General features: G+C 46.8%; 1 protein-coding gene and 1 pseudogene across 2 annotated transcripts; both read left to right on the top strand.

Annotated features, from left to right (window-relative positions):
• Positions 1-7,622: 7,622 nt before the first annotated feature.
• GYPC (glycophorin C (Gerbich blood group)) lies at positions 7,623-54,230 on the top strand. 2 transcript variants are annotated; one of them, XM_052662353.1, is made up of 4 exons: positions 7,632-7,828; positions 37,811-37,855; positions 51,252-51,302; positions 53,558-54,230. In XM_052662353.1, exons 1-4 carry the CDS (start codon positions 7,792-7,794, stop codon positions 53,752-53,754), a joined length of 330 nt encoding a protein of 109 aa, XP_052518313.1. In that variant the 5' UTR covers positions 7,632-7,791; the 3' UTR covers positions 53,755-54,230. The 2 variants fall into 2 exon arrangements, with proteins under 2 accessions (XP_052518318.1, XP_052518313.1); XM_052662358.1 differs by lacking the exon at positions 37,811-37,855 and having other exon boundaries at positions 7,623-7,828.
• A 5,707-nt stretch (positions 54,231-59,937) lies between these two features.
• LOC128043455 (60S ribosomal protein L7-like) lies at positions 59,938-60,684 on the top strand (annotated as a pseudogene).
• The last annotated feature ends 11,405 nt before the right edge of the window (positions 60,685-72,089 follow it).

Below are 72,089 nucleotides of genomic sequence, written 5' to 3' on the forward strand. Positions count from 1 at the left end.
TAGATGCAGAGAAATCCTTTGACAAAATTCAACATCCATTTATGATTAAAACTCTCCAGAAAGCAGGAATAGAAGGAACATACCTCAACATAATAAAAGCTATATACAACAAACCCACAGCAAACATTATCCTCAATGGTGAAAAATTGAAAGCATTTCCCCTGAAGTCAGGAACAAGACAAGGGTGCCCACTCTCACCACTACTATTCAACATAGTTTTGGAAGTTTTGGCCACAGCAATCAGAGCAGAAAAAAAAAATAAAAGGAATCCAAATTGGAAAAGAAGTAAAACTCTCACTGTTTGCAGATGACATGATCCTCTACATAGAAAACCCTAAGGAGCCAAGATGTTTTAGAATGCTACTTTGCTCTTGTATCTCATCTGAATAGTTTGTTCAGCTTTCTACTCTTGTTGTTCAGTTGTTTAGTTACTTAGTTTTGGGCTTCCTGTCCATAAGGAATTTGTGGCATTTTTTTGGTGCTTTTAATCTGTCCTACCTGGCAACCACTCCAGTACTCTTGCCTGGAATATCCCACGGACGGAGGAGCTAGGTAGGCTACAGTCCATGGAGTCTCAGAGTCAGACACAACAGAGCAACTTCACTTTCACTAAGAAATTAATTAAGCAAATTTTAGGCTTATGTCCAAAGACTAGTTAACTGTAAGTGAGGTTCTGGGAAGTCCTTCCATTCAGTTCAGTTCAGTTCAGACGCTCAGTCATGTCTGACTCTTTGCACCCTATGAATCGCAGCACGCCAGGCCTCCCTGTCCATCACAGAGAGTTCACTCAGACTCACATCCATAGAGTAAGTGATGCCATCCAGCCATCTCATCCTCAGTCGTCCCCTTCTCCTCCTGCCCTCAATCTCTCCCAGCATCAGAGTCTTTTCCAATGAGTCAACTCTTTGCATGAGGTGGCCAAAGTACTGGAGTTCCAGCTTTACCATCATTCCTTCCAAAGAAATCACAGGGTTGATGTCCTTCAGAATGGACTGGTTGGATCTCCTTGCAGTCCAAGGGACTCTCAAGAGTCTTCTCCAACACCACAGTTCAAAGGCATCAATTCTTCGGTGCTCAGCTTTCTTCACCGTCCAACTCTCACATCCATACATGACCACTGGAAAAAACATAGTTTTGACTAGACAGACCTTTATTGGCAAAGTAATGTCTCTGCTTTTGAATATGCTGTCTAGGTTGGTCATAACTTTCCTTCCAAGGAGTAAGCGTCTTTTAATTTCATCGCTGCAGTAACCATCTGAAATGATTTTGGAGCCCCAAGCAAATAAAGTCTGACACTGTTTCCACTGCTTCCCCATCTATTTCCCATGAAGCGATAGGACCAGATGCCATGATCTTCCATTTCTGAATGTTGAGCTTTAAGCCGCTTCAGTATTCTTGCCTTGAGAACCCCATGACAGTATGAAAAGGCAAAATGATAGGATACCAAAACAGGAACTCCCCAGGTCATTAGGTGCCCAATATGCTACTGGAGATTAGTGGAGAAATAACTCCAGAAAGGAAGAAGGGATGAAGCCAAAGCAAAACCAGTACCCAGTTGTGGATGTAACTGGTGATAGAAGCAAGATCCGATGCTGTAAAGAGCAATATTGCATAGGAACCTGGAATGTCAGGTCCATGAATCAAGGCAAATTGGAAGTGGTCAAACAAGAGATGGCAAGGGTGAACATTGACATTCTAGGAATCAGAGAAATAAAATGGATTGGAATGGGTGAATTAAACTCAGATGACCATTACATCTACTACTTCGAGTTGGAATCCGTCAGAAGAAATGGAGTAGCCATCAGGCTCAACAAAAGAGTCCGAAAAGCAGTACTTGGATCCAATCTCAAAAACGACAGAATGATCTCTGTTCGTCTCCAAGGCAAACCATTCAATATCATCGTTATCCAAGTCTATGCCCCAACCAGCAATGCTGAAGAAACTGAAGTTGAGCGGTTTTATGAAGACCTACAAGATCTTTTAGAACTAACACCCAAAAAAGATGTCCTCTTTGTTATAGGGGACTGGAATGCAAAAGTAGGAAGTCAAGAAACACCTGGAGTAACAGGCAAATTTGGCCTTGGAATGCAGAATGAAGCAGGGCAAAGAATAATAGAGTTTTGCCAAGAAAATGCACTGGTCATAGCAAACACCCTCTTCCAACAACACAAGAGAAGACTCTACACATGGACATCACCAGATGGTCAACACCAAAATCAGATTGATTATATTCTTGGCAGCCAAAGATGGAGAAGCTCTATACAGTCAACAAAAACAAGACCAGGAGCTGACTGTGGCTCAGATCATGAACTCCTTATTACCAAATTCAGACTTAAATTGAAGAAAGTAGGGAAAACCGCTAGACCATTCAGGTATGACCTAAATCAAATCCCTTATGATTATACAGTGGAAGTGAGAAATAGATTTAAGGGTCTAGATCTGATAGATAGAGTGCCTGATGAACTATGGAATGAGGTTCATGACATTGTACAGGAGACAAGGATGAAGACCATTCCCACGGAAAAAAAAATGCAAAAAAGCAAAATGGCTGTCTGGGGAGGCCTTACAAATAGCTGTGAAAAGAAGAGAAGCAAAAAGCAAAGGAGAAAAGGAAAGATATAAGCATCTGAATGCAGAGTTCCAAAGAATAGCAAGAAGAGATAAGAAAGCCTTCTTCAGAGATCAATGCAAAGAAATAGAGGAAAAAAACAACAGAATGGGAAAGACTAGAGATCTCTTCAAGAAAATTAGAGATACTAAGGGAACATTTCATGCAAAGATGGGCTCAATAAAGGACAGAAATGGTATGGACCTAACAGAAGCAGAAGATATTAAGAAGAGGTGGCAAGAATACACAGAAGAACTATACAAAAAATATCTTCATGACCTGGATAATCACGATGGTGTGATCACTCACCTAGAGCCAGACATCCTGGAAAGTGAAGTCAAGTGGGCCTTAGAAAGCATCACTACGAACAAAGCTAGTGGAGGTGATGGAATTCCAGTGGAGCTATTTCAAATTGTGAAAGATGATGCTGTGAAAGTGCTGCACTCAATATGCCAGCAATTTTGGAAAACTCAGCAGTGGCCACAGGACTGGAAAAGGTCCGTTTTCGTTCCAATTCCAGAGAAAGGCAATGCCAAAGAATGCCCAAACTACCGCACAATTGCACTCATCTCACATGCTAGTAAAGTAATGCTCAAAATTCTCCAAGCCAGACTTCAGCAATACGTGAACTGTGAACTCCCTGATGTTCAAGCTGGTTAGGGAAAAGGCAGAGGAACCAGAGATCCAATTGCCAACATCCGCTGGATCATCAAAAAAGCAAGAGAGTTCCAGAAAAACATCTATTTCTGCTTTATTGACTATGCCAAAGCCTTTGACTGTGTGGATCACAATAAACTGTGGAAAATTCTGAAAGAGATGGGAATACCAGACCACCTGACCTGCCTCTTGAGAAATCTGTATGCAGGTCAGGAAGCAAGAGTTAGAACTGGACATGGAACAACAGACTGGTTCCAAATAGAAAAGAAGTACGTCAAGGCTGTATATTGTCACCCTGCTCATTTAACTTCTATGCAGAGTACATCATGAGAAACGCTGGACTGGAAGAAACACAAGCTGGAATCAAAATGGCTGGGAGAAACATCAATAACCTCAGATATGCAGATGACACCACCATTATGGCAGAAAGTGAAGAGGAGCTAAAAAGCCTCTTGATGAAAGTGAAAGAGGAGAGTGAAAAAGTTGGCTTAAAGCTCAACATTCAGAAAAGGAAGATCATGGCATCTGGTCCCATCATTTCATGGGAAATAGATGGGGAAACAGTAGAAACAGTGTCAGACTTCATTTCTGGGGGCTCCAAAATCACTGCAGATGGTGACTGCATCCATGAAATTAAAAGACGCTTATTCCTTGGAAGAAAAGTTATGACCAACCTAGATAGTATATTCGAAAGCAGAGACATTACTTTGCCGACTAAGGTCTGTCTAGTCAAGGCTATGGTTTTTCCAGTAGTCATGTATGGATGTGAGAGTTGGACTGTGAAGAAGGCTGGGCACCGAAGAATTGATGCGTTTGAAGTGTGGTGTTGGAGAAGACTCTTGAAGGTCCCTTGGACTGCAAAGAGATCCAACCAGTCCATTCTGAAGGAGATCAGCCCTGGGATTTCTTTGGAAGGAATGATGCTAAAGCTGGAACTCCAGTACTTTGCCCACCTCATGCGAAGAGTTGACTCATTGGAAAAGACTCTGATGCTGGGAGGGATTGGGGGCAGGAGGAGAAGGGGACGACAGAGGATGAGATGGCTGGATGACATCACAGACTCAATGGACGTCAGTCTGAGTGAATTCCGGGAGATGGTGATGAACAGGGAGGCCTTGTGTGCTGCAATTCATGGGGTCGTAGAGAGTCGGACACAACTGAGCGACTGAACTGAACTGAGCTTTAAGCCAACTTTTTCACTCTCCTCTTTCACTTTCATCAAGAGGCTTTTTAGTTCCTTTTCACTTTCTGCCATAAGGGTGGTGTCATCTGCATGTCTGAAGTTATTGATATTTCTTCTGGCAATCTTGATTCTAGCTTGTGCTTTTTCCAGCCAAGCACTTCTCATGATGTACTCTGCATATAAGTTAAATAATCAGGGTGACAATATACAGCCTTGATGTACTCCTTTTCTATTTGGAACCAGTCTGTTGTTCCATGCCCAGTTCTAACTCTTGCTTCCTGACCTGCATATAGGTTTCTCAAGAGGCAGGTCAGGTGGTCTGGTATTCCCATCTCTTTCAGAATTTACCACAATTTATTGTGATCCACACCGTCAAAGGCTTTGGCATAGTCAGTAAAGCAGAAATAGATGTTTTTCTGGAACTCTCTTGTTTTTTCCATGATCCAGCGGATGTTGGCAATATGACCTCTGGTTCCTCTGCCTTTTCGAAAACCAGCTTGAACATCTGGAAGTTCATGGTTCACGTATTGCTGAAGCCTGGCTTGGAGAATTTTGAGCATTACTTTACTAGCATGTGAGATGAGTGCAATGGTGTGGTAGTTTGGGCATTCTTTGGCATTGCCTTTCTTTGGGATTGGAATGAAAACGGACCTTTTCCAGTCCTGTGGCCACTGCTGAGTTTTCCAAAATTGCTGGCATATTGAGTGCAGCACTTTCACAGCATCATCTTTCACAATTTGAAATAGCTCCACTGGAATTCCATCACCTCCACTAGCTTTGTTCGTAGTGATGCTTTCTAAGGCCCACTTGACTTCACATTCCAGGATGTCTGGCTCTAGGTGAGTGATCAGACCATCGTGATTATCTGGGTCTTGAAGCTCTTTTTTGTACAGTTCTTCTGTGTATTCCTGCCACCTCTTCTTAATATCTTCTGCTTCTGTTAGGTCCATACCATTTCTGTCCTTTATGGAGCCCATCTTTGCATGAAATGTTTCCTTGGTATCTCTGATTTTCTTGAAGAGATCTCTAGTCTTTCCCATTCTGTTGTTTTTTTCCTCTATTTCTTTGCATGGATCCCTGAGGAAGACTTTCTTATCTCTTCTTGCTATTCTTTGGAACTCTGCATTCAGATGCTTATATCTTTCCTTTTCTCCTTGGCTTTTCGCATCTCTTTTCACAGCTATTTGTAAGGCCTCCCCAGACAACCATTTTGCATTTTTGCATTTCTTTTCCAAGGGGATCGTCTTGATCCCTGTCTCCTGTACAATGTCATGAACTTCAGTCCATAGTTCATCAGGCACTCTATCAGATCTAGACCCTTAAATCTATTTCTCACTTCCACTGTATAATCATAAGGGATTTGATTTAGGTCATACCTGAATGGTCTAGTGGTTTTCCCTACTTTCTTCAATTTAAGTCTGAATTTGGTAATAAGGAGTTCATGATCTGAGCCATAGTCAGCTCCTGGTCTTGTTTTTGCTGACTGTATAGAGCTTCTCCATCTTTGGCTGCCAAGAATATAATCAATCTGATTTCGGTGTTGACCATCTGGTGATGTCCTCCCATTAGCGAGGTACAAAGACCTTGGGACTCAGTCTTTGCTTACCTGGCTGGTCTTTGGCTTCAGTTCCCCTGCTGCCATTCAGATAGTTGCAGTTGCTTTATTTATGAATTCTGAACACAGGCGACACTATTATCCAACATGAACCTACATGTATTACAAAATAATATGTTAAACTGTTACAGTAATCACTGCCAGCTTCTATTAAGTGCCTTTTTTGTCCCACTGTCATTATGTAGACATTGCCTCTTTAAAACTCTGGTGTGTAATTGTTTTTGTATCTATTTTACAGATAGGAAAACTGAGACTAAAAATTTCCACACCTGGCCAAAGACATTCTGTAAAGAGTTTACTTCTCATCAACATAAGACATGTTGAGTGTGGAATTTTGATTAAAGCACTATAACCAATGAGCAACCCACTCCAGTACTCTTGCCTGAAAAATCCCATGGACAGAGGAACCTGGTGGGCTGCAGTCCATGGGGTCCTGAAGAGTCTGATGTGACTGAACGACTTCACTTTCACTTTTCACTTTCATGCATTGGAAAAGGAAATGGCAACCCACTCCAGTGTTCCTGCCTGGAGAATCCCAGGGACGGGGGAGCCTGGTGGGCTGCCGTCTTTAGGGTCACACAGAGTCGTTCACGACTAAAGTGACTTAGTAGCAGCTATAAACATTATCTAACAAAAGAGAATTAGAAATACTTTCCACTGTGTCAAACAGGCAGCTCTAGTAAAGACACCTGGAGTGGTTTAGGCTGGGAGAAAGGGGCAGATAATCTGCATTGCACACCTCCAGGGGGCAGTCTTGAGTTGTGTTCAATCTGGGTGGTAATCCCAACTGCACACACATTGCACAGACTGAGGTGCGCTGAGATTGCAGCAGAGATGAGGACTGTCAGGTAAACAGCAGTGAAAACCCCACAGAAAAGACAGGAGAAGGCCAGGGTATTTCCTTGGACAGGGATTTAAAATAAAGGTGACGTGTTCTGGAGCTCCTGCCTTTCTTTCTGCGGGGTGAAGAGAATATAATACTATATATCACACAACATTCTTTTTGGTTGAGATGGGTAGAGTTCATTTAACCAGAGTGTCAAAATCCCTGTCGTTTTTAGTTGCCTAATAAAGTGAATTCTCCAAACACTCCACTGTCTGAAAGCCTCAGACAAAGGTGATTCAAACAAGTCACATGGTCTTTACCCAGCATCCTTTTTTTCTAAGAATCTTTCCCAAACATAAGCCCATGGATTGGGGCAGTTGCCCTAAGGCACGAGGAGGCCAGGAACTCTCCGCAGGCCACCAAGGCTCTGCGGCTCATAGGATCCGCCAAGACTCCAAGGCAAGTCTGGCTCCATTTATTTGGTCACCGTCCGGGACCGAGGCGACGGGGAAGGCCATCCGGGAAGCCCATCTTGTCATGTCTGGGAGCTTTACAACCCACACACAGGGTCATTCTCAAACACAACCTCTATCTGTTAGCTGCAGATAGAAACAGAAACTAGTTAGAAAATGTGATTCTCGCGCAGGAAAGTCCGAACACAGAAGAGTTCAGAAGTGGGCGGGTGTATGTGTTTAAAAAAAAAAAAAATGGGTGGGAACCCCATCAGCCAAGTCTGCAGAAAAAACTAAATGAAGTCTGCCTATCTCGGGCCGGAGCCCCTCCCCTCGGTCCGCGCCGAGGAGTGTGACACAGGTGCCGCTTCCTCCGGCTGCTGAGGGTCAGGAGCGGCCGATCGCGACCCTTGCCACGGTCCCCCGGGCCGTGCCCCGCACCGGTCAGCGATGAGCACTCTGCTGCCGCTGACCACGACCCAGCAAGGTGAGTACCCGCCGGGGGAGGGGGGAGGACGGGTACCGAGGGGGCAGGAGGGGGGCGAGCCCGAACTCTGGCCACGGAACCCAGGGACTCTGGCTGGCGCCCGGTGGGCGAGGGACCCACACGACCGCGTCACCGAACATCGCGGGAGCCCGGGAGTCGCAGCGCCCTGGGCATCGCGGGGTCGGTGTCCCCCGAGCCTGGTGCGCGGGCTCTGCGCGCCCCGGGCCTAGAGAGGCCACCTCCGTCCCCGCGGCCACCCGCTGGCTTTCTGTTTCTTTGTGTGGTGGTGGGGAAGTGCCTGTGGCCAGAACTTTTCCGCTAAGAGAATGAAGAGGGAGAGACAGATCGGTAAGCAGCGCAGAGAGAAAGCACAACAAGTTGTTTTCAGGACTGGGCTGGCAGGAAGGTGGAGGCGCGTTCTGAGAAACTCGGAGTTAACTCTGCTAACTCCCGACCCCTCTCTTCTCCCAGGAGGGCGGGAACCAGCCACACGCAGATGTTGCAGGGATCGGCTCGGCTCGCCTTGACCGTTTCGGCGGTTGTAATTCTTCAGAGCCTGTTTTCTTTCTTTTTAAAACCGGCACATGCTTTCTTAAGGACAGGAAATCCCTCAGGGATTCTTTGTGATTTTCAAAAGCAATGTTCAGAAATGTTACTGGGCCTCCCCCAACCCCACCCCCTCCCCCGGCATTGAGCTCTTGCAATAAACATTAAATTTTCATTTAAAAAACAAGCAAACAGACAAAAAAAAAAGTGCTGATCACTTCTCCCTACCCTGGCTGGGTCTGATTCTTAGAAACTGTCAGAGAGAAGACTGAGTCTAATGGGATACATTTATTTAGTGGTTAACAGGGTCATGATTATGGGTACTGGAGACACACTCCATTTGTTTGTCTTTTTGAAAAAAGGTTGTGTGGCCTTAGGCAGCAAACTTGAGCCCGGGTGAGCGCCGCTGGGTCTGTCTTTGTGCACCATGTGCCTCTCTGTGGACATGGCCATGTGTGTGCCCATGAGGCGCTCCGAGTTCCTCCCTGCCTGCTTTTGGACCATGTGTGCAACTTATTACAGGAACCTGAGGCAAGCCAACCTCCCTTAGCTGCAGTTTCATCATCCTTTGTGGGAAAAATAGGATAGTGTGCCTGTTTGGATTGTGAGAGTTGACACACATCAGTGGCTCAGGATAGAGATGAACACATGTTAAGCGCTTAATAAATGTCTAGCATCTTTATCATACTGAGGATCCATGAGCTCCTGTGAGTTAGTGTTTACCTTTGTGTATGTGTCTGTGAGTGTGAGTCAGACACTAGTGAGTGTGTGTCTGTGTGAATCAGATACTAATTAGTGTGTATGTGTGTCTCAGGGCCAGTGTTGAGGGGACAGGACACTGTGATTTTTCCAGTTCAGGTACCAAGGAAGTGTAGGCCTACAATCCATCCAGTCTGGAGAAGATGCATGCTCATGGAGCCTTGCCCTCCCCCAACCCATCCACTCACCCTGTCCCTCTACAGCGGTTCTCCAGGATTCAGGTTTCAGACCTTGACCCTTGACCAGTGACTGCAAACACTTCTCTTCCAGAACTGATGGAGATGCAGCCCTTACTTGCATACCATTCCAGATTACCCTTAGGATTTACTTTCTGGCAGTATCTCTGCCGTGGGAGAACCATGGGGCTCTATTTCTCACCACCGCTGCTAACTCAGGCAGGATGTGTCTATATCCTTCCTGTCTCAGTTTACATCACTACCCCACCCCCAGAACCAAATATTACAACCGAGAGGACCTGCTGCTCCCTCCCAGCCAGGCCTCCCCTACCCAACTAGGTGCATAAACCCAAAGGCCACAATTATTGCAGAGGAGTTAGGTGCAGAAATCAATCGCCTTGCCCTTGATGGAGAGGGATCAGGCTCAGTGAGGAGATGGCCAGGTCTGGCAGCTTTATATAGAATGCGCTACCTCTGGCAAAAGCAGGGAGGATTGTGTTCAGTGCCAAATGACATTCCATCAAAGCTGTTGCTCAACCCCTCCAGATATCCGTGGCTTTTGGGAGTCACATGGCCTTGGCACAGCCAGCAACTGGACCTTCCAAGGGTGCCCAGAGTTGGCCAGTTATTTCTGGGGACTTGCAGTGCCTCCAGGGAAATAGGAATGTGGGGTAAGAGGTGTCCTATGTTTGCAGTGGGAGCTCACCAGCCCATCTACCATGGGGAGAGAGAGGCCCTTCACCAGCAAGGAGAAGCTGGCAAGTCAAGTCAGTTTGCCTCTTTGAGTGGCAGGTATATAGTCCATCAAATGTCCTTCTGAGACCCCAACCTAAACACCTTCCAAAGGGTGAGCATACACAACAGGCACTCTTAAGCACAAGCTACAAACAAAACAAGAAAATTTAAACAGGTGTTTGAAGAGTTCATAATAGGAAAGGATACTTTCTTCCCATCTCCAGGGCAGGAACTTTATAGATTTATGAGAAACTTTCTAGAAGTATTGTATATCTATACAATTACTTTTTCATTTACAACATGAAACATGTATTCTACTTTAATCTTTTTTTTTTTTCATAAGACCATATTTTACAGAGTATACTTTATCACCATATATATAGATCCATCGTTCTTGGAACTGCATAGTATGAATATGAATGGGTTATTTAACCAATTCCTGCAAAAATGGACATTTGGGTTATGTACAGTCTTGGATTTCTTTTTTTAACCAGACACAGTGCTGCCATGACAACCTTGTAAGTAGGGTTTCATATGCATATGTTTATGTACATTTAGGATACTTTCCCTCAGAATTTAATTTGGACAAAAAGTATATACATGTGAAATGTTTTTAGATACTGAAAAATGCCCTTCAAAAGGACACATGAATTTCTAACACTTTCTGACAGCCAATGAAAATGGTGTTTTCCCGCATCCTCACTCACACTGTGTGGTTTTTATCTTGGCCAATCTGTTGTGTAACCCATGTTGTCACTTTTGAATGTGCCTCTGTAATTACACGTGCTTTTGCACTTCTGTAAGATACTGTGTTTCTTTTGCGGAGAAGTACCTTGTATGGCCTTTGCCCACTTCCTAGCAGGTTCCCTACCCCCAATGAGGAAATATGCCCCAGAAGTTAAATGAAGTGTCCTGTCTCTCATAGTGAGTGAGAGGGTGGACCTGAGCCCCACAAGTGCTGTGCTGGGGAGTCAGACTTGATCTCCAACACTTACTGACTTTGAGGAGATATAGGAGACCTCAGAGCTTCAGTTTTCTCATCTGTCACTGGGAGTCACAACAGCTACTTCTTGGGAATCGTGTGATGAACGAGAGAATAAGGGTCTGGCGCTGTGCCCAGTGATGTGGTATTGGCAGATGTTGTTGTTAACAGAATTTAGCAAACCTGACCTGCAGGTGCTGATCATCTCCAGAGTCTCCCTAGCAGAAAGCAGCTGAGTTTGCTTTTGATAATGTAACAGAAGCAATGTCATTACCTACACGCCTAGGCCCATGGTCCAGCCTTGCCTGGGTCATTCCTCCACAGCCTGGACTCAAAAGCATATTCTTCGCTGTTTTGCAGATGAAACACTGGAGGCTGGGGGATGATGATCCTCAGGGCTTCCTGGTCCCCAGGGTACAGCCAGGCTGTGGACTCAGGCTATGAGACCCCAGCGCCAACAGAGGCTAACCTGAGTGGGGCATTAGGGTGCATGTGGGCCTGCTGCCCATGTGTGCCAGGCAGGGCCTTCTGCCTCCCACAGGCCATGAGAACCATGCCCAGGAAACCAGGGCTGTGCCTTTGCACAGATGCTTAGAACCTGCCAACCACACCATAGCTTTTCACCCAGGCCTGTGGTCCAACCTCAGTCCACCACTGCTTGCCATCACCCCTTCTGTGTGGTCAGGCCTGACCCACACTGGGCCAGCTGCTGCCCTCCACAGCCAGCGTGGACCGTTCCCTAGGGTCCTTCCTCCTGCCTGGACCGCCCTGTCCCTCCAGCTACACCCTCACACCTGCCTGCTTCAGGCCTCCGGGCTCCCTGGGTACTGCCCCCCACCATACACACACCTGTACCTGCTGGTCAGTTAAGGCCTCCCTGGGTCCTCCTGACACCAGAAAACCACTCACTGGGGCCCTGAGGACACTTTGCAGCCTGAGGAATTTTTAGGTCTGTCACATTTTCAGGAATTCTGACTTCTAAGAAGCTCTGTGACCCCAACTGCCCCCTACCACTTGGGGCCTAGCTCAGGAAAGTGCTCAGCCAGCAACTCAGACATGAACAGGTGACTACACAGACCACCCAAGGACCAACACTCCTGGGCCCATGTCCATTCGAAGGGCCAAAAACACCTTTTAAAATCATCTGCTCAATAAGTCCTAATCTAGAACATTGCAGTGGACAGAAAGTCAAACCCAAACCAATTCTAAGAACATACTAATGGGCCCCGGGCATCACCACCAAACTCTTCTACTCTACATTCACTGATTGGTATTTCATTTTGACCTCCTCTGCTCCCCCACCTGCCCTCCCCATCTTTGCTCAGGGTTTCCTTCAGAGCATTACGTAATCTGAACTTCTGTGGGAACACCACTTCCTGCCCTTAGTCATTATAAACTTTAATTTGGGTACATCCTTCCAGAACAAATGTTAGTGTGCAAAATCTTAGCCAAGGGCAGATACTGTCAAGGGTCAGTTCTTTCTCTCAGGTCAGCGGGAGCATGCGCTCAAGACGCTGGCCTCCTTCACAGGCTGAACCTCGCACAACTCCCCTCACCCTCCCTCCGGCCACCGGAGAGCCTGTGTGCTGGCTCCCTGTGGTCAAAGACAGCCACTGACCTGCCTCTCCCTGTGATCTGTATCAAAGCATCACTGGCTGCCCACCTTCCTGCTCTGAAGTCCTGCCCTTCCTCTTGGCCCAACATCTTCTCCAGCTCTCATTTATGACTCTTTAGGATTGATAAACTGCTCAAGACTCAGTGTGGAGAAGGAAGTGGCAACCTACACCAATATTCTTGCCTGGAGAATCCCACGGACAGAGGAGCCTGACAGGCTACCGTCCATGGGGTCACAAGAGTCAGACATGACTTAGCAGCTAAACCAGTGTGGATAACTCTGTGAGTTAAAAACCCCAAGGGTAGGGGCCCAGTCATCGAGAGCCCCACCCCACCTCTGCACACACAATATGGTGAGATCCACTATCTGGAGTTTGACCAGGTGACCGCAGTAAATATCAGAGAAAAGTCATCTTGAGTTTCCAGCAGGAAGGAGGGGATAAGTGCACCTGTTCTTAACAAGATCTGGCCTCAGGGAAACTTAACCAGCGCTGATCTGATGTGATACTGTTAGAGACTAACTGACCTAGAGGAAGGGAAATTCCCACCTCCAGCCCATGCTAGCCTTCTGTGCCCACCTGCAAGGAGAGAAAAACACTGAGGGACACTTGTGAAGTTCCCAGTCCAGAGAGATGGGCTCACTTAACAGATAGACCTCATTAGACCACAGGGTGCTCCCCTTCCCCTACCCTTCACCACCCCATCACAATAGGTCATTTTACCCAATATATCACATCTGGCTGCCAAGAAAAATTACAAGACATACAAGAAGACAAAACACACAATTTGAAGATATAAAGCCAGCACCAGAACCAGACACGATAGATATGGGAATTATCACACTGGGAATTTAAAACGACTGTGATGAATAACTCTTTATGACACTTTTGTTATAGTCTGTCTTGTATCTGCCACACCTCCCTTCTCTTACTGCCAAAGCATTGTGACTGGTATACTCTCTGCTGTTCAGTGGATGCACCTGTGACCCTTGCTGGGTCTCTGAGGAAAGGAGCCTTGAATTTGGGGCCTTTGGGAGGAACATGCTCTGGACAAGGATGCCCCATCATCTCACTGCACACCTAACGTGGGTATTTTATCTCCACTGTAATGGATTGACTGGAAGGTCACTTGCAGGGAGCACAGCTGGGACCCCCACCCACCTTCTCCTTCATACAATGCACACTTATATGGGAGTTCAAGTATGCAGCTACCAGCTGACCCTGGACCCCGGCACACACACCCCTGAACCCTGGAATGGAGAGTCTTCTTGTTTTATTTGTAGCTGTGGACACATATTTCAGCCATGTCTTACAGTGAAGGGGATTGTGGTTTGCCAGATCAAAACTAGATAAATCGTCCTGCTTATCTGCCTTTTGTGCTGGGTTCCTATCTGTGACCTCTGTGTTCACTGGACAGCAAAGTCCCCAGCTGTGAAAGGTCCTTTCTCTTAGGATGTTCACCATACACACAGACTTTAGCAAGTAGGGAGTTCAAGCTCAGGTCCCTCTGCTGTACCTTATGAAGCTATTTAATGCAAATACACTTGGCCTCAACTGTCTAGTGACAGGGAGGTTAGAAGACCAGCTTTAGAGTTCAGGCATAGGGTTTGAATGTGGATCTGCTCTGACTTGACTGTGGCCTTGAACATAGTACTGGCCCCCTTGTTCTCAGCTCATGGGTAAAACTCCTGATATAAAGCCTGGTCTGCATTTATCACTGTCCCTGCCTGAATGCTTTATGGTGTCCTCAGTGAGTTCTGGCTCACTCTCCACTGTTCGGCTCCTCTCCCTATTTGCTCATTGGCCACTGAAAATAATACCAAAGACAGGAGGCAAAGTCTGCCCTGGTTCTAGGGCTCCAAATGAAGCCCTCAGACCTAGCACAGAAATCACTTTCGCAATAGCTCTGGGATACTGTGCCTTTCTGTGCTAGGACAGCTTCTTCCAAGGGGTCTGTTCTTTCAGTATTTATCACAGAGTTGGCGAGGTGGGGCAGACAACATGTGTTCTCTCCCACCAGCTGTGTGACTTTGAACCAACATTTTACCCTCGGCAGCTTAGTCTGCTTAGCTAGCATCCGAGGAGAACAACCCTTGCTCCCTCAGCTTCACTGCCTGCTTAACAATAAGAGTCCTGGCTGTCTTGAGGAAGAGTAGGCTCCTTAAAATCATACATGAATGAATGGGTGGAGGGATGGATAGAAGAGATGGGTGGGTGGATGGAGGAAGAGAGGGATGGATGGATAGATGGATGGGTGGGTGGGTGGAAGGATGGGGAGATGTGAAGGTCCAGCCAGTGTAAACAAGTCTGATCTACACAGAGAGTGCTGTCGGTCCCATATTCACCTGCATCTTTCCTGTCCTGTGTTAGCCCTGCCCCCTCAGTGGCCCACAATGGCCTCTAGCTCAGCCTGATGCCTTGCCCCTCCCAGCATTCCTTGTGTACCCCAACCTTCGTGCACAGGGGGCTCCTTCTCTCCCACCTGGCCTGCAGCTGCTCCACCTCTCAGTGTCTTTCCCTTGATGTTGCCATTGGGCGAGTGCAGAGCTGGTGTCTCCTCTCTCCTGGGTGGGCCCCATTCTCACCACTTCCTGCCTCCAACCCATGCTTGAACTCCTGCTATGAAGCTGGGCCTTCTCTCCTTTGGTTGTGCCCTGGGATTGACTTGACATTTGAATAGCTTTCCTTCAGTTTCTGCCAAAGTTCTCAATTTAGTGAATTCAGTTCTGCTTTAGCTGAAAATCCCGAGTTGTCTTTTTTTTTTTTTTTACATTCTCTTTTTTCCCCCTTTTCCACAAATTTTATAAACTGTCCTGACCAACTGTCTCCCTGACTCAGAGCATAAAAAATTGGCTGCACTCTGCTTAAGTTATCTCATTTCACCCTCTAGCAGCCCTACGGTGATTATTTTATCTCCATTTTGCATGTGATGATATAGAAACTCAAGAGGCAATGTGAGTTGCCCAGAGCCACCAACCCCTCGCTCATGCACAGCAGGTGTTTCTATGAGGGACTCAGCCAGGGCCACCTCACACATTAGGCACAGCACTTAGAGCTTTTAGAGAAGCACAGAAAAAGGTGTTTCTTTTACAGTCAAAAGGGGAAAATGAACTTTTAAGACTAAACCTTGCATTTGTCTTCATATCAATGTCCCCTCTAAAATATGATTGTTAATATGGGGAGTGGGGAGAAAGAACCCAGGAAGACAGAGCACCTAGGCCCACAAAGGCCACCTGGTTCAGCCCATCCAGGCCCCAGGGCCTGCTGCCCACCGGTCCCTGCCCAGTGCCCACAGCCCTGACCCTCCTCTGCAGGGCTTCCATGTCAAATCCTCCCACTTTCCCACTGCCCAGCAGTCCTGCCCACCCCAACAGAGGCAGAGCTCCTGGGCTGCTGCCGTGGCTCTCCCATGCCTGCTCTTTGCCTCTACCCTGGGAGATTGCCAGAATCGAAAGGAAATGCTTGAGGATACCCAGAATACTCCCTTAAAAAAAAAAACTTTGGCAGCGCAAAAAAATTTATTTCCTCAATCACAGATCGAACCCGTGCCCCCTGCAGTGAAAACCCAGAGTCTTAACCACTGGACTGTTAGGGAAGTCCTATCTCTGTATCTCCATCTCTGTATTTCTCTTATCCTCTTGCCTTTTCCAGCCGTGAAATTAGGCTGTTGTTCTTCACGTCAAAGTTTAAAGGTTTTGTCCTTTTTCACTGTGAAAGAAGCAATTCATGTTCATTGTACAATTATACATAAAAAATCAGGAAGGATGTGGGAAGAGTCTCTCTAAGCAGAGGTGATTTTCAGATACCTACGGGATAGCCAGGTGAGAGGAGGAAGGCAGTTCATAAAGAGACCGGGCAGAGATACAGATGGAGGAGCTCAGTGGAAGGAGGCCACCCAGTGAGGGGCCCGGGGGGGCAGCCATGAAAAGCCTGCTGGACTCATACTGATCACTGTGGATGGTGGATCTCAGCACAGGTGCAGAGGCAGGGTGGGGAGTGCAGTTGGCCACACCCAGGGAGGACAAACAGGGTACCCTGTTCAACCGGAAGATGTTACCCAGATGTTTTTCAGTCACTCAGTCGTGTCTGACTCTTTGTGACCCCATGGACTGCAGCACGTCAGGCTTCCCTGTCCTTCACCATCTCCCCAGATGTAGATTTTATTAATTCCAGCTTAGAAACATGGAAACTGAAGTTCAAACAGGCTATTCCCCCAGGGCCTCACCGGGCATCACTGGCGCTGTCTGGCCGCCAGCCTGGTGTATCCGTCTGCCTCTGGGATGTGGCAGACGGCATGCTGGGAGGGGTTGCCCATGACCCTGAGAGTCCAGTGGTCTGCTCATCTCCATATGTCCCTGAGTTTACTCTCCTGCCTTGGAAGGAAAGGCCTTTCTTTATCCATCCCACATGGGGCCAGTTGTTCTGGCTTTGCCCTCCTCAATGAGCCCCCACCTGGCGGCCGAGCAGCTGCTGATGAAATGCTCCTTGTGGCCTGCGAGGGCTGGGCTGTGACGGTTATACCAGCTGAGGCCAACCCACACACAGGTCCTACTCTTCCTCAGGGAGGCAGTGGGCAGCTGCCTTCAGGGTCGCTGCAAGGGCACCCAGAGAGAATAATGCCCCCACCAGTTCCTGGCCAATTCCTGGAATGCCTGCACCAAAGACCCACCCCTGCGTTGGCAGAGTTGTCTTTTGTTGAAATATCACCAGCCGTGGGACCATTCCCGCACTCTGTGTTCTTCTTTGCTAGGCACTCTCAAATCTATTTCCTTTCTTCATTCAGGAGTCACTAATTTTTGTTTATCCATTCTGTATATAGAAGTCTACATATGCTTACCTCAACTTCCCACTCCATCTCCCCTCCATCCCTCTAGCCCTTGCAATCAGCAGTCTGTTCTCCTATTGTATAGGACAGAGAACTATATTCAATATCTCAGTGTAAACTAGAAGGAAAAAGAATATTTTAAAAGGGATGCATATATATGTATAACTGACTTACTTTGCTATACCAGCTGTAATTAACACAACATTGCAATCAACTATACTTCAATTTGAAAAAACAAAGAAAAAAAGGAGGCACTACTTGCCTTCTCTGGTAGGTGAATAAAGTGAGATGTTTAGAAACCCTCCTCAGAAATGTGAGGAGGGCTACACAACCAGATGTAGTATGTGGAGCAAGGTAGGGGTGCATGTCTCTGATTCCCTTGGGAATGCACTGTTTTTGCCACAGAAATTCACTCATCAGGTTCTTAAGTGGGGACAGGATGATGTAATGGCTTTGAGGAGCTGATGCTGGGACCATAGGGTCACCAAAAGGAATGAAGGCCATCCATCCCTGAATCTCCAAAAGCAGTGGCTTCCCACCTGGGGTCCCCACCTCCAAAACATACACACATTAAAAAATAATGTCACAGCTACAAATCTCCATTGCAATTATTTTCAGGAGAAATGACATTTCTACAAAATAAATTGTGAGATGAAGTCTGGAAATATGAAAGAGATAAAAAGCCCTTCTGTGTAGGGGAGCTAGGCGGCCTGGCAACTCCACTCCAGGACCCTCTTGTGATTGTCACTCTCAAGTCATGGCTGGACACCGAGGGCTTCAGTAACCCAGTTTTCAGTCTCCTGGCTGGTGCGTCCCAGAATGGCCACCTGAGGTCTCATTACTATTTGTTGTCAGTGATGACATTTTGAGGCTTTCGGAGGGTCCGTCCATATTAGACATTTTCATCACATAAAATACTCTCACTGCGGTTAAATTGAGGACGGTATGGCAACTCACACCAGTAAACTTGCCTGGAGAATCCCATGGACAGAGGAGCCTGGCAGGCTGCAATCTGCGGTCACAAAGAATCGGACACGACTGAAGTGACTTGGCATGCGTGAACATACATGGTTAAATTATTTGTCTACAGTCAGACTGCAGCATACACCCAGCTGTCCATTACTTTACCAGTTAATCCACAAGAAAGGTTGTTATCAAACTTCGAGGCTCTGTGAAGAAAATCTTAAAAGTTAGAAACTATTGGGTCGGCCAAAAATTTCATTCACGTTTTTAAACTCAAATGAACTTTTTGGCCAATCTAATAGATAGATGATTCCATTAGGGAAGCAATGTATCCATAAATGTTTACTAATGACCATGTACACCCCTGGTTCATCAACAGAAACTCGAAGACTTCTAGGTATCCCCCCTGCCCTAGGGATGCAGGAGGAGATAAAAAAAGTCTAGAGAAGATCCTTGTCCTCAGAGCATCGTTGGACTTCTTGGTGCAGCAGAACACACATCATGACAGGAATAAAAAGCATCTAAACCCCTTACTGAGAAATTTCTTAGCAACTGAATTCAGGTTCCAGATTGAATTGCCTGTGTCTTCTTCTGATTCTTCATAGCTAAATAGATATCTAGCAATTTAAAGACTAACTTAACTTCTCAAATATAAATTGCTATCTAAAATTAGTTAACATTGACAGCTAATGTTAAATTATGGTGTATTTCTCCTTAACTTGGCATAGGTTTATCTTGTTAAGACTTTTTCCTTGAAGAACTTGTCAACACACAGCCTAAAAGTTGAGAATTATGTTTTATTTGGTGGATAAATCTGAGGACATAAACCCAAGATGCAGCCTCTCAGATAGCTCTGAAAGACTGCTCCAAAGAGGCAGAAGGAAAGCCAGGATATATAGAAGTTTTTCAACAAAAGACCAAGTAGTTGGAACATCAAGTAATCAAAAGATTACTGTTTATCAAAGAAAACTAGACATCTTAAGTTAATGAATTCAGCACTTTTCTGTGTCTGGGAAGATGCAAGAATCTACGTTCACTGAATTAATTTCTTTGATATGCACCTTAGCCATGTGGGGCCAGTAGCCTGTGCTTTCTCATCCTGGGTCTCAGAGGGGTGGCTGCACAGCAGAGTGCTAGATGGCAGAGTGCTTAGGATGGCTTCCATCCTAAGTTCCCTCGGGTCTTGCTATCTGAGTGACTATGATGAGATGGCAGGCAATATTTTAGTTCACAGACCAACGTTCATTGTTGAGAATGTTCTAACTCAGAGAATGACTGAAGTTAAGACAAGTTGAAAGAATGTTAAAATACAGACAATAGTGCAAGTGTATGGGGTACCTGCTGTGAGCGTGGATGATCTGATGTGTCACACGTGCTGAGCAAATTTTGGTTCAAAGTATTCTTTCCTTGTCACCGTCCTTCTCTGTGAGATGGGTCTGTGGATGGTGCCTCCCTCCTCTGGATGTAAGACAGGCTGTGAGCAGCAGGGCTGTGATTTGAACCCAGGTACTCCAACCCCAAGGCCATCTTTTCAGCGCTGCTCAGTATCACCATTTGTATGTGTAGACAGTGGCGAGTTTCAAAAGAGAACGAAATTCTCTGCCACAGGAGTGAAAGAAGGTTGGTTCCAATGGGCTTTTTATCTACGCTTATTTATATCAGGCTTTGGTCGCTACTCCTAAGTCATTTCCTATTTAAGAATCTTGGAGCTTCTGAAAAGATCTTCTGGAACATGCTATTTTTAAAGAACTAACTCGAGTGAAATGACATTTGTCACTCACTGAAAAGGCACATAATGCTAGAGAAAGTCAGAGTACATCTTTGAAGACACTGCAGTCAAAGACAGATGAAATCCATGGTTTTCCTCCGAAGTTCAGACACCCTGTGAGACTGTGTTTCCGGGCTGTTTATTTCCTGAGGCTTTGGTCTCTGGCCAACTGTTCGCTGTCCTCTGTTCCTTTGGTAAAAGCCACAGGGTCACACTGCCCAGAGGCACAATTATCTGGGTTCCTGCCCTAGTGCCCTGGGGCTCTAGAAACAGAGGCCTGACTGTCTACGCAGATAAAAGGTTGACCGCTCACTGCCCTGCTCTCTGCCTGGGGTCTCCAAGGTTCTCCTTTGAGCTCCCTTGAGTGGGACCCTCCTCTAAGAAGAAATGAACAGAGGATGGTCATTCTCCTCGGCCTTGGTTCCTGACGTCTCCTGAGCCAACCAGCTCCACTCAGGAACCCTTGTACAAATGCTTCCCAGACCTCCTCAGGCCTCCCTGGAGCAAACCTGTGGTGTAGCCAGGCTGTGACCACTTGAATAAGCAATTTGTTCTGGTCTCAACCTGACATCTCAGGACTCAACATTCCCTGGAAGGACCCTCTGTGATGAGGCCTCTCTAATCAGTGCAATTGGCCAGGGGAGCTGCACAGACCCCAGTCAGAGAGGGCAGGCCATAGCCTTCACTGCAGTGATGGCCTTGAACCTGTGCAAGGTTTAAATCAGAAGTGGGACCTGCCAGTCTCATACTATCTCATCAGCCACTGTTTTAACCCCACCAATAACCAGTGTAGGTGAACTTGAGTTGGTGACTCACTCTCTCTGGCCTCCACGGCCCTGGTGCCTGCATCCTGTCATACTCATGGAGTGTTCAGGACACAGTGAGCCATGGGCGCAGCCAGACTCTGGACTCTGTGCAAAGTGGCCACAGCAATAGATGGTGTCCTGTGTTCTTATAGCTAATGATCTTTCAACTTGTACCTCTCACTTCCCTGCTTTCTGCCTGGGGCCTCTCTATGGTTCTCCTTGCTCCCTTGAGCAGGGCCCTCCCCAAGAAAAAATGAGCAGAGAGTAGCCATTTGAAAGTATAGGCTGTAAACATGTCAGACCTGGGTTCAAGATGCAGCTTAGCCACTCAAAGCTCCATCCTCATGGGCACCTTAAATGAGATGTAGGAAAGGCCCAGGCCTAGCACTGAGCCACCGCAATGCAAATATTAGCATGAGGGGGAAGAGAGAGGCTCAGTGACACAGAGACTTAAACAAAGGGTCTGCAGACTAAGGCCCATAGGATGCCTGTTTTTACAAATAAAGGTTTATTGGAATGGGCTTCCTTGGTAGCTCAGCTGGTAAAGAATCTGCCTGCAATGCAGGAGACCCAGTTTCGATTCCTGGATTGGGAAGATCCCCTGGAGAAGGGATAGGCTACCCACCCCAGTATTCTGTCCTGGAGAATTCCATGGACTGTATAGTTCATGGGGTCGCAAAAGTTGGACACAACTGAGCGACTTTCACTTTCACTTTATTGGAACACAGCTGCACCCATTCATTTGTATAAACAGACTTCCTTCAAGGGACAACAACAGAGTTGTAGCAGAGACCACATGGTGTACAGACTATTTAATGTGTGGCCCTTTGTCAAAAAAAGTTTCCCAACTGCTCTCTTAAACCAACAGGAACATCTCCAGTGGCTTGAATTCTAGGCCTGGAGCCCACCTGGCCCCACTGCACTTCTCTCTGGAGGAAGCCATAGCCTCATGGATGGATAAGATGCCACAGAAGAAAGACCTGCAGCCGAGGCTAGGGACCAGGCAACAGCCAGGGAGGCCCATCAGGCCAGGCCTGGCTCACCTGGGTGAAGATGGAATGACTCATTCCCGTGACCTGATCCACCCAAGCTGCCAAGGGAAGGGTCCCTCTTGTGGCTTTTACCTTCTTTCGCCCTCTTGTCACCCGTCCAACCCCACCCCCATAAACATAGGCAGCCGGGGCTCTCCTACCGCCTTGCAGAAAATCTTCACCCCAACCGGGCAGGTATAGGAAAAAGGGCCACACATCAGACAGCCTGGGCCTGGACCAGCCAGCTCTCCCGTCTCGTTCAGAAAACAGGGCTTCTCACCAGGGCCCAAGCATTGGGCCAGGAGCATTGTCCTGAACCTGGTTTTGTTTTTCTTTTTTTAACTTTTTATTTTATATTGGCATATGGTTAATTAGCAATGATATGTTAGTTCCAGGTGTACAGCAGAGTGATTCAGTTATACATGTATGTGTCCTTTTTCAAATTGTTTTCCCATTTAGGTTGTTATATAATATTGAGCAGAGTTCCTGTGCTATATAGTAGGTCCATGTTGGTTGTCCATTTTAAATGAAACAACATGTACATATCAATTCCAGACTTCTAGTCTATCCTTCCTGCTAACCCTTCCCCTCTGATAACCATAAGTTGGTTCTCAAAGTCTGTGAGTCTGTTTGTGTTTTGTAAATAAGTTCATTTGTATCATTTTTTTAAATTCCACATTTAAGCAATATCATACGCTAGTTCTCTTTCTCTTACTTCAGTATGACACTCTCTAGATCCATCCATGTTGCTACAAATGGCATCATTTCATTCTTTTAATGGCTGAGTAATATTCCATTGTATATAAGTACCACATTTTCTTTACCCAACTTAGTGACGTCTTTCCCCGTCTCAGGAGGTTATTATCCCTCTTCTGAGATTGGATATGTTGACTCAGAGGAAAAAGTATGTCCACATTTCACCAGTTATAAGATAGTGGACCCTGAGTTCAACAATAGATTCCCTGAGTCTACACCCCTAACTCTGCCTCTGCCACCGGCATCAGCAAGCTTTTTAGCCCAGGCCATGAGTGTGTTTTGAGCTCCCACTGTGTGTCAGGCCCTGGGGATTTGACAGTGCCCAAACCAACAGTCATCCAGAAAGAGAACTTACATTTCAGTGGTGCTGGACAGATGGACACGAGACCCCCAGGTAGAGTGCTCAATAAGTCAGACGATGCTAAGTGTGGGGAGGAAGATCAAGCCGGGAAAGGAGAGAGGCCCAAGGGCGAGAGGTGGTGCCATTCTAAAGAGAGTGGTCAGAGAATCTTCACTGGGGAAGGTGATATTTGAGAAAGACCTAAAGGAAGCCAGGGAGCCAAACGTGGGATTGAATATCTGAGAGGAGGCACAAGAGGCAGAGCACAGCACACGCAGAAGTCCTGCAGTAGGACCGGGCTTGGCCCGACCGAGGAACTGATAGGAAGCAGTGCAGCGGGGAGAGGCATGGGAAGTGGTGACTAGGAGATGAAGTCAGACAGGTCAGGCAGCAGAGGGCCAATGGGACTGTCTCCCAGCACCCGTTGTAGCAGCTGGAATTCTACCACCTTCCTGAATTTCCCTGCCAGAAGGTTTCTCATCCCGAGGGAGGAGCCCCTCAGCATCTCTGCTAAGGCTCTAGCAAGGTTCTGAGTCAGCCGTGACACGTACTGGGAGCTGAGAAGGAGAGAAGAGGATGGCAGAGAACTCCTAAGTGATGCCTGAGATCATCTGTGTTTATGCGTGTGTGCTCAGTCATGCCTTATTCTCTTGAGACCCCACGGACTATACCCCACCAGGCTCCTCTATCCATGGGACTTCCCAGGCAAGAGTACTGGAGTGGGCTGCCATTTGTTCTCAGATGCCCTGAAAGATACCTTAGTTGCAGGCCCACATGTGCACATACACACACACACGCACAGAGGCTGGTTTTCAGAGCCTCTCTGAAATTACTAGTTGCATCTTCTGGGTGGAGTTTTTCTGCAGGGCCATGCTGAGCTCTACATGAAATGAATATGGGTACGAGGCTCCTGGCACCTGCCCTCACAGGCACTCAGGACTCTCAGGGACTAGCTAGGAGTATTACGATGTGGGACAGAGCCCCATGCAGAGTCAGGGAGGGGGACATTGCCTTCTCCCTCACAGCTCTGGGTCCACGTAGGCCCTGGGGAAACAGTCCAGCAAAAGGCACAGAGCAGTCCCCGGGGCTGAAGGGTCTGGCCCAGCAGGGGTGGAGAAGAGAATCAGGAAAGGATGTGGACAAGTGTGCTCTCAGGCCCAAGACTCCTGGGGCCCAAGCTGCCACCTGCCTGGGAAAGGTGGTCCCCACAACACCCTCAGCCTCACCTGGAAGCTTCACACAGAAAATGCAACCATCAGTTCCAGAGAGGCTTCTGAAAGCTGACCTCTGCCTGTGTGCACAGATGTGCTTGAGTCCCTGGTGGAATGAAAGAGCAGCCTAGAAACACAAAATACAAAACACCCTATTATCAGAAGGGTGATGAGACCAGTGTGGGCTCCTACAGTTCAGCTTAGTAGCCAGGATTCTACCACCTGAGTCTCTCTACACACCCATGTAAGAGGCACAAATTAATGCAACTGGTCACAGAGGAAAGTCCCACTAGCAGCCAGGTTCCTAAGACGGGAACAGAGGTTGAGGTTTCATCTGCTTTTGGTTTATACACTGTTGTGTTTAATCTGCTGAGCTGCCCTGGAAACCATCTGGTTAAGTGATGGGGGCCAATTAAATATGGCTCAGGAGCTCATCCTGGCTGCCTCCTGCCCTCAGATATCATCATCCCTGCATGCGAATGGAGGTGCTGTTCAAGTGACTGGCTTCTCATCTCCATGGGACAGGCATGCTGGGCTTCGGGTCACCTGAGCACACTTTGTACTTGGAACCTCTCGCATATACCAATGCATGGACATGTTTCTCATCTTGCCTGGTCCTCCCTGCAGCCTGGGACAGGCCAGAGGGTGTGGAGGGAGGGTCAGCCTCCCCTGAGATCTCTCTAGGCCAAGGGGCCAGGCAGGCTGTCCGTGTGCCCACCGGGGAAGGGAGTGCTCTTAGGCACCACTTAAATGAAGGGTCTGGGATCCTCACACAACTCAGTATCCTGAGTGTTCCTGGAAAAGGGACAAATGGCTGTACCAAGGCCACACAAATAGCAAATGGAAGAGCCAACCCCACAGTCCAGCTGTCACTCAGTTCCATAATGTCTGCACCCCACAGGCTCACTTACTGGCGGGCAGTATCCTCCTCCATGATGCCGAGTGCTTTTTGTGCTATGAACCTAGGGGACGTTTTTACTCAGCCATTAACAGTATAAAATAATACCATTTGCAGCAACATGGATGGACCGAGAGATTATTACACTAACTGAAGTAAGACAAAAACAATTACCATATGATATTGCTTCCATGTGGAATCTAAAAACAAAGATATAGATGAATTTATTTACAAAACAAAAATGGACCCACAGATAGAAAACAAATGAATGGTTACCAAATGGGAAAGGAAGGAGGGATAAATTAGAAGTTTGGGATTAATATAGTATTAATATATACACACTGCTTGCGTGTATGCTAAGTCACTTCAGTCATGTCTGATTCTTTGCGACCGCATCGACTGTTGCCCACAGGCTCCTCTGTCCATGGAATTCTCCAGGCACAAATATTGGAGTGGGTTGCTATGCCTTCCTCCAGGGGATCTTCCCAAACCATGGATCAAACCGACGTGTCTTATGTCACCTGCATTGGCAGGCAAGTTCTTTACTGCTAGTGCCACTTAGAAAGCTCATATATGCATGTGCACACATACACACATTTATATATGTAACTGAATCACTGTTCTACATACCTGAAACTAACGCAACATTGTAAATCAACTAGTCTTCAATAAAAAATTAAAATCTAAGGGAATAAATGCTTCACGCTTGAACCTGGTTCACACCCCCAACACTTGGAGAAGGAAATGGCAACCTACTCCCGTATTCTTGCCTGGAGAATCCCATGGACAGAGGAGCCTAGCAGGTTACAGTCCATGGGGTCACAAGGGTCAGACATGACTTAGTGACTAAGCCACCAAACCACCACCACCGACACACACACACACACACACACACACACACACACACTCCACACACAGGAGACATGGCCAGCAGCACTATCAGGGAGCCGTCCTCTTTGCTTTCAGCTCAGGTCCCGCTGGCTTCTGAGTGGGGTTGCCCGTGCCTGTGAATCTGCCTTGCAACAGCATCAGGCAGATAGCCTGTCTGTGTCTGCATGCAAAGGCATTCTATTTCTCCCAGGTTTTTTTTCTTCCCTTCCTTTATTCACGCTGATGGAAATGGCTCCTTCACCCAGGTCTGCCTCTGATAAGCTCCAGGCGGTTTCAAGAAAGCAGAGCGGAGCCTCTTATCAGACAGCAGCAGTGGATCTGGTGCCAGCACTGGGCGGGCCTGGTGCTGATAAAATGGGCCTGGGCCCAGCTCACCAGCTGCTTTCTCAACCTGACCTCAGGGCCTGACCCATCAGAAGTGAGGGTTGCCAGACCCAGGAAGCTTCTTTACTTTCTTAGGCACTAGAGCTGACTTCCGGTGACCACAGGCAACAGGACGTGATAGGAAGCCACTGGGGACAGAGGTTTGGCAATGAGGCTGATGGGACAAGGACCCCAGGAGGCCTTAGGGCTCTGACAGGACAGTGGGAGCTGACTCCTCCCAGGGGCATATCGGGATCAAGTGTGTGGTTTGAGCCCTTCCCTGCGAGGCCCTACTGTTCTTAGTCCTGGATAAGACACCCCAAGACTGGGGAAGGGGAGGTGTTAAGGCATTTGGTCTAATGTGATGTGATCATGTTTGAAGTAGGTTTGCCAGATCCAAAAGCTCAGGCTGCCTGCCCCCTTCCTGGGAGCTCTGGTTTGAAGGAGATCAAAAAGTTCATCTCCCCACCCCACCGCCCCCCACACACCCCATTTGAAGACAGAAATCCTACCTTCAAACATTAACTTCTTTTCCTTTAAGCTTGGGTCACTGTTAAATTTCCTGTCCTTGAGGTAGGACAGACTGGGCTAGCTGACTGTTCTGTGAAAAGTGACTTGGCCATATGGGATCGAGAAGAATAGTACTGATGAACCTATTTGCAGGGAAGGAATGGGGACACAGACATAGAGAATGGACTTGACCCAGCAAGGAAAAGAGAGTGGGACGAATTGGGAGAGTAGCATTGACATACACTATCATGTGTAAAACACACAGCTCTTGGGAAGCTGCTGTATAACACAGGGAGCCCAGCCTGGAGCTCTGTGCTGACCTAGAGGGGTGGTATGAGAGTGGGGAGGGAGGCTCAAGTGGGAGCGCATACATATATATAATTATGACTGGTTTGCATTGTTGTATGATGGAAGTCAACACAACATTGTAAAGCAAATATCCTCCAACTAAAAAAATTTTTTTTTAAAAGAAAAATACCTTTCCTGTAATAAGCAATAAAAATTGATTATAATATATGTAAAAAAAAAAAAAAAGAAAGAAAAGTGACTTGGCCTTTCTGACCTTACTTGTCCCATTTGTAAAATGGTTTGGTCATCCCTATGTCCAGTGCCCTGCTGGGAGCACCCAGGATTTCACAGGTGGAGGGCATCTTGCCTCCACTGGTCACCAGGGTTCCACCACCAGGCTTTGGCCTACACTGGGAGACAGGGTCAGGGCCTAGCAGCAAGGTCAACAGTAGAGCCTCAGTCTGCATTTGAATCCTGGCTCCGTCCTTGGACGCTGTCTCTGAGCTCCAGTCTTTTTATATTTAAAGCAGGGATGGAAACGCCAGTCTGGCAAGGTTGTTTGCAGGAGTTCAGTTCTTGAGAGCTACTCGTGATTTGTGGCTGTCCCATGAGAATGGTTTTGAATGAGAAGCATCTTGAGTGTGAGATGATGTGAGTGAATCCCCAGCACAGAGCAGACCTATAAAAAGCAGTAGCAGGAGCCCAGTTGATCTGCTGGCTGCCCTCTGCTCCAGGTGCTTAGGTACATGAATACGTATGAGGTTGAAGATCCCTCCAAGATAAGCAGAGACAGCAGGCTTCCATGCAGGGCAGGTCCTACAGGGCCACTTGGCATCCTGGGCCAGTGCCTGGATGTGCAGCCACCGAAGAGGCCTGCAGGGTGGGTGCAGAGGGGTACAGCCTGTCTTTAGATGATCTGCAGGAATGCTGTCAAAGTAACCCTCATGGGGACTTCACTGGTGGTCCAGTGGTTAAGAATCCACCTTGTAACACAGGGGACATGGGTTCAGTCCCTAGTTGATGAGCTAAAATTCCACATACCTCAGAGCAACTAAGCCTGTGTGCCACATCTACTGAGCCCATACACTCTGGAGCCTGGGGGTCACAGCTTGAGAGTCCGTATGCCACAACTAAGACCTGATACAGCCAAATAAATAACACATTTTTAAAAAAGGGTTGACAGCACAGCCAGGAGGAGCAGCAGCTCCTGACTCTTAGTCCCTAAAACGGGACCACACAGGTAGCCTGCCCTGAGATGGACACCAAGCTGGAGAACTGAGATTAGAGGAACCAGAGGAACCTGATGTATTGAGAAACCAGCTTTCCCTGACTGAGGCTGACAGCTACTCAAGGCCAGAGAAAAGGCAGGCTGAGGGGCAGAGCAATAGGACCAGCCAGGGTGGCTGCTCTCATGAGCTGTGTCGATGGAAGAAACAGCAGGACTCCTCAAATCTCTCCCCTGGAATCAGTCAAAGCCTCTTGTGTAATCTTGAGAGCCAGAGGACCAGCGTGTATAAATGTTCTCTGTAGTGATAAAGGCAAGAGAGATGGTCTTCACACCTAGCAGCTAGTAGATGCTCGATACAGTGTGTTTTGCGATCACTGCCAACTCCTGCTTTCGTAACTACATATCTGGAAAATTTCCTGCTGTGTTTCACTGCACTGCTGGGAGGAGCTTTCACTCAGTAAGCTTTTGATGATCACCTAGATGGTCACCTACCATGTGTAGGTCACCTGGCAAAATATCAGGCACCAAAAGGAAGATGCCAGAGCCCTCAGTGTGCCCCAGAGTTCTTTGATGTGTTTGATGAGTCTGTCCTTAGAAACAGAAGGTCACTTCCTTCCAGAAGATCAGAACAGATGCCCTCTACAGGTGGCATTGGGCCAGTGTGGATTGATGTGTGGACATTCACCAGATAAGCCGGGTGGAGTGGACATTCCAGGCAGAGGGCACAGCAACAGCCAGAACCTGGGGGTGCAAAATATAATTGGAGTTCATGTGACCTACAAGGGGCTGACATGGGACAGAAACGATGTGAATGTGTGAGATGACAATGTGGGAATTTGGACTGGCTTGTGGCTGTCACTCTGAGTTTAGTCCTGGAAGCTCCCAGTGTTCTCCTCTGGGTGGATCCCTATTAGAGAACTCACAGTGCATCTGTTAAGTTGATAAAAGAACTGAACAGTCCATGGAGCTGTCATGTATTATTTGGGACATACTAAAAATTGTGTTGCTATTTATCTAGAAGTGAAGTTTAATTATCATCCTGCATTTTATCAGAACATGAGTGTTTTTCAAAGGCTCTCATGAGATGCTACTGTCCAGTCAGAGTTGAGGACCATAAGCCAGGGGCTCCTGCTGCTCTGAGCAAGCTCACTGTCTCAAGCCCCAGGCCAGGTCCCTAACTGCAAAGACTCTTTGAGTATATGAAGCATTCCCACTCTTAAAAACATTTTTAGGGAAGCTTTTGAGATTTCCTTCTTATTCATCCTTTCCATCTAGTTCATGGATGCCTCCCACAGCAGGTAAAAAACCTATTTTTGTATAAATTTGAAAATCTGAAGCCAATTAATTTTTAATATTTAAGTGATGCAATTGTAGAAGTTATTCAATGACTGGATATACTTAAATACAAAACAATAAATCCTTATTCATAATGCTTTAACACTCCCAACATTCATGTCTTCTTAACTAACTTCTAACCACACTCCTTCCAGAACCTCAAACTCTCTAACTGTCAAGACCCCCAGCATTGTCAAGCGTGCCTTCTTGGAGCCCCCACCTCCCACCTATACCTCCTTCTCCGCGTGCATTACTCTCAGTCCTGTTGTTCTCTTACTGGGTCATGCTGATCCTTTCTTGGTAGCTCCAAAGGGCTCTTCTAAACTTAGGAGAGAGAAGACTTTCCTCTCCATTCCTGTACTACAAACTTTCTAGAGATTTTCTTTTTCTATAATCTCTCATCTGCTCATTGCCTACAAGAGAAGACACAGTTTATCTAACTTCACCTTTAAGACTCTTCATTACTCACCAAGCAGATGAGTGATAAAGTTTATTAATGACATCAAATGGGATAGTGATGGTGGAAGATGTAATAAGACAAGGAAAAGGAAGAGAGGAAAATAAACTAAAAACATGTACTGAATTTAGTCATTGATATTTTTCCCTTCCTTTTCCTATTCCAAATAAGAGGTATAAAATTAAACATTGCATTTGTTTTAATGTAAAGTCATTCATACTAAAAAGGATAAAAGTATTTCAAATCTACATTGTCTTAGACCATCTGGCTTACCTGGCAGTCCCTCCCTAATCCTGATTACTCGAATAGATCCAACCCTGTAGATGGCCAATGTCTTTTTTGCTGACTCTATTTTTGCTCTCTCTACTTGGTTTGCTTAAGAAATCGGTACACCTGTCCAAAGAATAGTAAATTGTGTTTATACTTTCCCTTAACCCCCTAATATGTGCTAGATTTCAAACCCAATTTTGAGGTGCTGAGATCCCTGATGAGGCAATATGGACAATCCTTTCTGTTTATATTAGCTGCATTAAAATAACAGGAGTGAAATTCACCCTTCCTGTTGGTCATTAGGCCTTAACCCCTTGTGGGACTTTAAATAAACCACCTACAAAATTCTGGAGTGAAACAAAGTTTAAGTTTGTTGGCTTTATTTGATTAGGTTTCCAGGGCATTTATCACTTTCTGTGAAAGAAACATTTAATTTAGATGGCAGTTGATTTGTGTCCTGGGATTTCAATTGACAGGAGGAAGAGTTATGTGTGTGTTTATGACTTCTTTGCTTTTAAAAGATTAATGTTAGTGAAACATAAATCACAAGACCTTTAGAGGAGAGAGATGCTGGAAAGACAGAGCAGGAGTGTGTCAAGGTGATGGATTGAGACATATTGTAAAGTATCTTCATCAGGGAGGAAAAGAGAGGGAGGGTGGGACACAGGGGTGGTGGGGTGGGAGCAGTGAAGAAAAGTGGCTTTTCCTCCCCACGCACAAAGACTATGCAGGGGCTTGAACTAGAGCCAGGCAACTTCTTAGCTCCATTGCCTGATGCAAACTGAAGAGATGAGCTGATGACTTCCTGAAGCCCCTTTCCTGCCGTGATAGCCAGAGGACAAAAAGAGTGCTAACAGCACAGCGGAAGTACTCAGGAAGCCCAAGTATTCCAGGAAACAAACACTCCCTGCCCCCCAAGTCACAAGAACTGGTCCCCTGTTCTGCTCCCCCAGGCACCCTACATCCAGAAGCCAAGTGTGTGTGTGTGTGTGTGTGTGTGTGTGTGTGTGAAAGAGAGAGACAGAAGAGGACCTATTCTTAAAAAGGTGGGAATGATAGGAAGAGTTGTCATATGTTGGATACAAACCTCCTGGGAGCCATACAGGTGCATCCTTCTCTACAGATCAGTGAGTTGAGGGTTGGAGATGGTCATAGTGGAGGAGCCAGGATTCATGACCGTCTCTCCCTGGCATTGCAATCCACCCTCCCTTCACATACAAGGTGCTCCCTTGAAACACTTTCAGACAATTTTTGTAAAGAGCAGTTTGCTGATGTGCATTCCTTTCTCTTTACCACCACCTCAAGCAACACATTCCCAATATTTAGATCAGAATGCACCCTCTCTTTCCTAGCACGCTTTTCAAACACTATTCCAGCAGGGAAAAAAAAAAAAAAAACCTACAGTGGTATTACTCACAGTATCAGCTAACATGTATTGTGCCCAGACTCATCTGTGAGTGTGTGCAGACACCATCATATGCATCATCTCATGTCATCCTCACAAATAGCCTCAGAGGCAGGCTCCCTCATGACCCCACACGTAGCAATAGTGAGCCCAGCATGGCTCCACCCAGGGTAAGGAGAAGGCAGAGTCCCTTGATGCAGCCCCATTCCTGGCTTGGGAGATAGAGAAGAATTCCAGGGAGTGGAGGGGGAACATGCTTTCCTTCCTTCAAGGATCATTCCCTCTGTCTTTACCTTTTGAGTTCATGAATTGAAAGTCCTATATCTCTGGTTCACTCTGGACTCCCCTTAGTACATCCTGGAAGAAGTACTAGTGTCTGTCTGTGGAATGCAATCACCCTACTCCTTCATCTGACAGGCTCTCCCTGAGGCTTTGACCAGATCCCAGGGCAGCACACCCTACCACCACTTGCCACCATCCTTTTCACTTTCCGGGGCTGACTTGGGTCTCTGTGGATCCTGCCTGTCGAAGCTCACAAAGGGAAGAGAAAAGCATTTTCTGTCTCCTGTTCTCTAACTTATGGAACCCAATAACAAAGCGTGGCTAACGACATCATCATCATTTACACATGCAGTCTGATCGAGGACATTTAGTCATGTAATTAGGTACCTAATTGTGCTGAAAATGCAATTATATGATTTCTTAAGTGAATTAAGTCCTTGGAGAAGTGGTAAGGATTAGCACGCGTGATCTAGCTGGAGAGCAGGGACCATGGAAGGCATGTCAGCATGACTATGGCCCACACAGAGGCCAAGTGGCCAGTACTTGAACCACATGGGTGACCACGTGAACATATGCACGTATGTACACATGCACAGGCATACATGCATGCACTGTACACACACACAAGATGTCAGCTTCACCTTCACAATGATCTACTGCAAACCAAGAACTTAATAAATGAGAGCCATTAATATCACTGGGAGCTTTGTGTACCTCTGTGAAGTGACGACTGTTTAATGGCTCACTTGGAGACTCTCAGAGAGATTATTTATTTAACATGTGAGAGGCAGGTGTGTAGAAAAAATAATGATAAAAGAGTCAATTGGGACATGTCAGAGGACATTTTATGCAACATCACTTATTCATCCAACAACCCAACATTGTGTCAGATAGTGAGGGGTAAAATACAATCCTCCCTCTTTATAGCTCAAAAATGAGTGTAGAGATGGATGACCACAAAGCATTTTAGTGATGATTTGAACAAGTTGTTCAGCAAACTACAACCTTCAGACTAAACCCAGCCTGTGACCTGTTTAGTTAAGAAGGGTTTACACATTTTTAAAGGATTGTTTGAAAAAACAGGAAAACCGATTAAGAAGAATATGCAACAGAGACCATATATGGGCTGCAAAGCCTACAATATTTATGAGAAAGGTTTCAGCTCCTGCAGGAATAGAGGAAGCAGCAGATGAGCCCTATGCAGAAATCAGGGAAGGCTTCTCAGAGGAGGTGGCATGACCTGAACTTCATAGCTAAGCAGGAGTGTCTACAGCATGGTACAGCATCTCCGTCGCCCCAGGAACTTCCTTCCGGCCAACCAGTCCACCACACACAAGAAACCATAAAGGATAAATTTAGAGGATTTGTTCCTGAAAGAGTCCAGAGGTTCTGAAATGTCGGGCAGTGGGGTGTGGAGCTGCACAACAAAAGGACCGGATGTGGCTGGCTGATCCCCAACACTGAGACAATGGGGAGGGACAGACCACCCGGCTTCTCATGTCCCTGTGGTCTCGATGCCAAGGATGTTAGCCCTTGAATCACCAGCAGGTCCAACCTGGGGACTGAACAACGTGGCAGAGAAAAGCAGCTGCAGGGAAAGGAGAAGGCACACAAATGCCTGGACACCCAGGCCTTCCAGTTATCCCTGTCCCCAGATCCCTTTATCTCCCTGACATCTCAGCACACAGGGACCACAGGCTAAACCACCCAGCCTCCTACCCCAACCCGACTGAACACACCTCCCCTCCCTTGCAGCAGAAACCTGGCTTTACAACTGGGCACAGTGTGGAAACAGGAGACGCTGTTGTTCCTTCCTTCCTGAATACACACATCATGCTCTCTTCTTCCAAGCAGTCATCCGCTGTCTGTCTCAGCATCTCAGCTGTCTCACCAGCATCATTCTGCGAGCTGTCCACACACACACACAAACACACACACACACACACCATTAACCTCAATTCCCCCCTTGGCATCAGCTCCTGCAGTCATAACCAGAATAAAACATTCACGGGGCACTTCCAAAGTCTTCATTTCAAGTGGCCTGATCTCCGACAGCTCAGGCCTCTGCTGATTCCACATCTTCACTCCAGCAATTCCTCAGACTAGTGGGCATCTTGAATCTAGTACCTGACCACTTGCCCTGCCCATCACCTTCCATCTACTCACTTCCCTGCAGAGCATCTTAGACCCCACAGCCAATCATCACATCTCCTAGAAAATATGTTCTGAACCCATCACCTCTCACCTCTCCCACTGAAGTTTAAGCCAGCATCCTCTGTTCTCTGAACGGTACCATGGCCCCAACCTGGTCCCCTTCCCCTGAACAGTGGCCAGAGTGATCCTGACTGCATGACAATCAGTTCATATCACTCTTCTTCTCCAAATCCTTCTATGGCCCCTGTATACCTCAGCGTAAGAACTGAAGCTTGTCCAGGGCTCTCTAGGCCCTCCATTATCCTCTGCTATTAATTCTCTGGCTGCATCTTCTACAGCTCATGCCAGGCTCACTTCACTCCAGCCACATTGGCCTTCTGGCTTGTTCTTAAATACACTGGAGCTGCTCCCACCCCAGGGCCTTTGCACCTGCTGTTCCTACTGTCTGAGATACTCTTCTCCAGATATCCACTGGATATCTTTTCCCATACCCTCTTCAGGTGGTAGTCAAATGCCACCTCTCCTTGGCCACACTTACTCAAATTTGTAACTCCTGCTCATGGTCCTTGTCCTTTTTTTTTTGTCTTCACACTGTCTAGTATACTCCATAGCCTGTGTTTTTCTTCTTTGTATTGTTTGTATCCTTCCCCTTGAATGTAAACTCTAGAAAGAGAAAAATTTCAGCTGTATTTTTTTTTAACCTGCTATGTCCCCCGATGAATTTTGTTGAATGAACATAAGAACTCCCTTAACCTTTTCTTCTTTTCTCCTACTGGCTCATGTTTAGATCAATAAATATAGCTCTTCCCCATCCTGTGCAGCTGAACTCAAGCCTGGCTAAGAGCACCCCCTATTCACACACACACATCCTCAGATTGACTGGTCCCCCCCACTCAGTGCTGTGATCTCCAATCCAAATCCCCTGTTCAACAAGCCCCCACCTCTCTCTGTCCATTTCCTCCCTCCGCTTGTTTTCCCTCCAAGCACCAATTATGAGGGAGGCTTATCTCACTGAAAAAGAAACCTCTGAAACATCAAAAGAAGGTATAGAAATCCTTTTGAGGAGTTTTGCTATAAGGGGGAGCAGAGAAAGGGCCCAGGCGTGGGAGGGAGACAAGGTGTGAAGAAGGGAGGTTTATCTTTTCTTCAATTTGCAGAACAGTGTGCTGTCAAGGGTGACCTGCTGGCAGGGGCCAATTTGATGATGCAGGCAAGAGAGCGGAGCTCTCAGTGGTGACGTTTATAGTGTGTGGGGATGTGGAGTCTCGTACACACACAGGCCCTGGGGTGCACAAGGCAGCCGTAGACTGAGTGGGAGGAAAGTTGTGACAGGGCTGCCCAGCCACTGCAGGGGAGCCTGGCCCAGTCTCCCAGGTGTGGCTTGCCCCCAACCCCGAGGCTTCTCCTGGCTCAATGCCTGCTTCATCCTGGGCTCCAGTGCTGCTGCACGAGTCCAAGGCCCAGGGCTCAGCTCTGGCTCCTCTCCTTCATCTACACTTGCTGGGCTGTGGCCCCAGGCCATGTCTGTGAGTGCTACCATGATGCTGGAGCTACGATTTCAGCCCTCACCTTTCCCCGAGCTCCAGACTCCTCTCTCCGATGGCCTTCCCTGCACCTGTGCTTCACATCTAATACATCCCCGAGCTTAACACATCCTCAACCAGCGCTGATTTCTGCCCCCTCCCTGCCCCACACCACACGCCCCTTGTAGTAAACTCCATCCTCCCTGCTCAGGCCAAAACTCTCTTTTTTTTCCTTTGTGTGCACACTCCACATCTAACCCATCAGCAAGTTCTATTTGCCCCACATTCCAGATATACCCCAAATGTCCCCCTCCCTCATCACCTGTGGCACCCCGGCTCTTATCCAGGTGCTTGCCTAAACCATGGCCACGGCCTCTCCATCTTTACTCAGGGTCTCTCCTCAGCACAGCAGTCAAAGTGATGATTCTCTCTCATACACAGCTCATAGGGCTCCTGCTGGACCCCTGTGCTGGCCTCCCATCCCTCACAGAGTGCTGCAGGGTCCAACCTGTCCTGTCATCACTGCACCTCCTAGCACTCTGCCCCTCTCTCACTCTGCAGTGGCCACATGGTCCCTGGCTCACCTGGGAACACATTGCCTGGCTAATGTCTCCTTGGGACCTTCCTCATTCAAATGGCTGTAGGGCTCACAGGCTCCAATATTTCAGCCTGTATTAGTCCTTTGTGGCTGCTATAATGAATGCCACAGTTGTTGTTCAGTTGCTACCACAGATTTGGGCTAAAGCAACAGACATGTATTTCTGACAGTTCTGGGCACTGAGAAGTAAGTTCAAGATCAAAGTGCTAGCAGGTTTGATATCTGGTGGGGGCCACCTCCTGGTTCATATCCAGGCATTTTCTGTCTGTGTCCTCATGTGGCAGAAGGACTGAGGGAGCCCTCTGGGGTTTCCTTTATAAGGGCACTAATCCCATTCACAAGGACTCCACCTTCATGACCTAGTCACCTTCCAATGGCCTCCTAATTCCACCATGCTGGAGGTTCGGTGTCAACATATGAAATTGGGCAGGGGTGGGGAGCGGTAGGGGGCAGAGGGGACAAAAGCATTTAGTCTAGCACAGCCCAAACGTGGCCTCCTCTGGGTGACCTCCCTGATCACCTCCTCAATTATTCTTTTTCCCTTTCTCCCTTTTTTATGTCTTCAGGATTTATCACCTCCCTGGCCTTAAATCATGAACCCCTATTTTTAACTCCCTATTGTCTCTCCCTACCCTAGAATGGAAAACCCCAAGGGAGGGTCTTAGCGCAGTTCACTGTTAGACCTTCAGACTCTAATAAAGGGAATGTGATGGGCCCTCAGTGAACTTTCTCTGAAGGGATAATTCTGGAGGAAGCTTTGGAATCAGACCCCATTCCCACCCACAATGTTGCTGTTGTGTGACCTCAGGCGGGTTTTAGTTTGCTCCACTGTAAAGTGATGGGCATTATTGCATCCAATTCGTTCTCCTGAGAAACTGCACCAGTACAGGAACTTATAAAGTGAGCCCCTAAGTGGTGGTGATTATATCATTATGCATATCTAGAAAGGAGGGCTTTCGAGTGGGAAGAGAGACAGTAGTCACTGGGGGAAGTGGAAGCTAGAGGGTAGCAGGAACTTGAAGGAAATTTTTAGCCAACCAACTGCTTTGCCTTTGCTGGTGGTGGTGGTGATGTCAGAGTAGGAGAGGGGCATTCTGAGTGCCGCTGGGGCAGGGGGAGAGCCAGGGCCTAGCTGGGCTGGGGCCTTGGCCCTGCTGCTCTCTAGCTGAGAGGCCTTGGGTGAGATCCAGGATCTCCCTGGGCTCATTCTCCACATTTCTAAAAGTAAGGGTGCCCACACCTGTCTCATGCCATTGTTTCTCATGCCAGGGACAGAGAAGGCAGCGGTGATGGAGACAACCCTTTGGACCCCAGGTGAGTGCTCCCTCTACAAATGGGTCTTTTGGTCCCTGCAGTACCCACACCCCCAAAGTGGTCCATGGATGCCCCTGATCCTCCCCATGGGGCCACACTGTCTTCAGGAAGGGGGAGGAAAGGAGAAGTGAGGATAAGGAAGTTCTTCCACCTACTGCCTGGCTTTCCTGTGATAAGAAAATCTATGACCAAATCTAACTGACAGGCCAGGCAGGCGCAGAACAGCAGCAACCTCAGGGTGTGAATGGAACAAACATAGGCCACACAGAGCCAGGGGGTGGGGGTGGGGGGCGGGGGGCGTTGGTTCTGCTTTCGCCGGATCTGCGGGAGGAGACATTCTCTTCAGATAAATCTTCAGAGCAGCCAGATGTCTCTCCCCCACCCCCCAGCAAGGAGAGGCTTTATAACCCTGGCCTCTGCTCTTTTCTAAGCTGGAGAGGTCAGGTCCTTGGTCCCCATTGGTCCCCCGGCCTGAAATCAGGGCTGGGAGGAGCCTCGCTGGCCCGTTCCCTGGGCCTCCACGTTCAGCTGCTCCTTACAGAGCTATGTCCCCATCGTAACTGGGTCTGCTCACCATCCATGTGCTTGGCCCTGGCTGGGGCATAACCGGCACCACCAGTGAAGGCTGGGGCCCGTGCCTTAGTGAAGCACTTGCATCAGCCCAGGGAGATAGCCATAGAGCTGCAGGTCCCAGGTGCATGCGTGAACATATATGTGGATGAGGATGTGTGTAAGATCTATATATTAGGAGAAAAAGACACCCCCATAACCTACCCCCTAACCTATGACAACCCAAAAGCCACCATCTCAAGAAAGTGTGTTTCCTTTTTTTCCTTTTACTGACTCTTTTCTAGAATGTTTAACATAGTTTATATTTAGAGTCCTATTCCTTTCCATTAAATCATACTATGAGTGTTTCCCCCTGTCACTAAGAATTCCCATGTGTCCCTCAGTAAGTGCAGCAGAACTGTCTGTCCTGTGGATGTATCATAATTTACAGAACCAGTTTCTTGATGCAAAACATTTAGATAGTCCTCTCTTATTTTCCATCTTAAACCCAATGGCAATACACTTTGCCAAGCATGAATTTTTGTTGCTGTTTCAGGTGATTTCTCCAGGATCAATGACTAGAAATGGAGTTTGATCCTTGGGGTGATATATTTGCCAAAGAATGTGCGAGAGAAGGAAAGGTACCCATTTTTGAAAATCCCACATTTTTTGAGCAATCTAGACAGCATATATTTTAGACAATAGCATGTAAACACATGAAATATCATGAACACTTTTGTACTGCTTTGCATTTTATAAAGTGCATTCTTAATTTTATCTTCATAACAAGTTTAAAATAGTGCATTCTTCTATATACTGGTATCTAGAACAAAAGTAGTTCAGGCGCTGGTTTTCTGAGTTGGCAACCCACTTCTTCCATTACGTGAAGTTGTTCTGTTCTTGAAAAGAAGCAGATACAGTTTCAAGTGGTTAAGAACTCAAGCTTCAGCAGGAGATCAAGCACTGCCATGTAAATTTGGTCTTGTTAGTCTTTCTCAGCCATAGTTAAAAGAGGCTGATGGAGCAAGGGTGGGGATGGTGTGTTTGGAGTTACAGTGGAAGTTGTAAAGGGAAGACCATCTGGTTAAGAGCCGTCGTCATGGAGGCAGCAAAGAAAACATAACCATCCCTCTCTGTCCTCCAAAACTGCAATTTCCTGCTACCATCTCCCAACTTAAATGGAAACCAGCTGCCTGGAAGCTCAGGAGATGCAGAGTAGGGTCAGCCTCCCCAGGGTAAAGAGGAAAAGGAAAGGATTGACAGCCAGTGAAGAGATTCACAGGGCAAGTTCCCAAACAAAGGAACTTCAGTCCTCTGGGGGTTTGGAGCCCAGCATGGTGGCACATGGAGGCATTCTACTTCACCAACCTGGAAGCTCTCTGAAATCTCTCCTTTTAAGATTTTTATGGAAACTTCATTGCACAGGCCTGATTCATTAAATCCTGAGGCACTGTGAGAACCCCACTTTGACTGAATCTGTGTCAACACTGGACAAGGATAAGTGATACTCAAAAAGATCGTCTAACTCATAAGAGGTCTATGAATGGTGACTACCGAGTAGCACCATTGCAACTAACACCAAGGAAACGGGTTGGAGAGGCTGCGGCACTCCCCAAGGTGGCCTAGGTGGTGGGCGGGGGCTCAAGTCACCCTGCGGGACCACCCTTCGTGTTGTCCCCTGTCCACTCCAAACCAGGTCGTCATGCTCAGCTCACAGGTACCCAGGGGGCTCCCATCTAGCAGATGGGGCTTTCTTGCACCCTCATTATCCCCATGGCTAGATGTAGCTAGGGCTGGAAAAAGCAGGTCCAGAGGCTTTTGGGCTCCAGCCGGCCCTGGAGGAGTGGGGAGTTGGGAAGCCAGGCCATGCTAATTGAGACACACAGTCGCTTTCTGGCTCCTCAGAGCATCTCCAAGAACCCACTTCCTTTGACATTTTGGTGCCTGTGACAACTTCCTCTGGAGAAGCCCTTGCCTGCTACATCATCAAGGCCCGGGTGTACTTAGCTGAATCAGCCTTGGCTCTAATTCCTTCCCTGGGTGTCACCACGCTCACTCAAGGCACACATGGGCATCCAGGGCCAGCTGAGGACCCTTCCAGAATTTCCAGAGAGCAATGCTGCAGCCTCCTGACTGGTCATTGGTCAGAGGGCATGTGTAGCGACCAGACCTCGGTACAACGTCCCCTGTCCCCTTGCCCAGACAGGCAGGGGAGCCAGCAGAGGTGACCAATGCTCAGACTGTGTCACTGTGCCAGGTCTCCAGCTCCATCAGCTGGTCCTGAAAGAAAGGGCGTTGAGGCTGTAGCCCAGGCAGCTGTGGCTGTAGCTGCTTGTTTGCATTGCTGAGAGGGTACCAGCCCCCCACCCCCAGTCCCCCTTTCAAAGGACTGGTTTGCAGTGGGAGGCCCCTGGACCAGAGCAGCATCACCTGCACAGGTGAGAAATGTTGGCTTTCAGGCCCAACCCGGCCCTGCTGACTCATAATCTGGGTGGTGGGGGCAGTGACCCAGGGAGCTGGGGTATGACAAATCCCGTGCCCCAGGCACTTCCCATGCACACTCAACTGTGAGAACCAGGGCCTCAGCTGTCAGTCTTTTAGGCTGGGGATCTACCATCTCTGTGTTACAGATAAGTAAAGGGGGCTATGAGACATGGGGTGGCTTGCCTGCAAAATTCTTTCCTACACCACAGGTATCATCCCTCGAGATGAGAAAGGTGGAGTACCATACCATTTGAGGAGACTAGTAAGATTCCTAAGGGTATTTACTGCCTCCCTTCCTTAGGGCCTTGTTTCTTGTACTCAGTGGATGGTGAGTACATTTATCTGTTCCCTCTTCATCCACAGCTCGGCAAATTCCTCCCAGTTGCTGCTGGGCTCTGGAGCCTGATCCTGACCTTGGTCGAGCAGGGACCCTGTCTCACTGTCAGGCAGAATCCACCTTCTTTTCTTTCAACATGAAGATCACTGGGATTGATGAAGGGACTTGTGCAAATCAGAAGTTAAATAATATATACATATATACGTATGTATACATACATGTATGTATGTATACATATGTAGATGTGTGTATATGTGTATGTGTATGTGTGTGTATATATACATATATGTATGTATATATGGTAGTGCTTTAGTCACTAAGTTGCGTCCGACTCTTGTGACCCCATGGACTGTACTCCACTAGGCTCCTCTGTCCATGGGATTTCTCAGGCGAGAATCCTGGAGTGGGTTGCCATGCCCTTCTCCAGGGGATCTTCCCAATCCAGGGATGGAACCCTCATCTTTTGTGTCTCCTGCATTGGCAGGCAAATTCTTTACCACTAGCGCCACCTGGGAAGCCTATAAATATTATCGTTGAGAACAACAACAAAAAATTCCATGGTGGTCTGTTGGTTAAAAATCCAGCTTCTACTGCTGTGGGGCTGCGGGTGGGGTGGGGGATCCATCCTTGGCTGGGGAACTAAGATTCCATCATGCGGATGAGATGCAGCCAATATATTGTGGTGTTGGAGAAGACTTTTGAGAGTCCCTTGGACTGCAAGGCGATCAAACAAGTCAATCCTAAACGAAATCAATCCTAAATATTCATTGGAACGACTGATGCTGATGCTGAAACTCCAATACTTTGGCCACCTTCTGTGACAAGCCAACCCATTAGAAAAGACCCTGATACTGGGAAAGATTAAAGGCAGGAGGAGAAGGGGATGACAGAGAACGAGATGGTTGGATGGCATCGCTGCCTGAATGGCATGAGTTTGAGCAAGCTCCAGAAGATGATGAAGGACTGGGAAGCCTGGTGTGCTGCAGTCCATGGGGTCGCAAAGAGTCAGACACAACTGAAGGACTGAACAACAACCATATGCATGTATTAATAATATGATGGTAGATTCTCCTCTCTCCTTTTCCAGTGTGCTAAAGCCACACCAGCTGTTTCGATCATAGGCTTTCTCCTCCTCCCAGGAAGAGCAAACCTTCTGAGCTCTTTTTGGTGGTCTTAGTGTTGTCTTATCTGAGATTCTGGTGGTGCTTGCTAGACCAGACACTTCTTTGGCCCTGCCCCCGCCCAAGCAGCAGATGGAGACCAAGTTCCAGGCTCCTTCCCAGGACCACACACAGCAGCCAGACTGGGATATTTTCCTCCCCTTCTTCCGGTCTCTTTTGAATTCCATTTTCTTCGAAATGCTCAGATCTTCAGGAGGAAGAAGGGTAGGGTGTGGAGAGGAAACAGTGGTTCCCTTTCCTCACTCTGTGCTTTGAGGCTATTTGCTGCCCCCTTAATAAGCCCCAAACCCCACACAACCCAAAGCTGACAAGGCCCCTCTCTCAGAGGAGCATCCACATATGGACAGTGGTGACTTCTGTATTGGAATAAGACTCTAAAAAAAAAAAAAACCTCAGGAATAATAGCAGGGAAATACAGCTGGAGGAAAGCAGATACTCTGGGCTGTGAGTTATAGCATCCTCAACTTTCAGTTCCCCTCCATTGAGCACATCCCTGAAACAGCAATGCCTGGATATGAAAACTCCCTGAGTAAGGATCCAGAGGCAAGAAGACCCCCTTTCCAGCCCCCTTATCTGCCCCCAGTCTGCATATAAACTGGAGAAGTCCAGTTTATCAATGCCAAGAATGGCTCTATTCTCCAGAGCAGGGAGCCCACCTCTCTTCACCCCATCCCAAGTCCCAGTGCTTCACCCATGTGTAGTAATACAGCTGGTATGTTGCAGCCTGCAAGTCTTCGGTACTCACCAGACACCTGTCCCTGTTTTTATACAGTATAAGCAGGCACCAGGGCAACAGGAAAAGCTGGATCACAGCCAGGAGGAGGCAAATATGGCTGAATCTTTGGATGGGGTTTCAGAGCAGTGTGAGGACATTGCACGGCGATTTGGCCGCCCTGGGATTGGGGAGATTATTTATAAGGTGACACACAAGGGACTGCAGATGGTGACTGCAGCCATGAAATTAAAAGACGCTTGCTCCTTGGAAGAAAAGCTATGACCAACCTAGGCAGCATATTAAAAAGCAGAGACATTACTTTACCAACAAAGCTCTGTCTAGTCAAAGCTATGGTTTTTCCAGTAGTCATGCATAAATGTGAGAGTTGGACTATAAAGAAAACTGAGCGTTGAAGAATTGATGCTTCTGAACTATGGTGTTGGAGAAGACTCTTGAGAGTCCCTTGGACTGCAAGGAGATCCAACCAGTCCATCCTTAAGGAAATCAGTCCTGAATAGTCATTGGAAGGGCTGATGCTGAAGCTGAAACTCCAATACTTTGGCCACTTGATGCGAAGAACCAACTCATTAGGAAAGACCCTGATGCTGGGAAAGATTGAAGGCAAGAGGAGATGGGGACAATAGAGGATGAGATGGTTGGGTGGCATCACCGACACGATGGACATGAGTCTGAGTAGGCTCCAGGAGTTGGTAATGGACAGGGAAGTCTGACATTCTGCAGTCCATGGGGTTGCAAAGAGTTGGACATGACTGAGTGACTGAACTGAACTGAACACAAGGGACCATGAGGGCAATCATCTTGACCTTGAGACTAGCAGATACATTCTCACCAAGGCACATCAGATTCACATGGGCCTCACCTGGCCAGGTACTTTGTCCTGAGTATTTGATCTGGGAGCCTGGGTAAGTGGACACAGGCTCTCTGCACAGATAGGAAGGGTGACCTGCTGGCAGTTGCAGGCAGGTAACTCCCCTCCTCCAGCATACAACCAGCAGCTCCCAGGAGCCCAGACCCTGACCCACGATGACCAGGTATCCCAACAGGCAGACCCACCTGGAGGTCCTCCTGCGTCACCTCCCACCACGACCTTTCCATTCACATCCTTCTCTTACCACCGCTGCTGGCATTGCCCACTCAGCATCTCAGAAGGCCAGTCTTGGGGAACACCTCCTCTAGGAAGCCTTCGTGAGAACCCAGAGAATTACCCTTTCTGAAGTTTCCCATAGACATCCTTGTCTCTACTGTAGGATCTGTTCCTTGAAGGCAGGGACCTTGCCTTAACTCTCTGCCATGTTGCTGGGATGTAGTAGGTTCTAAAGAAAGGTTGCCAAAGGAAAGAACGAATAGACAAAATCCTGAGTTTCCTCACTGTCCTAGAACCTGGGCATTCTGGGGCTGAGTCTGATGGTTGAGTTCCCTCTAGAGCAGCCCCAGGCACATCTTTTATTTATTATTAATTTTTATTGGAGTATAGTTGATTTACAGTGTGGTATTAGTTTCAGGTATACGCAAAGTGAATCAGTTATGCATATACAAATATTCACTCTTTTTCAGATTCTTTTCCCTTACAGTCATTACAAAATGTTGAGTCAAGTTGCCTGTGCTATGCAGTAGATTCTTATCAGTTATCAGTTTTATATAGAATAATGTGTGTGTGTCAATCCTAATCTCCTAATGTTTCCTTCTCCCCATTTCCTCTCCCCGCTCTTCCCTCTTGGCAAACATAAGTTTTTTCTCTGCATCTGTGATTCTGTTTCCCAGGCACGTCTTTATTGCTCATACTGACACTCGAAGACAAAGAGTCTAACTTTTCACATGAATGTATCTGGTCTCAACCATGTCATAAGTGTCTTGGGGACAGACCTCTTCCTTTCCACATACCATGAAGCCTGGGGCTGGGCAAATGCTGGTTTGCGAGAAACAGAAATTGTATAACAAGCTATCCATTTCTTTCCTTGGAGTGCTTTAGCTTGAGTGCTACACCCTTTCAGGGCAAGATTAACAACAGACCAAAGAAAAATAAATGTCTTTGACCTTTTTCTTACCCCAAAGGAAAGTCAGTTAGTAAACATCAGTTGTCAGCTAATTTCTACTTCACTTGCATTAGGTCTTTGAGGCCAGAATGTAGAAAAGGAAGGAGAAACTCCAGTGCAAGCAAAAGAGAATTATCTATAGCCACAAAGGTTCCTGTCCTTCCCCTGGACCCAAGTCAGACTCAGGCAAAGCCATCGCCCCCTTCCCCCGAATTCGCTGAGCAAAGTGACTTTTCTGACCCAATATCATCAAGCAACAGACGTGGCTGCCACTGCATTGCTGACATCCACACCATTGTCATGGCTTGAATTCACCCAGGACTTCGAAACACACCGAGTTTCCGTTCAGGATTCTAAGACTAAAATAATCTTCCTTTTCTCAGAGTTCCCTGCCCTGTGTGCGAATTCTTTTCTTGGCTGGACCAGGTGGGCCATGGGAAACAGGAATGGGGTGCTTCTTCCAGGACCTCTGAAGCAGGAGGAAAAATCATTAGAAGTGGGTGGGGAGGTATGAAGACAAAGCCTTGCAGGAAAAAGAACTTCCTAGCACAGCTTTATCGAAAAATACAAGAGAAGTGAGGCCCTTGGTGGTGATGGAAGGGTCAACTTGTGTCCCTGGAGCCAGTGCTTGCGCTGCGACATCTGAGAAACACCACTGGACCCCTGAGAATCCAGCTGTGCTTAAGGCTGTGCCCTGTTACTTGTGTCCAAGCTGCCAGGCAGAACGGAAAACGTTTCCTACGTGGAGGAGCAGCACCTCTGCACCCTGCTGCCTCCCAGGGCTGCTGCCTTCGACCAGGGGACAGGCAACTGACCACCCTGCAGACCTGGGAAATCAGCAGGGAGTTAGCTGCAGCCAAATTACATATGGTGCAGGAGCAAGGCCATTTCCAACTTCAGCAGCTGGCGCTGAGGAGAGAGAACACATTTTAGAGCTGTGGCATCTCAGGTTACAACACAGGCGCTGCTCCTTCCATCTGTGAGACTTTGACCTCTTACTTGAGCTCTCTGGGCATGCATTTTATTATCTGTACTTCACAAAAAGGGGCAAAGTCTTCCCTTTTGCTGGCCTGCTGTTCAGAGCTAAGAGGCAACTTCACCCAGTGCCTTCTGCCTAGTAAGACCTCCTCCCCCTGCTCCCCACCCCCACCCCAAGGCCGAGTCCCCAGGACCTGTGTCAGCACTTCTCTAGTCCTAGAACATTGTGCCCACCCCTGAAAATTTCCAAGATTCACTAGAACATCAGCCTCCCCTGATCCCTACCCTCATACTCCACCTCCATGGGAAGTAACATCCCCACATGAGAGCTGGGGCAGGAACAGCCCTTCCCTTCCTCTCTGGATCCACAGCTACAGGAGACACCTGATGTCCCCACCCTTGACCTGGCCCCCTCTGGCAAGTTCTGCAGCTGGGTGACCACACATGGGCTTCAGAAGCCTAGAGATATCAGACTGCTTGGCCATTCCACAGCCATCACCCACAAGAGCTTTCACAGGTACGATGCAAGTGAAGTAGAAATCAGCCGTGCTTTGTTCTCCTTCTGTCGGCTTCTCTCTTGATCAGGCTACCCTTGAACCCGACACTATAGGACAAAGGGTTTAGTTTATTCTTTTTTGTCATTGTTGTTGTTTAGTCGCTAAGTTGTGTCTAACTCTTTGTGACCCCATGTACTACAGCACTCCAGGCTTCCCTGTCCTTCACTATCTCTTGAAGTTTGCTCAAATTCATGTTCACTGGGTCAGTAATGCCATCCAACCATCTCATCCTCAGTCACCCGCTTCTCCTCCTCCCCTCAGTCATTCCCAGCATCTGGGGCTTTTCCAGTGAGTCAGCTCTTTGATTTAGGTGGCCAAAGTATTGGAGCTTCAGCTTCAGCATAAGTCCATCCAATGAACATTCAGGGTTGATGTCCTTTAGAATTGATTGATTTGATCTCCTTCGGGATTGGTTGGCTTGATCTCCTTGCACTTCAAAGGACTCTCAAGAATATTCTCCAATACCACAATTCAAAAGCATAAATTCTTTGGCACTCAGCCTTCTTTATGGTCAGCTCTCACATCCATACGTGACTACTGGAAAAACCATAGCTTTGACTAGACGCACCTTTTGTTGGCAAAGTGATAGCTCTGCTTTTTAATACGTTGTCTACGTTTGTCATAGCTTTCATTCCAAGGAGCAAACATCTTTTAATTCCATGGCTGTAGTTACCATCTGCAGTGATTTTCAAGTCCAAGAAAATAAAATCTGTCACTCTTTCCATTTTTTCCCCATCTATTTGTCATGAAGTGATGGGACCAGATGCCATGATCTTAGTTTTTTAAATGTTGAATTTTAAGCCAGCTTTTTCACTCTCCTCTTTCACCCTCATCGAGAGACTCTCTAGTTGTCTAAATCACAGTCTGTAAACATCATGGTGAATGATACCCTCAGTAAGAAACCCACTTTACACTGTGACTCAGATGATATGCTCATGGTATGTGTGTCCACAAGAAGTCAGAGCTCCCTAAACAGTATCCCAGCTGAAGGTGATGGACCCAGAGTAATATCAATAATAAGACTCAGAATCAAGCCAGTGGCTACAACTGATAAATACCTATTCTGAGCTAGGTACCACATGTGTGTGTTAGTTGGTCAGTTGTCTAACTCTTTGTGACCCCATGGACTGTAGCCCCCAGGCTCCTTTGTTCTTGGGATTTCCCAGGCATGAATACTGGAGTGGGTTGCCATTTCCTTCTCTAGGGGATCTTCCCAACTCAGAGGTTGAATCCACGTCTCCTGCACTGGCAGGGGTATTCTTTATTGCTCAGTCACCAGTGAAGCCTCTCGTCTCTGGTGAGGGCGTTGCAGTCTCAAGGAGAGCTAGGAAGGAAAAACACAGGGTCCTTTGGGTCTCTACAGAAAGTGGGGAGGCCACTCATACTTGTCCAGTCTCAAGACTAGACTGTTGTCTGCTTCTGATCTCAGACCCACACCTGATCATAAATAACACTTTGCCTTGCCATAAACCCCCCACCCCGCTACCGTAAGTTACCCATCAACCCCCACCCCAGACCCTGAGCTCACAGTGATCCTAATTCCAAGCTCATATGTACCCTCAGCAATGTGTGACCTTTCATTTCAGGTTCTTAATCCAGTTGCATACTAACCTGTCAACTTCCTGCACAGGGTCTGAGCTTATTCCAACTAGCCTTCTGCAGATATCCCATGTCTTTGCTGCCAGCTGAAACAGCACAGGGTGGGGTAGCCAGTAAGGACTCTGAATGAAGCATCTCCAGAGGCAAGAGAGCAAAGCCCAGGTTTTAGGACCCTTGGTGCCATGGATAGCAAGCAGTTATCTGGGAAGAAAACTGAGAACTAGAGAGAAGTGAGCACTGTTAAAGGGGCTAAGCTCTCTGCCTGGAATGCTTATACTCTTGTCTGTGCAGCAAACTCCTATTCATCCTTCATGAGCCATCTTGATAAGCCCTCTCTGGAAAGCCTTCTCTTACACCAGCAGTTCTCAACCCTGAATGTGCATCAGAATCACCTGGGCCCCAACTCCAGCATTTCTGATACAAAAATGTAGAGCCCAGGAATGTGCATTTCTAACAGACTCCCAGGAAATCCTGCTGTTCTAGGGACCACACTTTGAGAACCATCATCTTACACCATCCCCACCTTCCCAGACATGCCCAAGCATCCTCCTCTATGCCTGTTCTGACCTATGTGGCAGGTCTTGCCAGGCTGAAGTTTCACTACCACGGAGTCAGTCACATGGTGTGACTTGAACAAATTCATCTCTGGTCTCCACACATAAGCCAAGAAATTCACCCCCAAGTGATCCTAGCTCTTACCTCTGGTCCTTACCCAGCTCACCTAGGCTCATCACTGAGCAGGACCTGCAGGGTTAAGCCTGTCGACATGAGACTGCTCAGGCTCACACAGAAGAGACTCCAACCAGGGAAGTCAGTTACACTTCTCTGAAGCTTAGCTTCCAAATCTGTAAAAAAGGAATAATAGCAATTAGTACTGAATGGGATTGTCACAGGGACTATTTGAATTAAAATAACCTTAAGTGTTAAGAATGGTACCTGGCAAATGGCAATCAATTGTCAATTGTTTTTAAAAGAGAAATAACAGTCCTTTCTAATCCTGGCCTCATTGGACAAACTTGACTTAAGAAAGGCTTGCCTTCACCTGGAAAATTCCTCACAGCAATCTTGGGTATATGAGCTTCTATACCCATCTACGCTGACTTAAGGAAGGTTCTGTCCTTTCTTACTTAACTCTGAGGGGCTCGGTAATCTAGGAAGTTCTAGAATGCTGGCCTCTGAATGCATTCATTTGTATGCATGCTTTTATCCTAGGAATCATACATTCAGTAAATGTTTATTAAGTGCCTACTATGTGCTAGATGAGTCTGCCTGCAATACTGGAGACCTGGGTTCGATCCCTGGATCAGGAAGATCCCCTGGAGAAGGAAATGGCAACCCACTCCAGTATTCTTGCCTGGAGAATCCCATGGATGGAGGAGACTGGTAGGCTACAGTCCACGGGGTCGCAAAGAGTCGGACACTACTGAGCGACTCCACTTCATGTGCTAGATACTAAGTCCCAAGGTGCATTTGATCATGCTGGATTGAGGAGTACAGCATCCACTTGACCTTCCCTTGTCTGTGCCTCCCTCCCCCACCCTGACGCCTGCTCTGTCTCTTTGCTGACTTGAGGCTTTGTTTTCTCCTCTCCTCCACCTCCAGGCTCTGTGCTGGCCCCAGAGCCCTCAGCCTGACCCTCCCTCCTCTGGGGGCCTCACACCTGGAACCCCCACTTCCTCCTACCACCAGCCAGCTTCTTATCAGAAAGAGGCATCTGGCAGCTTCCCTGGGGAGAATGACCTCATCACACTAATGAAAGCGACTCTCTGAACTGAAATGACTATTATGAAGCAGCCTTCTCTGTTTTAATAGGAGGCGCCCTTGTAATGGGAACATGGGATTTCCATGTGAACACTGAAGTTTCCATGCTGTAATAAATCCTTCCTCTCCTCATCTCCCAGAGGGGAGGTTCCTGCTCTCCTGCACATCCTAGCCTTCTGTCCAGATCACTGAGCTTTGGGAAAACACACTCAGTAACTTGGATAGTCCCACACAGAGTGCCTCTCCCACAGAAGAAGAATGCAGAAGCCTGTGTAGGGTCTCAGAGAGGGATCTTTGGGAGGGGCATCTTCAAGAGAGATGAGACACAGGACCCCTCAGCAAAGACAGACTAAGTCCCGGCCTCAAGCCTGACCACCGACAAGGTATGTGATGGTGGGCACGTCACTCTCTGAGCCTCAGTGGCCCACCTGTGAAATAGGCTAATAAAAATGGTGGTGCTGTCGTTCAGTCGTGTCCTGCTCTTTGCAACCCCATGACAGTAGCCCACCAGGCTCCTATCCACGGCATTCTCCAGGCAAGAATATTAGACTGGGTTGCCATTTCCTCCTGCAGGGGATCTTCCCGACCCAGGGACCAAATCTCCTGTTCATCCTCCTCATCTGCTGTTCATCTCCTGTAGTAGCAGGCAGACTCTTTCCCACTGCACCACTTGGGAAGCCCCCAGTACACCACGTACCTGGTATACTAGATGGACAGCAGCTAAACCAACAACTGACATATGCAGACACCCCACGCGTGGTCTGTTTTTACCGTCATCATGAGAAAAGCTAAGGCCTGCAGGGGCAGGTGATGCTGCACTAAACTCGATTGGACCTGTCATCACACCCTGCACAGGTGTCTGGTGAGCAGGTACAGGCAGGGCTCTGGGTCAGAGGTGCGAGAGGGGTGATGCTGCAGGGTTCCCTCACGTGCTGGAGATGCCATAATGGTGTCTGACAGCCCTAGGGTTCACACAGTGCTCTCCTGCAGTGGGCAGCAGCCAAGCAGAGCCTGGGCCCTGCTCTGTGTGCTCCCAGCCAGAGGCCTGTCCAGGTACCATGCAGTTTCCTGTGCACCCTGGGCCAGTGCACCTGCGAGCAGAGGGTACAAGCTCGTTGGAGACACTGCAGGGTGTGGGTAGCCATCCTTTCTCATCTCGGATTCTTCTGTTCTGTCTACAGAGCCCGACCCTGGGATTGTCTCGAGTGAGTTGGACATCGGTGTCATTGCAGGTATGTGGTCCTGGGGCCCTGCAAGTAGGCAGGAGAGTCAGAAGAAAGACTCACGGGAGGGCCTGCCATGGCCTCAACTTCCTTCCCTCAAAGGTGGTTAGAAGGTGGGCCAGGGACTCGGTCTCTGTAAGAAAATGTCCAAAACAGTGTCCTGGTGGATGAGGGGCCAAGACAGCCAAATCAGGGCCTGTCAGGCCCGAGATCCACAGGGTTGGAGTCTGGAGGGAGAGCCACTCCAGTGAGGAATGTGCAGGGCTGGGTGGGTTTGGGAGGCTGACTAAGGCTCCCTGACTTCTTCCCCAGCTCCCTCCAGCCACACTCTTCCTTGCGATGTCTTACACTCCTGTCCCTCCATTCTAAGCCTGCCCCAGCCTTGCTTTGAACCCCATACTGGCCCTTGTTGGTCACGGCAATGACCCCAAACTGTTTCAGGACCCACTAAGCCTGTGAGATACAGCTTTTGGTGTCCTGAGATTCACACATCTCCCCTAGTTCATTCACAGCTCAGGGAACTTCATGATTAAATATAAATAGATAAAAGCAGGCAATCACGCTGGTGTTCTCCTACTCACTGGACAGCGGAACCTTCTTTTTCTTAGGTAATATCATTTACATCATGCAGACAGGAGTGCCTAAAGGCAGCAGGAAGTTGAGGAAATTGTACCACAAAGCTGAGACTGGCTTCAGCTATAGCCTCTACGTATTCTCCACCAGCCCCTCCCTCAGTAAACCTACCTTCTAAGTCAAGGCAGAGGGTTTCTTCTGCACTTTAAAGCAAACACCTGAGCTTGAACCCCTTCTCAAGCTGTGAGAGTGCCACCCATTAGTCCTACCCTAACTCTTCCATCCTCCCCACTCATCCTCTCTCTCCAAGACCCAGAGTGACCTGGTCCTTCTGACCAGCCCTGGCACTGCACCACCAGACCCCTGCCACAGAACCTGCCTCCCAGGAGCACAGGGGAACTGGATTGGGGTGAGGAGCACAGACCACCTTTCACCCAACCTGCCCCCAACCCCGTGGACAGCCCCCACCTCCTCTCCTTCCTCCTGCCCAGAGGACAGCCAGTTCAACTGGGCTTCCCAACACCATGCACTTCGAGTCCCATTCCCAGTTGGGACGGTCCAGCTTTTAAAACTGAGAACTCTCAGATTCATAAAGTATAAGAGAAATACTAAGGGATGGAGTGATGCACTCTGCAGGGGAAGGATAATCTTAGAGGAAGTGGTAGAGACTCATGATTCAGAAGGCAGCATCCAAGTTTACCAGGGAGATAAGAGGGGAAAATATTTTCAGCAGACAGAACATTTGCAAAGACATGGGGAAATGGTCAAATAAAAAGTGTTTGGAGAATTACAAATCAGCCAGATGGACTCCGGTAAAAAGAGTTTGAAAATGATTGCAAGTTCTTAATACCGAAGTGTCACAAAGTTTTACAGGGGGCCATTCATCTGAAGTACTAGTGGTAAAGAACCCGCCTGCCAGTGCAGGAGATGTGTCGGGAAGATCTCTGGAGAAGGGCATGGCAATTCACTCCAGTATTATTGCCTGGAGAATCCCACAGACAGAGGAGCCTGGCAGGCTATGGTCCGTTGCGTTACACAGAGTCAGATATGACTGAAGTGACAGCACGCATGCGTTCATCTGAAGACTGAAGGAGACCTTTGATTAAACATGAATGCTTCTTGGAAGGGAAAGACATCAGGTTGCTGACTGGTGATTTCTGAGTAGAAGGATTAAGGACATTTTCATTTCCATTTATATTTCTATATTTGCCAGGTTTTACAAAATGAGCGTGACTTTATAAAATAAATTTTTTCACTCTTTTAATATCTATATGTAAAACACCTAATTCTTTGGAATTACACTTATTTAAAATTAAAAGTTTCAAGTCCCATGAACTTCTCAGTTTTAGGCAAAAGCATGAGTTGAATTCCGTGGATGATGCTTGGAGGTCTGCCTTCCTCGGTGGACCAGGAGGGCTCAGAACAGGATCAGTTCTGAGATGATTGCAGCCTCAGTCTGAGGATGCTGAGTGGAGGGAGTGGGGAGGTCAGGGGTCACTTAGACAGGCACAGTGGAGGGGCAAGTGCACCGGGCAGGGCAACAGTAAGGCAGGAAGGAGTCAGCCTGCCTAGGCTTGGTGTTTGTCCAGCAGCGTGTCTGTACTGGCACACCCCCGTGGGCATGCCTGCCTCTCCCTCACCCCAGTCCAGCCCCTGCCCCCACACTGAGTTGTGTGCTTCCCCTCCTGCAGGCGTGATCGCGGCCATGGCCTTCGTGCTGCTCGGCCTCCTCCTGCTCATGCTGCACTACATGTACCGGCACAAGGGCACATACCACACCAACGAGGCCAAGGGCACGGAGTTCGCCGAGAGCGCGGACGTGGCCCTGCAGGACGACCCGTCCCTCCAGGACAACGGTGGCAGCAGCAAAAAGGAGTACTTTATCTGAAGGACTTTACCAGGACTCAGCTCCCCCCATGCCTCCCCATCCAGGAAAGACAGCCCCACCACCCACCCCATCACCTGCAGCACCGGACAGCCCTCAAGCGCCCCCCACACCCCAAGACATGCACCTCACCTGGGACACTGGGTGCCACCCGGGCTAGGGGTGGGGATCGAAGGAGAAATCCAGCTGGAGAGTCCTCTCCCAGGACCCAGGGATGCTCAGCCAGAGGGAGGAGGGCTGAGTCTTCCTGGGCTGTACAGGTTACCACGTGTGTGGGGGTGGGAGTCCTTGCTGGGTGTGAGTAGGGTGGTGGCCTAGGGGAGCAAGGAGTGAGTTGTCATCATGCTGACTGGGGACAATGGTATCAAACGTCAGCCCTTGACATTTGGGGGGAACAGCAGGTGCCAGAGCTCCAAGGCACCTTTGTCTCCCATAGATGCAGCTCTGAATGATTGGAAATAAATTTGAAATGTAATGGAGCATTCAGAGTCAAATGACATGACTGTGATCGTTGTATTCTCTGATGAACTCCATGAGCTGATGCTGGGACACAGCTCCGGGCTCCACCGGGCAGTTGTCAGAGAACACAGTCTATAGAGGTGGCTTCTGGGCCCCATGAGGGAAGGAGGGACCAGTGACCAGTAGGCATCTTCCCCACATAAGCACAGCTTTGGGAAACAAATATAGGGGTGCAGTGTCCCTCTAGAAATACCCTATGGCACTGGCTGAAGTGTTGGTTCCCAAATTCCTGGTATTAGAAAGAATGGACCTACTAAAAATATGAGTGAACCTCATCAGAAAAGCGTCCCCAAGCCCAGTTCCAACATTTGTGGGAAGGCTTCCCCACAGCAACAGGCAACTCAACTCAACTCTGACACTGTCTACCCAGAGACAGAATCAGACTCCACAGGTACAGGACTCAGTCCCACAGGATCACCCTCCTCTCAGATGTCACCTGTGCTTCCCACCAGCCGGCTACAAACTGGAGGTGCCAACCACTCCCTCCCTGGGTTCGATTAATGTGCTAGAAGGGCTCACAAAACTTGGGAAAATCAGTTTACCCATGATTTACTCAGATTGCTGATTTATTATAAAAGGTTATTGAACCCACACTGCACACTATTATATAGGATGGATAAGTGACAAGATCCTCATTATAGCACAGAGAACTATATTCACTATCCTATGATAAACCACAATGTAAAAGAATATGAAAAAGAATGTATATATATATACATATATGTATAACTGAATCATTTTACTGTACAGCAGAAACTAACAAAACATTGTAAATCAACTAAACTTCAATGTTAAAAAATCCATCAGTGGTGACTGACCATCAACCTCGAGACCCATTTGCATTCCAGAAATCAAGGGGGTGATACTAAAAGTTACAAACCTCTAATTGTATGGTTGGTTCCCCTGGCAACCAGCCCACAACCTTAGGGGCTTCCAAAAGTCACCTTATTCAACCAACAAAAGACACCTTTATCACTTTCAACACTTAAGAAATTCCGAGGGTTTGGGGAGCTCTAAGCCAGGAACAGTGGACAAAGACCAAAATATATGAGAAATACATTTTGGTTATCTGAATGACCAAGTATATATTTATTATAAATCACAGTATCACATCATCCTTCCCATGATAACAGTTGATGATGATGGCTTCCAGTGGCTGAAGTGCAGGTGGCAGAGCCCCTGTTCCCTGGGTTTGGGACCATCTTTTCCTGGTCCTGGGTTCTTGAGCAAATCACTTGACCTCCCTGGTGGACTCTCGGGGTCAATGGCAGGAACAAATGTGTTAGGTGCTCAAAACTAACTTTATATCATGGGTATGTATCAGTCAGTGAAAGTTCCTCAGTGTATCACTTCTCAATGGTTCCTCAGGAGCATTGTTATTCAGTCGCTCAGTCATTTCTGACTCTTAGCGACCCCACAGACTGCAGCACACCCGGCTTCCCTGTCTTCAACCATCTCCCAGAGCTTGCTCAAACTCATGTCCATCGAGTCAGTGATGCCATCCAACGATCTCATCCTCTGTTGTCCCCTTCTCCTCATGCCCTTAATCTTTTCCAGCATTAGGGTCTTTTCTACTGAGTAGCCTCTTCGCATCTGGTGACCAAAGCTTCAGCTTCAGCATCAGTCCTTCCAGTGAATATTCAAGATTGATTTCCTTTAGGATTGACTGTTTGGATCTCCTTGCAATCCAAGGGACTCAGGAGTCTTCTCCAACACCACAGTTCAAAAGCATCAGTTCTTTGATACTCTGCTTTCTTTATGGTCCAACTCTCACATCCATACATGACTACTGTAAAAACCATAACTTTGACTAGATGGACATTTGTTTGCAAAGTAATGCTCTGCTTTTTAATATGCTGTCTAGGTTGGTCATAAGTTTTCTTCCAAGGAGCAAGCATCTTTTAATTTCATGGCTGCAGTCGCCATCTGCAGTGATTTTGGAGACCAAGAAGGTAAAGTCTGTCACTGTTTCCACTGTTTCCCCATCTATTTGCCATGAAGTGATGGGACCAGATGCCATGGTCTTAATTTTTTGAATGTTGAGTTTTAAGCCAGCTTTTTCACTCGCCCCTTTCACCTTCATCAAGAGTCTGTTTAGTTCCTCTTCACTTTCTGCCACAAGGGTGGCAGATACGGCATCTGCATATCTGAGGTCATTGATATTTTTCCCAGCGATCTGATTCCAGCTTGTGCTTCATCCAGCCTGGCATTTCGCATGATGTACTCTGCATATAAGTTAAATAAGCAGGGTGACAATATACAGACTTGACATACTCCTTTCCCAATTTTGAATCAGTCAGTTGTCCCATGTCTGGTTCTAATTATTGCTTCTTGACCTGCATACCGATTTCTCAGGAGACAGGTAAAGGTGGTCTGGTATTCCCATCTCTTTAAGAATTTTCCATAGTTTTTTATGATCCACACGATCAAAGGCTTTAGGGTAGTCAATGAAGCAGAAGTAGATGTGGCTCCTCAGGAGTAACCATGAGTTACAGTGAACTTACTAACCATCTTCTTGCATGAGGGTCTTTCTAAGAGTCCCAGTAGCTCAGCAATCACTAATTTAGAGATGAAGCTCCAAGGTAAAAGATTGCGGCCCAGGCAACCAGGAACTCCCCAGAGCTCAAGTTTCTTAAGGCTGAGTCATCTGCACAGGGAGTCAGCAAAAAGATCTTGCAGGATTCTCCCTAGGGGAATTATGGGATCCAAGCTTAGGCAGGAATGGCCACCATCTAAGGAAGCTGGAAGTCACAACAGAAAGAAGCAGAGATGAGAGAGACTTGATCTGAAACTGAGGCCTTTCCCTGGGTGACCCAAGCTCACTGGTCCTCCACATTCTCTTCTGTATAATAAAGGGTTTGGCTGTATCCATGTCCCAAACACCACCTTGGCAAAGAGGCTATAAACAGCCCAAACCAAAAAGCTGTTCTGTGCAGATAGGTTTGGAAAATGGTCTATTTAAAGAAAGCTAAACTAGTGTAAGTCCCCTTGTCATCTCCAGTATTCCAGCCTATGCATGACAGGCGGGGAGAGTTAGGCAGCACTGCCCAAATGTATTTGGTCAGAAACCCCATTCCTTCCCAGAATACCTCTTGCAAACTGTGGACCAAGAATTCCTTAGAACACTTTTAGGAAACACTAAATGACTTCTTATATCCCTTCTTGTTGTGTCATAACTTTAGGATTTTGAGAATATGTGGGCACATGGCCTCATCTTTAAGGAATGTGAACACAGATTACCATCCAGTGGGCACAGAAAAAGCACCCAGAGCCCACACATACAAGTGATGCCAAAAACCTGGCCTCTGTGCACCAGTGCCAGATTGAATCTCAGAGACAAAATTTGGGTGAAGTAGAAAAGAATAATTTTATTGTTTTGCCAGGCAAAGGGGGACACAGCAGGCTTGTGCCCTCGAAAACTGTGTGTCCCAATCCAGAGGGATTTAGTGAGGAGTTTTATAGAAATGATTCAAGACAGTACTTGCTGATAAAGGTCAGAGTGTGTGCAGGGCCTGCACTCCTTAATCTGGCCTCAGGTGATGTCTTGTTGAGCTTCTATGGTTCTCTCGGTTATCAAACTGTGACCTACACTCTAGAATGAAGAAGCTTCATCAGGTAGTTCACCTTCCATTTGTTGAGGGTCTTAGTTCTATAAAGAACTCAAAAGTATTGTTATGTATATCCCTTGAGGTGGCACCAGGACCCTGCCCCAAAGGCTGTACTATTGTCTCTTGGCTGCTCTTTCTTTGTCTCCACATCCCTTCCCTCCCCTGATCAGTAACTCTTTGAACCTGCATTTTGGAACTCAGGGAAGGTCATGGAGCCTGGAGTGTGTTCCCTATAAACAAGAAATGGGGGACACAGAAAGGCATCTGTGCTCAGGAACCCCACAGGGTCCTGCTCAGTTTCAGAAGTGCCTTCCTTTAAGAAGGCTCCAGGAGAAAAATGAGCCCTTGGTTCTCCATGAGGGCTGGTGCCTGTGTGGAAGAGGAATGTTCATCAGCCTTCATCCCACAGCCCCAGGAAGCCTATACTGACTGCAACTTCGTGAACTGGCCCATAGGACCTGGGTTCCTGTCTCCTCACTTCCTCAGTCCCCTCCCCTCAGCCTCATCCTCCTGACCTACCTAGTGTCCTGGAAAACTTTATGGAAGCACATCTTGCTCCCCAGCCCAATAGGCCCCAGGCCCAGCCAGAATCAGAAGCAATGATGAAGCCACACAACCCAGATGGGGATTAGAACCACTGTCTTTTAACTGAGATCACATCTGGTCTCAGAACTTAATGAAGCTTAGGTTCTTAATGCCTCATCACAGAAAGAATTCAGTGACAGACAAAGTGATAGGCAAGAAGTGGATTTATTTAGAGAAACACACATCCCATAGACAGAACACAGTCCATCTCAAAAAGTGAGAGCAGCCTTTGGAGAAATACACTCCACAGAGTATGGGCCACCTTAAAAGGTGTGTGTGTGCTGAGTTGCTTTAGTCATTTCTGACTTTTTGTGACCCTATGGACTCAGGTAGTCCATAGCCCACCAGGCTCCTCTGTCCATGGGATTCTCCAGGCAGGAATACTGGGTTGGGTTGCTATGCCCTCTTCCAGGGGATACTCACAACCCAGAGGTCAAACCCATGTCTCTTATGTCTCCTGAATTGGCAGGCACATTCTTTACCACTAGTACCACCTGAGAAGCCCCTCCTTAGAAGGTGAGAGGCCCATAAATAGAGTAGTTAGTTTTTATGGGCTGGGTAATTTCATAGGTTAATGAATAGGAGGATTATTCCAACTGTTTTGGGAAAGAGGCAAAGATTTCCAAGAATTGGGCCAACACCCACCTTTTGGCCTTTTATGGTCAGCCTCAGACGTGTCATGATACCTGTGGGTGTGTCATTTAGCTAAGGTATTACAATGAGCATATAATGAGGTGCACAGTCAACTAGAAGTCAAATCTGCCACCACCTTGGACTACCTGACTCTAACCAGTTTATGTCATGTCCTTAAGGGTTATGTCATTCTTTTAGAGATTGTTTCCCGTCTTCCTATTTCAGTGACATGGAAGCTGCAAGGCTGGGTTAGCCCAGGAGGCTCTGTGTAGATGCCATCTGGGAGGGAGCAGTCACAGGTTGACTGCAGAGGTGAAGCAACCACACAAGGGCAGAGCAATATAGGGAGAGAAAGGGCACATGCATGGGCAGGTGACATCCAATATGCATAGGTGTGCAAGCGAGTAGTGTTCCCACTGGGCAGAGAGCATGCTTGCTTTATCTTTGATTCCTCCCCCTATTAGGGACTAGAGCATCCTTGCATTAGGCCTGCAACAGATGTTATCACAGCAAATAAGAGAAAGTATGCACACCCTTATGGCAGAAAGTGAAGAGGAACTAAAAAGCCTCTTGATGAAAGTGAAAGAGGAGAGTGAAAAAGTTGGCTTAAAGCTCAACATTCAGAAAATGAAGATCATGGCATCTGGTCCCATCACTTCATGGGAAATAGATGGGAAAACAGTGGAAACAGTGTCAGACTTTATTTTGGGGGGCTCCAAAATCACTGCAGATGGTGATTGCAGCCATGAAATTAAAAAACGCTTACTCCTTGGAAGGAAAGTTATGACCAACCTAGATAGCACATTAAAAAGCAGAGATGTCCTCTTTCCTGGCTGGAACCATGGAGGGTGCAGAAGAGAAGAAAAAGAAGGTTTCCGCTGTGCCAGAAACTCTTAAGAAAAAGAGGAAGAATTTCGCAGAGCTTAAGATCAAGCGACTGAGAAAGAAGTTTGCCCAAAAGATGCTTCAAAAGGCAAGGAGGAAGCTTATCTATGAAAAAGCTAAGCATTACCACAAGGAATACAGGCGGATGTACAGAACTGAAATTCGCATGGCTAGGATGCCACAAAAAGCCAGCAACTTCTGTGTACCTGCAGAACCCAAACTGGTGTTTGTCATCAGGATCAGAGGTATCAACGGTGTGAGCCCAAAGTTTCGAAAGGTACTGCAGCTCCTTCGCCTCCAGCAGATCTTCAATGGCACCTTTGTGAAGCTCAACAAGGCATCAATTAACATGCTGAGAATTGTGGAGCCATACATTGCATGGGGGTACCCAAATCTGAAGTCTGTAAATGCATTGATCTACAAGCGTGGTTATGGCAAAATCAACAAAAAACGAATTGCCCTGACAGACAACGCATTGATTGCTTGATCTCTTGGGAAATACAGAATCATCTTCATGGAGGATCTGATTCATGAGATCTATACCATTGGAAAATGTTTCAAAGAAGCAAACAACTTCCTGTGGCCCTTTAAATTGTCTTCTGCACTAGGTGGAATGAAGAAAAAGACCACCCATTTTGTAGAAGGTGAAGATGCTGGCAACAGGAAAGACCAGATCAACAGGCTTATTAGAAGGATGAACTAAGGTATCTACCAGGATTATTTTTGTAATCTGGTCAATTAATAAACAACTGAAACAAAATAAATAAATAAATAAAAAGCAGAGACATTACTTTGCCAACAAAGGTCCGTCTAGTCAAGGCTATGGTTTTTCCAGTAGTCATGTATGGATGTGAGACTTGGACTGTGAAGAAAGCTGAGTGCCAGAGAACTGATGCTTTTGAACTGTGGTGTTGGAAAAGGCTCTTGAGAGTCCCTTGGACTGCAAGGAGATCCAACCAGTCCATTCTAAAGGAGATCAGTCCTGGGATTTCTTTGGAAGGAATGATGCTAAAGCTGAAACTCCAGTACTTTGGCCACCTCATGCGAAGAGTTGACTCACTGGAAAAGACTCTGATGCTGGGAGGGATTGGGGGCAGGAGGAGAAGGGGATGACAGAGGATGAGATGGTTGGATGGCATCACTGACTCGATGGACATGAGTTTGAGTGAACTCCGGGAGTTGGTGATGGACAGGGAAGCCTTGCCTGCTGCAGTTCATGCAGTCGCAAAGAGTCGGACACGACTGAGCAACTGAACTGAACTGATGCATGCCCCAAGTCTCCAAGGGCTGTTCAGTCAGAAGGAGGAAGAGGGGGGGTGGAAGGAAGAGAGGAGTGTTGGAAGGGTGGAGGAGAGAGCTAGAAGAAGGGCTAGGGTTCATACTCCGTGTGAACCCTAGCTTCACTGCACATAGTCCTCCTTCATCCTCACAATAACACCACAGGAGGATGGCCTCATCCTCTCTCTCCACCTGTGGAAACCGAGGAAGGGCTTGCTGCAGGTCACACAGCTTCTAACAGCCAACGAAGCATTTGAATACAGGCCTGTCTCACCAGCAGGCTGGGGAAGGGAGGTCCTGCCCTCCACAGACTGAGGCGAATCAGCAGGCGCTCTTCCTGGGAGCCAAGCAGGCAGCAGCAGGACTCGGGAATGCCAGGGGGTTGGGGCGCTCAGGCCTGCTCTCTGCCGCCCAGTGGGCATGGCCAGCCGTGGCCTGGGGCCCTGTGTCAGCATCTTCATTCCTCCTGAAGAATGGCTGGGGAATGACTGGCTGAGGCCAGAGGCAGCTCTGAGCCACGGGAGCTGGTCCTGGGCAAGATAATTAACAAGACAGAGACAGTCAGTGCTTTCGGGCCCATCACACCTCACCTACACCTCAAACACCCCAGAGGCTTGAACCCAACTCACTCTTATCAAGAGGAAAAGGATCAGCTAGATGACATCAGGTTATCCATACCCTCCCTGCTTGGATGATTTATGCTTTTTAAAAGTATTCAATTCTGAAATAAGCATATTTAATGATAATGTTTCAGACCCAGAGACAGATGGATCATATGTGTATGTGTAAGTCTGAGAGTATAGCTGCAACCTACAAGCATGCATGAGGTACCTATCAAAGTGTGGGAGTGACATAGCTGGATATAATAGGTCCTGCCTCAAGGGGTACATGGCTTGGCGGAGGACGTAAGCACCTAAGTGTACATGGAAAAGTGGTAGTGATGCTGTAAGAGAAGTGATACAGATAGTGTGGACACCAGGTAGGGAGGGGCTGGTTCCACCTGGGGGGTAGCATGGACTTAGTAAAGGTTTCAGAGGGGAAGCGGGGCTTAGGTCAGCCGTACAACAGACCAAGAATGGATCAGCAAGGGCCTTCAGACCCAGGCTAAGCAGTCTGGCCTTCGTCCCATGGGCAATAGAGAACCGTGGAGGAATAGGTCAGTCTCCATCATGGCAATGTGGCAATGAGCAGATTCAACAGGACATGAGTACAGTGCACTGTGGAAATGTACAAGGGTTCTAAGCTCATATCAAGGTCTGGACACGACCCAGGGGCCGAGACATGCCACCCCCTGACCACACCCATCACGCCAGCTACACTGGTGTTTAGTCTGGATTTCACATGACTCAACCCATCCTGCCGGTGGGAAATGGATCTTATCCGCTCCCTAGAAGAAAGGGCAGTAGGTCAAGGCTTGTAGCCAATTGTGTAAATATTAGAGCAGAAATTTTTCTGCAATGGGAGGAACTGATGTTTTATCTTGTTTATGTTCCTTTGGAGGAGAGGCTGCTCAATTCTTTGCCTTCTTGCTGAGTATATTTTATCATCATGGCAACAGGGGTGATTTAAAGGGCCAACAGGATTTTAGCTGGCCTAGGGCCACAGGCAATTTAGTTTGCTGTATAATAGCTCCACACATTGTAGAGAGAGTATGGTTCTGGAATCAGACAGAGTTGAACAAAAATCTCCCCTGTGACATGAACCAGCTCTGTGATCCAGGAAGAGTTACTTAACTTCTCTGTTTTTGTTCAGTAAATTAAATGAAGATAAAGACAGTTGAATTTTATGGTGTTTTGAATAGAAAATTCAATAAGGAGATAAGCTTCTCGGCAACCATGAAGGCACTGAAATTTTACCTGCTTTCGAGTTAACAGGCAGCCTATAACAACTCTGCTGGTGCAGACAGAAGGCATAGGAGTCCTTGGTCAGAGACAGAGAGCTTCATCACTCAGAATACAGCTATGTTCTGACATATGTTCATGTTCAGGACATGAACATCCATTCTCTTTGTCCCCAAGTCCTGACTGGCGATGTGGGTAGTCCCAAACAGCTGCGTGTCCACACGAGTGAGTTTAAGTTCTGAAAGCAAATAAATGCTGGGCTAAATCCCTTAAAATGGGCAGTATGCATACCCACCCTCTGCTCCAGAGGGAGGCACTATCTCCATCCTCTGAGACTATTTGCTCTATAAACATCCTTGCAAAGATGGTCCAGAACAAAATATAGCCTGTGCCTCACTCACAAGATGTGACAAATGAGAGAGACCCACTAAGAACTATCTCCTAGTTAGGTTCAGTTCAGTTCGGTTCAGTTGCTCAGTCCTGTCCAACTCTTTGCGATCCCATGAATTGCAGCACACCAGGCCTCCCTGTCCATCACCAACTACAGGAGTTCACTCAGACTCATGTCCATTAAGTCTGTGATGCCATCCAGCCACCTCATCCTCTGTCATCCCCTTCTCCTCCTGCCCCCAATCCCTCCCAGCATCAGAGTCTTTTCCAATGAGTCAACTCTTCACATGAGGTGGCCAAAGTACTGGAGTTTCAGCTTTAGCATCATTCCTTCCAAAGAAATCCCAGGACTGATCTCCTTTAGAATGGACTGGTTGGGTCTCCTTGAAGTCCAAGAGTCTCTCAAGAGTCTTCTCCAACACCACAGTTCAAAAGCGTCAATTCTTCAGTGCTCAGCTTTCTTCACAGTCCAATTCTCACATCCATACATGACCACTGGAAAAACCATAGCCTTGACTAGACGGACCTTTGTTGGCAAAGTAATGTCTCTGCTTTTGAATATGCTATCTAGGTTGGTCATAACTTTTCTTCCAAGGAGTAAGCGTCTTTTAATTTCATGGCTGCAATCACCATCTGCAGTGATTAGGCATTGCCTGCCTAACCCCATGCCCGGGATAAAGGGGTTCAGTAAATACTATCAGTTGAGTAAATATGCATATCCACAAGCACCTAACAATGAGCTAAATAACTAGACCTTCACCTGTGTTGTTGTTGCTCAGTCACCAAGTCATGTCCGACTCTTTGCAACCCCATGGACCGCAGCATGCCAGGTTTCACTGTCTTTTACCATCTCCCAGAGTTTGCCCAAGTTAATGTCCATTGAGTCGGTGATGTGTTCCAACCATCTCATCCTCTGCCACGCCCTTTTCCTTCTGCCTTTGATCTTTCCTAGCATCAGCACTTTTTCCAATGAGCTGGCTGTTTGCATCAGGTGGCCAAAATATTAGAGCTTCAGACCTCCACCTTCTCACCAGCAAATCAGAAAGCAACTTCCGCTTCTTCTTTTTGACTGTGTTGCATGGCTGGTAGGATCCTAGTTCCCTGATCAGGGAATCCAGCCAGTGAAAGCACAGAGTCCCAACCACAGGACAGACAGGGAATTCCCAGAGAGCATCTTCCACTTCTTGCGACACTTAAGGGAGTTTAAGGTAGAAGACTTTTCTGCCCCTCTTTGTATGGAGGTATATATGCGGGAGATGTATATGAGGGAGGTGGCTGCGGGTGTGGTATATTTGCTGCTTTGCTATCACAAACAGAGGAGACACTGTGGGGAGTCTCAAGTTCATGGGTGAATTCGTAAATCCAGAGCCTTGGTAATGAGGTTGGATGGAATTTTCCAGCCTCTGTTTCTGAGCTTGTCCTGTAATGAAAGCAACTCTCTTGCCAATGTGATAAATCTCCAGGGACAACGTATGCAGACCTCCCAGTCTCTAACTTCAAACCAAACACTTTCGCCAACTCTTATCTTTCAACTAAATTGACTTCTTTTTCTAAGTCAAAAAAGACTTAGGGAAGAGTTCTACATTCACCTTCTCAAGATAAAGTACCCTGTGGGCCCCTTCAATGCCTCAGAGGCAAACACACTTCCATCCTGGGAAGGGTCATTTAGTCCACAGCTATTGTTCATCAGATATTGTCTTCTAAGGGTGACAGGTGGAGATGTTAGGACAAAATGATGGTGAGCATCCAGGCCCCAGCGTCCAGGCAGTGAAACACCTTCAATAATTCACAAATGTCCACTGAGTTTATACTATGTGGCAGGCACAATGCCAGAGATTTAGAGGTGATCAAATTCCTGCCCTTGCTCCAGAGGACACCCAGCACCACAGGAAATGTGTCAAATCGGCTCAAGTTGTGAAGTGCACACAGTGGAAGGTTGTCAAAAGGAAGAAACTCACAAACATAGAAAACAAATTTATGGTTACCAAAGGGGAAAGGGGGGTAGGATAAATTAACATAAACTAGTGTTACTATATATAAAATAGGTAAGCAATAAGGACTTATTGTGTAGCACAGGGAACTACGTTCAATATATGATAATAAGCTATGAAGGAAAAGAATCTGAAAAATCGGTATGTATGTAACTGAATCACTGCTGTATACCTGAAACTAACAAAACATCGCAAACCAGCTATACTTTAGTTTTTAAAAAGAGGTGTGTGGGAGGTCAGGAGAGGATTTTTGAAGGAGGAATCCTAAGCCTAGTTCGGAAGGAGTCAGCCAGATGCAGGCGTGAGAAAAGCAGAGAAATAGAGGTTCCAGAAACGTCAAGTGTATTGTCCCATTTTGGGGAGCATGAGACATGTGTGGAAGTGACCAAGGATGAGGCTGGACTGCCAGGCAATGAGGGGCCTGGCTTGTCATACCCTGGAACCTGGATATTGTCCCAAAGGTGGTGGCAAGCCCTTGGAGGGACTTGTGGGAGGAAATAGGGTGCAGATATGGTCAGGTTTACTTTGGTGGCCAGTGCTGAAGATGAATTAGAGGTGTATTCTGGGGAGAAAGATGACTTAGAAACTGTCAGGGCTTGAATAGGGAGAAGCACCTTATAACAAGTCCCTTGGGTTGGAAGCAAAATCCTGTTCAGACACAATTAGAATCCACCTGGCTCTGCATTGCTTGTGGGGTTTCATGTGCCCAGAAGGCTATGACAGTGGGAGCAAAAGTTCAGAATAGGTGTGTTGGGTTTATGGATGAAGATTCTTCCCCCACCTTTGTCACTAAAATCCGCACAGAATGAACCAAGGTCTTCAGCTTCCTAGAGACATATTTGCAGCTCCTCTGGGACAAAAGATATCAGGCTAGAACCCCAGAAGGGAAATAAAAACAAAGGATTTGGAAGAGATACCTCTTAAAGCCTGTCTACATGGCATTGGCAATACCCATGGAAAGCATTCTATCTAGACTTTCAACCCCAAGGAAGTCAGAAATGCCATAATTCAAGTTTTGTTCTTTAGGAAGTTATATTGCAAATCTCTCTGCCACACACATCCTTCCAGGTGTGGGGGAAAATAGAGAGGCTGTATACATCCCTATTCTCTGTCCAGAAGACAGGGCACCAGAGCCTGGAGGCAGGAGCCAGGATTAGAGTGCTAAGGTGTATTTGCGTGGTAGAGGGCAGGGTGGAGACAGGAGGGCAAAGAAGTGAGATGTTTTTCATTTTATTAATTTGCAAAGGCTCAGCTGTGACACCCATCTCAGGTCAGAACACCATCTTGCTCACTAGGACTAGGATACAAAAAAGAGACTGTGCTGGATGTCGAGTAAAATGACTGGACATGGTCCAGATACGGTCACAGAAACCAATAGGCATACTTCTGTCTAATCTTCTAATTTCTCAGGTAGAAGGAGAAATGGGATCTTAGAAACTCCAGAGGGGCCAGGCTCCACCTAGGTTATAAACACCAACATCGGGGCAGTACTGGGCATTTGGGAAAGTCTACCCCATTCTTGTCCCTGGCAGGCATTGCCATTTAAAGATGGCGCTCTCTTACAAAAGCCTGACTGGATTTCCCCACACTGAGAGACACGGTCTGACAGTGGAAGGGACCCATTAGGTCTTTCAGCTGATTGTCACTAAGTGAAGAAGACGAGTTGGTTCCTAGGAGATGACATGGAGCGGTCGTGAGGCTCCCCTCTTGGAGCCTATATCTCCTCATGAGTAGAAAAGGGATGAAGCATCTTACTGGCCTTTTTTCACAAAACTGTTAGAATGAATTAGAGCATCTCTGGGACACAGAGATGCTCAGGATGAAGAGAAGACTTCTGCCATGGTCTTATCACCCCTTTCAACACCCTGTTGAAATGTACCATCACAAAGATTTGTTTGGTTGCTTTTATGGAGGGATTTTCCCCCACAGACATGTTTAATTAAAAAAAAAAAAAGAAAAAAAACAGGCAAGCTGAGCTGGAATTCTTGGCAGCGAATGGCATCTACACCCCAGGGAAGGAGAAGTAAGCTCTCTGACTTGTTTATTCCACCAACCATTAATCCACTTGCCATTAAAAATAAATGATTCTAGGAGGAAAAAATAAATGTGCAATTGCTTTGCTAATCATAGATATAACACACACACATATACTTACATATATATGTATATATATCACATTTTATCTTATTAATTAAAGCAAAGATTATTTAAAAGAAACTTGTCCAAAGTCATTAAGCATCCAACGGGCACATGCTAGTGAATGCAGACCTGCCCATCACTTTTCTGGCAGTGCATTTGGCAGTGTACCAAGAATCTTGTAAACATTCACATTCTCTGTCCCAGAAACTCTACCTCTAAAGGCCTGTTCTGAGAAAATATCCTGAAATACAGATCAAGATTTCAGTTTAAAAAGGTCCTAATAGCTCTATTTACAGTAAGGAAAATAGAGAACAGTTTAAGAGTTTCTCATTAGGGCAATGTTATGAGAATTACGATGCAGACTTGCAATTAAATATTCTTCAGCAATAAAATGATGTTGCAGAGAATTTTTAAGGTTAGGGAAATGCTCATGATGCAATGTTATGTGGAAAAACATTAAAATAAACAATATACCCAGGACAAATGCAGGCACGCTAGAAAGCCAGAGAAAATATGGGGAAGCTCATTTGCACACTATTAATAACAGTAACTGCTCAGAGTTAAGATCACTGAAAGAAACTTCCAAAGGACTCAAGGAAGCTCTTCGGAGATGCCTCCCACTTTGGAGGGCGGATCCTCACTGTGCCTTCCTCGCTCTTTGCCCTCAGGATGGGCCCCTTACCCTGCTGTCTACCTCCTGTCGGAGTCCACATGCAGCATGGCAAGGCCCACACAGTCCCTGAGAGTTGGCATACCAGGCATCTCACTCCATCCCCGTGCTCTCCAAGGACCTCAGCTCCTGAAGCAGAGCTTCTTCACAGACGGAATAGGTAAGAGCCTCTGTTTTCTGATATTTCCCTTCTATCATGTACTTTTCCAAATTGTCTACCCAAAATATATAATCAGGGTTGAAAAGTAGTATAAATTAAATGAACTTTAGCCAAGAAGTCACACTGTCATAAAGACAAAGTATTTCACAGCCCACCCTGCCCACTGAGCCCTGCCTGTGTAAATTCCCCTAGTGAAGACTGTCTGCCCAGGACCAATCTTTAGAACCAAACAAAGAAACACTGCATGAGTATCACTCAAACTATAATCAAGGTGACTGAAAAGTGATTTAGACTACGCTCAGCAGCACTGCTTGAAAACCATACCACCCACTGTTGAATGCTACCTGGATGTGTGCTGGTAAGACAGAGACAACCAGGGTCCCCATCTGCTAGAAGGCATGAGAGGTCACACAGCTCAGCTTCTCACTGAACAGGTGGGGGATACAAAGATAGACAGGGCAATAGCTTGTCTGATACAATATAATGCACTGAATATGAGCAATGGCTATTTCTAAGTTTATGAGTACTTACTACTTACCAGGTATCTACCACCTATTCACTCACTGAATGCTCACAATGGTCCTTTGACTTAGGTGTTACTATTTTCTCTCCATTCTACAGATGAGGAAACTGAGACAGAGAAACAAGAGGAAGATCACCCAGATTGCATAGTGTAATGTGGTAGAGTTAATATTGGAACTCAGGCCTCAGTCCATGAACTTAGTCACTACACAGTTTTTAAGAAACTAATGACTCTGATATGGAAGAGCTCCAGTGGGTTTCTGGGAACCTACGGTGTGTGGGCTTGCAGGAGGATTGCTCTAAGAATACCCAAAGACACCTCCTATCTGGCATGAGATGAGTGAGCTTATCTATAACCCAGACCATCCACATAAGCATCCCTATCTGCTGAGCTGGTGTTTATTCCAACTGGTGTTAAGCAAGTGCATTCTCAGAGATACCCTCTAAGGTATCTTTTCCTCTAGAATTTCCCTGCTTCACCAGGGGTGTTTGCATGGGAGGAAGCAAATGGAAGTGAGCAAGGTACTGCCTTTCAGAAACATCCTACCTAGATTCAGACACTCAGTTCTCAGAATAGCAGGAAATCCTGAGGGATGGTGTTGCCCATGAGACAATTCAGAAATCTTTGCTCATTGGCTTTGGCAAAGTGGAACCTGTGGGGCTCTGAGAAGGCAGAGTGCCACCTGCACACCATGGTATGAGTATGTGCCTTCATTCCAAGTCACAGAGCATGTGCAGAGAATCTCCTATGTGCCCGGCCCTGTGTGTATGCTGCATCTATGGAAATGAAGGTCTGCTCTTAAGCAGGTCACAGAGACAGGGACAGTGATAGAAAGGAATCCAAAAGCAACACACCTTTCTAAATATAGAGGTAGAAGGGACCATGGGATGTCTCCATACATGTCCAGTGGGATGGGGAAGAAAAAAAGAGAAAGAAAAGCAAAGAAAGAGAGGGTGAAAGGAATAGAGGGGTTGGTTAAGCAGAGCTTCTTGGAGGAGGAGCTCTGCTTATCATTCTGAAGAGGTAAGTAAGAATTACTAAGTTACTGGTTAACTGAATTAACACAAAGAAATTTCCAGGAGAGACAAAATGAGCAGACATAAGTGGGTCTGATATTCCCAGAGTCCTGGAAAATGTGAAAAGAAAACTCACTAATAGCCTTGAAGGCCACATTAAGAATAATGGTTTCCACTCTACCACCAATGGGATTCCCTTAAGAATTCTGAGCAGGAAGTGGCTTAATCCAATTTGGGGAAATGGACCAGATGAAAGAATCCCCCTCCCCAGGCCAAAGTGATGGAAATTCCCACCAGTTAATAAATTCTCTAATTGAGAAGAATATACTATCTCTGGAAAAGGAGTTAAGACTGTGCAAATACCTTCCCTGGGTATATCACTTTATCTCCTTGAGTAATTTGTTAACACTCACCAAATAATATTTGAACATGCACCAACACAAAACACTTACATACATGAGCTTGCATCCCTATGTACACAGTATAGGAAAGGGTCATTTATTTTATTTTAATACCATTTTCATATAGTTTTAGATAGATACTTTTAGAAGTAATGACTCCAGTTGAGATGATACAATTTCCCTTTTTAGATGCCTAACCTATTCTAAACATATGATAATGAGAGATGAAGCACAAAAGGAAGAAAGCAGCCTCAAGAGCAAGAACAACATTTCTGTGGCATCAGAAAAGAATCAGAGATCCAGAGGGAAATTAGCTTATTTGCTAGGAAATAGCTTTGGCTGGGTAAGAGAAAGTAAAAGTATTCACCTGGGCAGGCAGACCCAAAGTTCAGAAAACAAGACTTTTAGAGAACACTAACCCTCTCAGAACCAAGAAGGATGAGCAAAATTAAGTTCACCCTTTGACACATCCTAACAAAACCACAGAAAAGTCAGAGAAAAGAGAGATTGCTTCCAAAGGAATGACAGCTGGGCTAGTGGTTGACTTCTTAACAGCAGCAAAGGAAGTTAGAAGGCAATGGATTGTCTACAATTTGCTGAGCAAAAATTATCCAGGAAGTGACAGAAACAAAAAGATGGAAAGAGAAGTTAAGAGACAAATGATAAGTGGAGGATTGAGTAAGGAGATCCAACATATATGTAATCAGGTTTCTAAAAGGGTAGAAGAGAAATGGAAAGAGGCAATAGGTAGATGAGAATTTTCCAGAATTCATAAAAGACACTAATCTTCAGAGCACAGGAATATCACAGATCCCCAAGGAGGATAAATACAAAGAACCCACATCTAGGCACATCATAGTCAGATTGCCAACACTGAAGACAAATAGAAATATTAGAAGTAATGGGAAAGAAAGCATGAATTATATTTAGAAGTATGAACAATTATTTTGGCAGATAACTTCTCAACATTAAAAAAAAGAAGGAAACCGTTTGAAAATGAAATAATATTTTCAATGAGAAAAATTGTCAACCTGAAATTGTATAATTATCAAAACTATTGTTCAAGAACATAAGGAAAAAAAGACATTTTCAGACAAAAAGGAAATGCTTACTAACTGAATTCTAAAATTCCAAATACTTCAAATGGAGGAAAGAATCCCACACAGAAAGTGTAAGATGCAAGATGAAATGAGAAAGCAAAAAGGTGGTAAATATGTAGGTAAATCTAAATAAAAGCTAAATTGACAAAACAATAATAATAATGTCTTGTGAGCTTAGAAACATGGTACAACTGAAATAATGGACATCAACACCACATTTACAAAGGAGAGCTAAAATTAAAATATTCTTGGGTTTTGTATTGTTTAGGAAAATGACAATAATAAATTTTGACTTTGATAAGATAAGCACACATATAAAATTTAAAAGGTATAAATTATATACTAGATGCAAAAATGAAATGAGAAAAGTATTCAATCAATTCAAAAGAAAGCAAGAAAAATAAATAGGGAAAATTAGAAAGTACAAAATATGTTATTAGAAATTGATTCAGTTATGTCAGAAATAAAATAAATGTAAATTTATTATATTCTCCATTTAAAAGAAAAGACTGTCAAAATAGAAAAGTAAAATGTTTTTTATAAGATGTTGTTTACAAGAAACAAGTCTAAAACATTGACACAGAAAGGATAAAAGTAAA

This window comes from Budorcas taxicolor, chromosome 2 (assembly GCF_023091745.1).
Source record: "Budorcas taxicolor isolate Tak-1 chromosome 2, Takin1.1, whole genome shotgun sequence".
Lineage (NCBI taxonomy): Eukaryota > Metazoa > Chordata > Mammalia > Artiodactyla > Bovidae > Budorcas > Budorcas taxicolor.

Coding starts and splice junctions, on each gene's coding strand:
- GYPC (XM_052662353.1), top strand. CDS start 7,792: ATGAGCACTCTGCTGCCGCTGACCACGACCCAGCAAG. Junction 7,829..37,810: donor GCTGACCACGACCCAGCAAG/GTGAGTACCCGC, acceptor TTCTCATGCCAG/GGACAGAGAAGGCAGCGGTG. Junction 51,303..53,557: donor GGACATCGGTGTCATTGCAG/GTATGTGGTCCT, acceptor CCCCTCCTGCAG/GCGTGATCGCGGCCATGGCC.